Here is a 72,089-nt window from a genome sequence, read left to right as displayed (position 1 = left end):
CAGTCATGCAAGAAACAATAGCAAATCATATTCCTATAAGAATCCTCTCTACATTCATGCATACCCTTATAACTTCACCCTTCTAGAGTTCTACTGCTGCTTAGACTTATGTAATTATGTAATCACATACATAATTGCAGTCTAAACATTTTTTAAAACAGTTCTGGAATAGTGAGGGGAAAAGGACCCCCCCCCCCCCCGTGTCATTTCAGTGCTGAAGGCAACACCATAAGAGGAATAGCCCCATTATACCAGGTAGGTGTCAGGAAGCCTGTGGGATTTGCAGCTCTTGATGCCTATTGAGTCATCAAGACAGCAGATTAACAATGGGTTGTACACAGCATCAAAGCCCCTTTGCCTCCCTGCGAGATAAATTCTAACATGAGTATGGTAGCTCAATTTACTTATCTTGAGTTGTCTTATTGATCTTATAGGTTTGAATCAACCGCATAAGATAGAACTGCCACCTCCATTTAATAGAGCTTGGCGCATGATTTGGCTATTTTGATTGGGCCTCATTTGCCTTAGATCCAGCCCTAACCATGTTGTTGTTCATTCGTTCAATCGTCTCCGACTCTTCGTGACCTCATGGACCAGCCCACGCCAGAGCTCACTGTCTGCCGTCACCACCCCCAGCTCCTTCAAGGTCAGTCCAGTCACTTCAAGGATGCCATCCATCCATCTTGCCCTTGGTCGGCCCCTCTTCCTTTTACCTTCCACTTTCCCCAGCATAATTGTCTTCTCTAGGCTTTGCTGTCTCCTCATGATATGGCCAAAGTACTTCAACTTTGTCTCTAAACATATTCAGATCCAAATCCTTAGTCTTATTAAGAATTGAAAATCTGGATTTCTAGTCCTTCTTGGAAGAAACATAACACTTTAGGAGAATAGCAGCTGCTAGAAAAAGAGAGCTAATTAAGTTCTGGACTTGGAAGGGTGGGTGGGTTAGATAAAACAGGAGCATAATCTTGATAAGTTTCTTAGATGTGTTTATTACAGATTCTTTATATAACTATATGTGTGTGCTTGTGTGGAGGGTATGCGCATCCATTCAGATTTCAAACTTTGTTACATGAGACTTTGTGATGGCCCATCTTCTATCTAAAAGTCATCCTTACATGACCAAAAGTAGATATCTGAGAGCAAGAAGGTGATTCATAGAAAATGCCAGATTTTTTTTTTCATTTTATGGTAGCAAAAAGGCCAAAAGAAAAGAGTGGTGGGCACACTTACTTTTTCCTATTCTATTCATAAAACAGGACATTGCCTCTGTAGGTCAAATGAGATAGGTTACAATTACTTAAATTATGAATTGAATTGGAAATCTGCCAATAAAAATGGCAACATGATTATATTTATTTTTAAACTATACCAAGCTGAATTTTCTGCCTCAACATTTGTATAGACTAAAGGAATTAAAGTAATTACTTGTGGCATTAGTTAATTATATAAGCCACAATGTTTACGAGCTCTCCAAAACTACATTATCCCGTTATTGTTGTTGTTGTTGTTGTTTTAACCCATAGATTAATTCTCTTGGGTTTGTAAGAATTACTTTTGGATTGCTTGCATGTTTTGTTTTTTTCAGAAGTCCTTCAGCATTGGAGGATTCCATCACAAGTAGTGAGAGGACCCTAATGAAACATATTATTTCCATCCATATGGTCTTCTTTTGTTCTACACCAAATATTGCATAACGTAGGAGTGAGTGAAATAGATGGTTTTAGACTGTTACTCTTAGCATCTTTACAATTTCCTTTTCTGGCTAGCATTGACAGAAGTTGCAGTCTATACCTGGAGGAATATACTTTGCCATTCCTAGTACAACTATCATTCATCCATCCCAAGAAACTGCACTGTAAAGCTCTTAGCCTTGGAACTTTCAATGGGGTCTATGTGGGAATAAATATGTTAAATGAAGGGTAAATAGCAGAAAGGGGAAAGCAAGAGAAAGTATTTGGGTAAGATTGGTGAGCAATGGGAATTTCAAAAATTAGCCCAACTTTCTTGGGAGAATTGAAATAATAATGGAAATAATGAGATTTTTCACCTTTATTCTGGTAATGTTAAATGTGACAAAAGTGTTCCCTTTCAATATTCATTCAGTTGAATGTTATTTTCTAACATAACATTATTAATTTAATGCATTGACCTTTTCCCACTAACTTTCCCACTTCCATTCCAGTTTCAAAGGCTACAACCACATCTTCTTTCTTCGTGAATGGCAGGTGTGACAAGATGCTAACTTTCACCAAATCCACTATGCACAGGAAGGGTTTCCTTCCTAACCACAGTCTTAATGAATATTAGCATTGAGTTTCAGGCCAAAACATTCAATGGACAGCAATTCCAGCATGTGGGTGAGATAGTTTTCATTGGGATGGTAATGGAATGAGGAAAAGTTAAGCCTCTCCTTGTGGACTGTGGCTGGACTAAAAAAAACCAGCAATTCTTCTTGATCACCTACATACTTTTATTACACATGCACACACCCCCCCCCCCCCCCCCCGAGGGTGTGATTTTAACACAGTCACAGCCATGTCTTAATCCTCTCTGAATGAAGTCAGTGAGTCTTGCATTTTCCGATGAACATTTGCCATAAAAAAATCCAAAACCCTAGCCAGTCTCCCACTGTGTTGGGGGGTATTGAACTGTGTAGAGTAAACATGGCTTACTACTTTGAATGCAGGAAACACTTAGAAAAATAGCTTGTAATAACATTTGAAAGCAAGCCTCGTGCAAGGATTAATGACCCAAAACTCCCAGAATTTGTGTAATTTTAATTGGGTAGGGTGCATCATTTTCACAAGCTTGATAAGGTCATTTGAGAAACAATTAGGTGGCACCATGGGGTAAATAAAGTCAGCACAAGGTATAAATGATAGCTCGCCTAACCTTTCTTAGCTCCTGTAATTGGGTACACATTATTCAAAGTTAAGCAAAAGGACACACATAAATTGGGCCCTCCACTGTGATATAGCTGCCACCAGACAAACAGGATAATGCCCAGGCAGGCTCATGGCTCACAAAACATTATATTATAGATCTCCTTCAGACCATCAGCAGAGTTTGCAAATTGTATAACTTGCCTAATTCCTGCATTGAGAGAGTGTTCCTGCGTGCTGCATAAGGCTCATCAGTCTTTCAAAAACTGTCGCGGGTCGCTAACAATAGCTGTCATTGAGAAAATAATCCTAGGCAATTTTCTACCAGATAATTCAACCCACCGTGTTATCTTCTCCAGAGGAGTGAAAAAGCAATGCCACAGGAGCTTAAACGGTAGCTTTACCCACAGAAAGATTATTCCACTTCTGAGGCAGCTCTGCTTTAAAAGGTTAGAAACCTAGAAATATTCTACATATCGTAAACAGCGCAATATGCTGATAATGGTAAAGTTTAAACAGCCTTCCCAATTATCATCAAATAGCATGTAAAGTCTTCTCTCAAGCTACCAAAGTCGATTAGCTTAGCTTCCTCTCAAAGCCATGGTGGTGCTCTGGTTTTCTTCTACGTAGCAATAATATAGATTTGCCTCCATGCGGATCTTTAGATAGTACTTTGCTTTTATCAGCTGTTGTGAAAAAAATCATCATTCCAGAGCTTATCAAGGCCTGACAAAAAGGTAATCAACATTTTTTTCAGGTTTTGACATTATATCAATCTTTTGTTGGGGGTGGGGGGATTGTTTGCATGATATTTAATTGATGGGTTTCATAGGTAAATGTTCTCTTTGACAACTGGATACTAAAAAAAAATCAGCAAATATCCTTTGAATATTTGTCCTACATATATCTGAAGTGCCTCTACCCTCTCCTCTGTTTGCACCAAATGTTAGCTGAATAAAGGTTAGTGCCTCATACTTTGCCAGGTTATTGGTCCATGTAACCCAGTAACATCAAGTCTCTCTGCCATGGCTTTCTGACATTTCAAGGATGTAGGATAAGGATTCTTTCTTGTCCTACATGATCATTGTTGATATTCCTGGTGGTATTCCATGCAGATGCAGTAGATTCCACAGGGGATATGTTCAAAAGCACACACTCCCATATATACCTGAAACCCTGTATTTTGACTATACTTGTACTGGAAGCAAGTCATCCAGTCACACCTGAGGACTTAAAGAAGCCAAAATACTTCCAACAGGGGGGAAAAATTAGAGCATGGGTAAGTGAAACCATGAATATTAAATCCAGGACTAAGGCAATTGTACTCTGCTCAAACTCTGCTTAGTATAAATAATAGTAATAACTTTATTCTTGTATCCCACCACCATCTCCCTGAAGGGACTCGGTGTAGCTTACATACGGCACAAGGTGCCTAAAAACAGAACATAAAATAAACGCAGTATAAAATACAATAAGTAAAACATATATGCATATAAACCACCAACCAAAACTCACTAAAAATATGCTCATCCACCAATGGCGGTAAGCTACTGTAAACATGGCCAGGCTATAAGCAGTAGGACAAGGGAATGGGATAAGTGCAGAGCTGTAACTATGGAGTGAGGGCAAGGGATAAAGTGCAGGATGCATGACAATATCAGACAATATCAGAGGTAGTTATGGTGGTATTCTGCAGTCTAATGCAGAGGATAAGTCTGGGCAGTCATATTACAGATTTCAATAGATTTCAATAATTCCCATACTTTAATGGGTATCCTGACAATATTCAAATATCTTCACCAAATATGTGATATCTAATATTCATTTCAACATAGGTGTCTTTGTCTCTGATACTTACACTTCCCATAGAAGGTGCCTCAATTCCCAGGTATGTTCCACAACAACCCAAATGTGCCATTTCATGCCAATTGGCTTACACAAGATGCATGTGGCTACTGCTACTGCCCATTAAAGATGCATCCAACTCTTAATACTCTAGTATAATTAATGAAATTTATTTATCATGTGTTAGTCGAATGGACACAATACCTCCACCTTCCTTTGCTTGGAGGGCCAATATTTCATACACAATATAAAGAAATGCTAGAATTGCTCATACTCTTCCCCTGCATGAACTGAAGTAACATACAGTAACCTATACACATCTCTTTACCAGTATTCAAATACACCACCTGTTGAGAAGCTGCCACAAGTAAAGCAGAAACAGCATCTCTCACTGCTCTTTAATCTATTTGCCTTTTTTGCCACTAGAAAACAAATATGTTAATGGCCCAACATCACCGCAAATAAAAAGCTTGAAAGGAGGGAGCAGATGGTTGGCCCCTAATAGACGACTGATGACTGGTGGCTTGCATGTTAAAAATATTGAAATTCTCCACATTTTTTACTTGCATACTGTAAAGACACAGGAACCACACTGGACAATATGTCTGAGAGATACACTTTACCAGATGTTATCTAAATATGTAGGAACCCAATACTTCAAAAGTGTAATGAAAGCTGCTTTACATAACTGAATGTAGAAAGTATGACTCAGCACACAGCATAAGGTCTGTTCTTTAGTGTAAATAAATTTAGCAGCCAGTTGGAGAAGTGTATTCTCAAGAGCAACACTATTTTGTATGTTCAGCATTCCATTAATCAGCTGGCTATACCTTTACTGGCTGTAGAGAGCAAAAGAGTCACTATCGGTCACAGGAACTTCTCAAAGTAAAATTGTGCAGCAGAAGCATGCAAAACTTGTAACTCAACAAAGCCAAAACTTCAATTTCAGCCTTATATGGGTTCAGCAAGCCAATTCTTACCTGCTTAGGACTGGAAAAATGGCGATGCTTTGTCAAGTTCTTGATCAGATTACAAGAAGTGACTGGAAATGGACTATGTTCAGATATCTGGGTTCACAAGTAGTACAACTCAGGCCTCAGGAATGTTCCTTTCAATATGAAGAATTCAAAGTTTGTTATGCTTACCCAGCATGATTTTGGTTAAATATACTCAACTAGAACACAAAAATAAATGCTGATGCCTCAATTAGTGCTCTTTTTCAGCTCTAGCTTTAGTAAGTCAGGAGGAGGAAATATCTTGTTTTGACACTTGCTGACTTAATGTAATTTCCCAACCTTGGGTCAAACATTTAGATTTCTGAAGGGCAAGCGCAACTTCTTGACCAGCAAGCCAAGCTTCTTTATATCTTGAGTGGTACAGAGGAGGACAAGGTTTCTATGTGTATTAACATGTTGATTTGGGAACGTTTAATCTACACTTAACTGAACAATCTTCATCTGGGCCAATTTTACTTTGAGTTTTGAACTGAAGTTAGAGCAGAAATAGTCTTGGAAAATTATCTTTTATCTCAGACTTGATAAGGAATTCTGGTATTATTGGACCTCTAAGTCTTGCACCTTTTTATAGCTTTTCTTCAGTTGCTATTTCTGGGTTAGCCCATCATTCATTTCATTTGGCTAGATCAAAAGAACTGAATATGGTTGGTGCACTGTGCTAGTTAGTAGCTGCAAATTTCCAAAGTCACACATGAGCAGTAAAGGAAAGCAAGAATAATCCAAGCAGGATATTTCCTCAACATCTGATCCTTTCACAGATGCTGTGCCCATGGCCTTTTTCTTCTACTGCTACTCCTACTCTCACATAATTACACCACAAGTGCTCTAACAATATTACTGCCAAAGGGTGGTAGCAAACAGACTAACTCAGCTTTTTGGAAATTGGACTTTGATGCTTCTCAAAAACTATCATTACAGAATCACTGGTCCCAATAAGCCTCTGTATAGGGAATGACATTAAACTAACATTCCTATCACTCTTATTACAAATAGCAAATGGTGAGGAATGCTGACAGCCATGATCCAATAACATCTGGAAGGCCATGCTTTAAAGCTCATCCATAAACATCTTTGGAGGGATTATCCATAATTTCAGATGTTTATAATCTACTTATCAGAACAGGTGTTCTGACCTGGCCCTGCTGAAATGGGCACGAGTTCTCTTTATCTGCATCATCTATTGATTGAGTGATTGTTTATTCCTTATTTCAACCTGATATATCTCATTTCCTTCTCATCTCATCCCATACGCAACCCATTTGCTCTTCTGCCAGAAAATGTAAGACCCCTTGCTCAAACAGCTCCACTGGCTGATAATCTGTTTGTGGGCATAGTTCAAAATGTTGGGTTTCATACCAGACTAACAGGAAAACCATATAAGCATGCCAAAGGTCTAAGTTCCTCCTGCCATTTGTGCACCTTGGAAAAATATTGTTAATTGTACATATTTGAGTGAGTCTTTACTTCCAGCAGTTTGCTTTCAGACCTAATACAAAGTGTTTTAAAGTAGTGGTGACTAGTGGTTAAATGAATCTAGCTTTCAACACAAATTTAAAGAATTGTCCATTATGCTGAAATCTACACTCAAAATAGGTTCAGTGCCTTGGACAGATCTTTTAAAGTTCATACTAAACCAAAGTATATTCATCAGCCTATGGCTATTGAAGCTACCAGTTACTACTACTTTAAATCCTTCATGGTGGATTAGACTCCACCAGTCTCAGATACCACCTTTTCCTATCTCAACTACCAAACCTTAAGCAACCAAGAAATGTTCATGTTTCTGCTCTGTATGAGCTATGAACTGTTCTAATCAGAAGAAACTAAAGCTGTTACTCTGGGGCTGTGAAATGGCTCTTTGTATGAAAGGCTATAAAGCACATATTTTTTGCTCCACCTTTAGTCCTTTTGGCTTGTCCATTCCTTCTTTAGCTGGATCACAACTTTAGTGCCACTAATTGATTTTGTATTCTGGTTTAACAGCTTATCACTTTTAACAGTTGTTGTAGGCTGCTTTGAGCCTTGCAAAGTTGGCATAGATACACTTTAAAAATAAAAAGCTTCCCATTCCCTTTCAGTTTATCACAGGAATTTTGTCTGAAATAGTTTGCTCTTACAGAGTTATTCTTTTCTTGTTGAACTCTACATAGACTTAGAAGGTTAGAAGAACGAAGTTTCTATCTGCCAGTAAATTCTACTACCAAGATGGCTAGACCAATCTAGCAATCAACTCATTATTTCAACTTCATCTATGAATGCCCAGTTGCTGAACATTACTAGAATAGACCCATTGAATCAACTGCTGAAAGATCAGTCAACACCTGTAAATCCCATTGACTTGATAGCTCTCCTTTAGTTAGGACTACTAATTGTTGCAAGACAGTAGACTGAGTACATGAATACTGTCAGAGACAGCCTTCATCATTATAATATTGTCAAGGAGTTCTTTTGTTAGGTACATTACTTTGATTAGCTAAGAGTTTCACAATAACAAAGAGACTGAAGTAAAGTATGTCTTCAAGCCAACTGTCAAATTATAATGACACCATAAATGTCATGAAGTTTTCTTTGTCAAGAAATATTCAGAGGTAGTGTGGTGTTATCCTTGTCTAAAATATAGGCTATAACTCCTAATATTTCCTGGTGATCTCTCTTCTAAGTCCTAATCAGGCCTGACCCTGATTAGCTTCAGGAATCAGACAAAATCTGATATCTTTAGAGCACTGGTTCCCCATCCTTTTTTGGCCAGGGACCACTTTGACCAGGGACCATTTGACTAGGGATCACTTTGACCAGGGACCATTCTCCAACATGAGTACCAATAGGGTTACAAATCAGTTTTTGGTCAACTTTAGATTTGGTTTGGGCTGCTGATTCAGAAAATTTCATTGGACACCACATCAGCTCTAGTTTCTGATACAGAATATATGCTATGACCAGCGACAAGGAAGGAGTGGTGAATGGTTCAAAAGTAGCAGAAATAAAATAAAATAAAGAGGAAGGGGCTTGCGGACCAGATTTTGTCCTTTCAGTCCACTGGTGGTCTGCGGCCCATAGGTTAAGAAACACTGCTTTAGAGGAAGTGTCAGAAGTTAGAGCACACAAATATTCAGAAACTGCAGTCTATTTCCAGATACATCTGATAAAATGGACATGTCTATGCCAAAATGATTAAGGTACCACAATATTTTTAATTTCTTATTGCAACAGTTTAATACAACTCCCCACTGACAAAACAAAGCATTGAAAAGACTCCAGGTAAGAATGATGCAACATAGGTGCCCACAGATGAAGAATTCTAAGGGAATCTGTTCGTGAAGCTAAATATACAATATGCACCTTACTTTTATTTAAGCCCTAAAAGACCAATTCATGTTGGTACCACTTGGTATAGATATAGGAGGTTTACATTTTCCATGTACAACTGCTTTTTCTCTCTCCATCCCCCATGGAAGTTAAACAGAAAAGAAAAATATTTCTTATTACAAATAAAGCCTTTCTACACATTTGCACATGTTTTAGCTAAGAGACTGGGAATTTACTAAAGGTGTAAACGTCCTCAATCCTTACACAGAAACAAACCAAGTCTGAATTCTCACAAGCAACTTAAATGGTTTAACTGAAGCTTTCTATTTTGGACATATCATGAGATGACATGACTCATTGGAAAGAATGCTAATGCTCAGCAGAGTGGAAGGTAGTAGGAAAAAAAGAAGACAGAGTTGCAGGTGGATTGATTCAATAAAGGAAGCTACAGTTCTAGATTTGCAAGGACTGGATTATTTGGTAAGGTAAATGAACATAAATATGACAAAATACTAACAAATGTGGAACTGGATGATTTGGTAAGGCAAATCATAAATATGACAAAATATGAACCAATTATCTCCTTTCAAAGGAATCTTGTCAAACATTCACTCCAGAATCTCTCCTTGCTTCCAAAAAAAGGGGTACACAATATAGCAATATGCTAAATCAAGCTCATGTTAACTGGAATTTTCTTTAAATGAAGTTCAATGTACCAAATAACTTTTGAGAAAAAATACAGAACTGGGAAAGAGTAAAAAGAACACGAACATCTGTTTTGCAAAAGGTTGATCGATGCTTTTGGATATCTCCAAGGTGAACATGCTTGACAAAGAGCTTGCCGAGTTATGAAAATCATCACCTCGAGTTATTTTCATCCAGACCCTACAACTGCAAAAATGTCATGGATGATACTGCAAACTCTGTTTGAAATCATGCCCTTTAGCTTAGATAAATCCAGGTTGCTAGATGCTGTCTCTTTCATAATTCCCATGAGCCAGAGATTCTGAATGCGGGGAAAGATTTTCTTGTTGAGCTGTTCAGCACAGCCTGAAGCAGCTCTGCATTATTCCAGAAAACAAAGTGGCCTCTAGCTAGCCCAAGGGAACATTATCAAAACCAGTGTTCTGAACCCAGCTTTAGCACAAGGAGTGTATTTGTTTGTCTACACATGGATACATGCATGAAAACTACGTGTCAGGGAGGTGGGCAGGGCAAGGACAGCAGTCATTGTATGATGAATTCATGGAGGGGACAGAATAAGGCATAGTTGTGTTTTTTGGGATAAGACCGATTGCTTGCTGAGCTGTTTGGAAGCTCATTTGATTTTGGAGCTGTGTGCATTGCCTGAGCATATGGTCCAAAAGAGTAGGTCTGTTTTTTAGAGGAAGTGTGTCACTGACTCAGTTGTAGACAGAGCTAGCAGCCACCTATTCTAAGTGGCTGCTCTCTCAATGTCTCAAAAAGGTTAAATGCAACAGGCAGTTTGAGTGGATAATTTTGGTGGAGGAGGAGTCTGAGGGGGAGGCGTGAACTGCTGAGACACAGCCTATATAAGAAAACTGCATGTAATTGCTGAGAGTGCTACTGCAGTAACCTTCAATGTATGTATTATTTTTGTGTTAAAGATATGAGGAGCTATGTCTTCGGCATCTGCAATATGCCTTGTCTGCTGGAAGAAAATTTGCAACAGCATGAGGCCTGAATAGCTATTCCCAAATTTATCAGGTGTGGTAAATCCTGCTTGGACAAAACAGAGACTATTACCCTGGAAGAGCAACAGGGGAGAGGACAGTTTCCAAACAAAGGAGGCAGATACTTAGATGTATTAAAAATGTGATACATGGGTACAGGATAAGGAACCATAATATGAGTCTGGAAAAGTTGTTAGGCAAAGGAACAAAGTCTTATACATCAGAAAGGATAGAGGTGGCATTGCAGGACAACAACAACAACAACAACAACGCTCAGTGGAATAACACAGACATGTCTTTACTGCCTGTCTGAAACATAACACTGGCTGACACACATTTTGGTGCCTCAAACGTTAGCCCTTTTTCAGGCATATTTGACCTGCTGTTTCCAAAAATGGCACAAGTTTTCCTTTATCAACTCTAATTTTTGAGATTAGAAAACATATGCCATAACCAGTCTCCATCTGGTCACCCATAGAAAAACATGATAACCATATCTAAGACTAAAGCTGATGCAGTCTATCCAATGCAGTTTTCTGAATCAGCGCCCCCAAATAATCCCAGGAACTGGCCTAAAAACAAAGATATCAAGATTTTTTTGGTGAACTGTGTAATAAAAGGGAAAGAAAATGCACTGACCCTTATAAAATCATTTCATGATGCCACTTTTGAGGATGATAACTGATAGAGGATTTCCCTCCTCTTGCAAGATCTTCTCTAAGAGTTTTAATGAAAACCACAGTAAAAGAGTCCAGGTTCCAAGAGCATCTGTGTTATTTAACTCACAGTAGGCCATGACTGTAAAATAAAGTGCTTGGAGATCATGGAGAAAGAGATGTGAGAAAGTTTCTGAATCCAGACAGAGGTGTAATGTTAAAAATATGTGTTTAAATAGCAGCCACTCCCACTAAGGTAAGCATCCCTACCTCTAACAGAACCCAAACTAGCAAATGTTTGAAAGGGTTAAATAGCATCTCTTGGGAAGTGAGTACTCATAGTGACAAAAAATTAAAATCCTACCTCTGGCACATGTAGTGGAAACAAGATCCATCTATTTCCATCTTTGACATGTTTCTAGAGAGTGTTCATACGATGGTCTGAAAGATGAAGCATAGTAATTCAGCACACGAGTTTCATACAAAGGGATGAATGGTGGAGAATGGTAATTTTAGCAGCTCATGCAGGTAGGATTTTAATATGGCATCTCCAACATTTCTATGTAAAATCAATGAATGTATCTATATTGCAGAATCCATGCAGTTTGATACTACTGTAATTGACATGGCTTAATACTATGAAATCCTGGAAATATTATGGAATCATAGAAGCTGTAGTTTTACAAAATTTTCAGTCTTTGTCCCAGAGAGTGTTGTTGCCTCACCAAACTGTAACTCCCATGATTCCATAGCATTGAGCCATGACAGTTAAAGTGGTGTCAGGCTATGTGGATTCTACAGTGTAGGCATGCTGAATGTCTGACCCAGGACTGTGATCAGCACTCAATAGTCCCTGAACAACAAGGGCCAAAAGGGTAATTCTGGTTCAGACACTCTGATTAAGCTTTGTTCTGAGAACTGGACCATCAATTTTCCATTTTCCCCTCCCTTAAGCATTACTTACTATTGTTCTGAGCACACGTAAACTTTACATGAGATATTCAGTTTTAAAAACTTACATGTTGATTTCTAGAAAATTGAAGAAAATTACAATGTCTGTTAGGAGGAAAATAGCAATTTCCAAAGCCTTGTGATATCAATTGCTAATTTAAAAGCCAAAATATTTTTAAATTGGTCTTTGTTTAATGGATGGCAATTGCAAACTGCAATTTGCAAGCTGTAGTTGCAGATGGCAATGTTTTTCCAATCTTTTCCAACAGTACAATGTATTATTTGAAGTGGAATCAGCAGGCGTTGAACTGCCAATTAAAAAATATCTGCCTCTTAATAATTGTAACGGTTATGTTAATATGACAGTTCACCTTGAAGCCTCCTTGGTTTAATAGAGGAGGTCAACATGTTTGAAGAGCAAGACATTAGGAAAAGAATAGAAAATAGAAAGAAGTTTGCAGTAGCACCATATATGTATAAATTCACTAAATTATAAGTTAAGGGCAGGTTTGGGGCTAAAATTATGGATTTTGATAAGGTCATTCTATGAAGAGAGGAAAGTACCTGTGTCACCTCAGTGTCACCAGTTTCACCAGTGTCTGCCTCTGGCTGTTGTCACTGCTATTTTCTCACCCAAGTATTCAAAGTACCAGAAGCAGTGGTGCCAAGGAAAAAGTAGAGGGGCTGGTGCTTCTTTTAGGTCCCCCAAAAACAGATTAAGCGGTCCCCTTTCACCACTCTGTTCAGAGAAGTAAGTTATTCAATTTTTTCATATGAATTTACAGTTCAAACATTGATTCATGGAAAAGTCAACCCATTAACCATACAACTATACATTGCTGCTCCCCCTCAATGTTTGTCCCTATAGTACACTTTTCCCCGCCTGTATGAATGCCTGTTTTTATGACCCAGTTTTTATGAGCTTCTCCCTCACAAATAATCTGCTCCATTCCTATCTCACCCTGAGTTTTTAGTATTTTAGTATTTTATCTTGTACATGTGGCTCGCTCATTTTCACTGTGATTGTTTAAAAAATTCATTGTATTTTTCTATTGTTTACTGCATTCTCGTGTTTTAGGTATTTTATTCTGTTGTTTTGTGCTCTGGTTTTATTTTATTTTTTGTAATGTACTGTTGGGCTTTGTCTCATAAAAGCCTCCCTGAGTCTCCCGTTGGGGAGATGGTGGTGGGGTATGAATAAAGGTTATTATTATTATTATTATTAATTTTATTATTATTATTTTGGGTGTTGTTTTTTGACTAAAATTTCTAACGCATACATGAGCATATATGATAGTTATTAAGTACAAGATGATATGGGATTATATCCAGCAACAACAACAACAACAAGATGCCAAGGTTGAAATCTTCGCTTCTTATAGTATTAAGCAAGGGCAAATATTAATATCCTAAGCTAATAATTTATTTTATATTCTGATGGCATCTAAAGACTCATGTGAACAATTATGTGATTATTTAAAAATGGAAAGAACCATCTGTTTCACGTGTATTCTATTGCAAAACAACAGGGATTAGATGTATTCAAAGAAATTTGACTTCTTTAGTTAGCATCTTTAACTATGGTTTGATATATTTTGATACAAAAATCTTTTTTGTTAACTTTGAGCATGCCAGGAGGGCTATAAGCTGCTTGGTTGCTTATGAAAATATCACCATTTTTCAAAGTTAATGAGTCCAAGAGAATAAAGAATGGGCTAAATCAAATGTTGCACTGAGAATATGCTTTTCAGGTTGCCTTCATCCCATCTCTAAGTGTGGGAGAAGAAGAGGGTCCAGGCAGTGTTAGAGAATGGGCCTTTGTGGTGTTACAGAGTGTGTCTTCATATTGTCAATGGGGAAGGCTAGGCAAGGGATGGAAGCAGAATTCCCAGGACTTCTGTTTTGAAAAGAACATATCATATTTCGGGCCCTAAAGTTGGGTCCATATTGGAGTGATACGGGGTGTCACAAATCAAATATCAAAGAGCACACACCAATCACACTGCCACCAGACTGACCATAAGCATTTGGTGTGTACACAGTAGGCCTGGATAACAACGGAAAAATGTGTTTCTAAAATCTATTCGTTTTTTGGGGGTTTTTGCGTTTCGATATTTAAAAGAATTCCGAAATTTTTCTTTTAAAAAGTTTGATATTTACAAAATTTCATAAATGTAAAAAAAATTATGAAACATTAACGAAACAAATACGAAACAATAACGAATCGATTCGTTAATGGCGGACGCGACCTCGCAATACGCTAAAAAACCTCCAAATGGGACAGGGGGAACTTCTGAAGCTTCCCTCTCCCTCTATTGTTGACTGTTGGTGTGATATTATAATTTTTTTCACTAATTAAACAAAAAACAACTATAAAACTTGCCCCAGACATGCGGAAATAATAACGAAACGACCTCAAACCGATAATGAAACGAATACATAACGAATCCGAAGCATTTACGAAACGAATGTAAAAATTCGTTTCGTTTTTAAGTTGCTCCAGAATGGTTCGTTATCGCTTCGTTATTAAAAAGTAACGCATTTTTAACGAATTACGAATTAACGAAACGAAACTGCCCAGCCCTAGTACACAGCAACCAGGTTTTTTTTTTCCTGATCTCTAACTGAAGTATAGAGAGGGACACCTATCTGCTGCTACATTCTAAGAAGGGGCCCATTGTTTTCACCTGATTGACAAAGTGGTCCATGGGATTCTGACTAACCTGCTACCACAAGATTTGCATGGTCCTGGGGGTTCATTTGCAAGAGTCATCCTTGGATGCAAGTACATAAGTCCCATCTTGTTCTGCAGAGTATCTGGCAAGTCTATAGCACTTGCACTGCTTCAGAACCAAATGGCTATGGAGAAACAGGCAAAAGAAGAATACAAGTGAATGGACCCCAAACCCATGGAATAAAGAAGCTTAAGAGCCCCTGCTTTAACGCTACCTCACTCACACACAAAGCTTTCCCCACTCCATTACTGCTTTGCTCTGTGATTTATCTGCCTGACTAGAGACACAAAGTAGTATAGCAATTGCCTGAGACTTCAGCTAGCAACCTGAATCATGATGGCTTTGCGTGGCGGTCACAGCTGAAGTTTCTTTCTCTCTATTATGCAGCCCTCTGTGTCATTCAAAAACCAACTGAGCTTTTCAAAGCTCGTCTTAGGGTCATGTGGAGGGAGCTGCAATGGGGAGAAACCCTCTCCTATTTCTGAAGAATTCTGCTGTTTGATCAATAGAATACCACTGTTATATCCTGCCTGATCCGTGTAGATCAGTTTGGATAGAGATATATGACTTGTTGCTCTTTCCAGGCACTAAACAAGCATTATTTGAAAGAATTTAAAGCAACTTTGATGCAGAATCAAATGCCATGAGATAACTGCTCGCATGCTGTAAGAAATACCTTAACCAAAGGTTCCTATAATCTCAAAGTGTGCAGCCTGAAATTAGGTCTTTGTGTCTCTCTGGTGCTTCTACACTGCTGATTCCATGCAGTTTGACACCATTTTAATGGTTGTGGCTCAATGTTATAGAACCCTGAAAAATGTAGTTTGGTGGGGCACCAGCACTCTCTGCCAAAGAAACTACAACTCTCAAGATTCCATAACATTGAAGTTTGGCAATTTAAAGCTTCATCAAACTACATTATTTTTCCAGCATAAATGTACCCAAAGTTTCTGGCCTTACCTCCTTCCAGTTGGCCTTGGCTTCAATTATCTGCTTCTGTCTTGACTTTGTAATGATGTAGTCATTCCAGAACAATTACCCTGGGGATACCCCAGAACAGTAACCCATGCACAAACATAAGATCTGAGCTTCCCTGAAAGTGAATAGCTATTTCTTTGACAGAGCACCAAAGAAATCAAAAGGTCGACAAGAAAGAAAAACAACTCTAGTATAAATTTGGGGTGGGAGTGTACCTCATTGTTCAGAATATAGCAGAACAATTTCTAGGCTTCCACCTCATGATCTGTTTCTTCTAGTATAATTAATTATTCCAATATATTGATTATTTTATATTTATTAAGCCAGCTTGCTGAATTATTCCAGCCCTCATCCCTACCCTGCTTTTCTGTTGTTCAACAATTCACTCATGGTTGTTTTAGAAGAGTCTGGAGGGATAGGAGAGCAATTATTTAACACTGTCCAGTTAAGAGCATTATATAAAACCTTTAAATAATAAATTCCACAGTGCCATCTAGGGGATTTGGGGAAAAATGGGTAGACCTGGTCACTGGAGAGAAAGAGAACAATGAATGATAATAGAAATAGTTATGATTCCAAAGCATTCTGCCGAATTTGTGGTAATGTCTGATTTTACTGTAGGGATATTTGTGCAAGGTCATATCCAGCACTGCAGTTTGAAAACTCGGAGATGCATTGAGCCATAGTTGAGCTTAATAGACCAATACTTCACAAATGTAACCTTGAGGTAGGAAAGGTTTTTCCTGATAAAATCAGCGTATTGCAGAAACGTGGATGTACTAGAAGATTTTTTTGCTCAAGCTTTTTATTGGATACCATGAAATATATGGCCTCTCTGTATGTTACCACAGCAGTGTAGATACTGCATTTCTATTATTTTATCCTATGCTGTGTTGTGTTTGAAAAAAACAGAGCCACTTTAGGGGCCAGTTGTGTGAAGAATCCACACAATTTGTTCAAACTCTTCTGGCTCCAGCTTTTCAAATATTACTCATAATTGTGGAATTGAAAAGTGGTGTGGAACCACTGGGCTATTATTCTCATCAGCTGAGTTGATGCAGTCCAGTGTTGGATCTAGGGGTGTTCCAGGCAGGTTTACACCAGGATAACATGTATAGTGTAAATGTACCAAAGAAGCAAATTCTGTATGTGTGTGTTAATAATGGATCATAAATCATACTATATGCAGTGATTGTGCAATCCTAAATGTATCTAGATAGATAATGAAAACAACGCGAAGCTCCAGATTATATTCTTATGTATCTAGGTTTGAGGGAATCAATTTTTCTCATTCTTTTATTGACTCTGAGCCCACAAGTGCCTTAGATCTTTCATTATTGGCCTAAAGCACATTTATAAAACTCAAGGCCCATGGGTCAAATGAGGCCTGCTTTGTCATTTTATGTGGCCCTCCAGATAATGAATTGTGATACAGTAACACCTGGAAAACTGCAGTTTGTTTTGTTTAATCAGGATTGTGGGGGTTGAATTTAGGTATAAGGGTTGTGGATATCATGTCTGACTTTAAAATGTTCTTTAACTTTTCCCCAAACACAGAGCCACAAGTGCTATTGGCTAGAATTCCTATTATCCCCAGTCAACAGAGCAATTAATCAAGAGTTATCAATTGTCATTCAATAATATCTGGGGACCCATATTTATTTATTTATTTCATGTCAAAGACATTTCATAAATAAGTATAAAACTGATAAAATAGAGGGAGCACAAGCAGCTAAATATTTTTGACCAAAACCAGGCAACAGTGATTGCATTGTCTGTAGCTTTAAACAATTCTTCCTCTGTGCATGAGACGAACCTTTCCAACCCTGACGCAGTTAGGGTGGAAGAGAAGTTTGCCTCCTCACCTGAGGAGAGAACAATTAGTTCCAGTTGGAACTACTTTAAAAAGGGCGGAGCCAGGCCCGCAGCACTGGCCTGCCCCCTTCATTCTGGAGCCAAGCGTCGACCCACCACTCCCGCCCATTAAACAGTATATTAGGGTTGCCGTTGAGGGGCTGGCTACGAGTTTTTTCCCCTCTTATGCTCTAAGAGGGTTTTTTGCCTACCCTATACTGTTACAGGGCAAATTGGGACAGTGTGTCATTAAATAGGTGATCACGGTAAACAGTTAGGGAAAGCTAAAATTTGGTATATGCCTAACGCACCCCCTTCAGGGGTGAAGGCCATTGGCTAAAACACTCACCTAAGGTTCAACTGGATGAGGTGAGGGGAATTCTAATGGCCTAGGAATGGAGAGAGTTGTGTTTCATACCCTGAGAGGCAGTTTTTACGACACATTTCCCTTAGAAGTTGCCCGGATTAGGTTTCCAGGGGATCCGGGTGTTTTGCCCTAACTAACCGAGAGATAGGCCAGACAGAGAGGCTACCATGGCTTTGCCACCAAGTTCAGGATCCATAGGTTTAGATTCAGTCAAAATTTAATAGGTAACAGTTAATAAAAGTTGCCCACATTTAAAACCAAATGCTGATGTGTGGTCTCGTTATTTCGGGGGTTGGCAGGCAAAGGGCATTGTGGGCAAGCATGTAGATGTGGAGTTGTTTGTTTGCTCCACACTCACACAAAGTGGAGGATTCTTCTAGGTAGTGCCATTTTGCCAGGTTGTCTTTTGATCTGCCCACTCCATTCTGAGTCTATTCTTGGTTTGATCCTGGAGGCAGACCCTTGTGGAGGGCATCTAGTTGGGTTTATCTGCCCAGAGGGGTACTCTTGCTGTTGCTGGGGAAACATTAAGAGGAGTGGTGATACTCATGAAGTTTTTCCTTGATTTGAGTTTACTGGGAGGAGGCTGACAGCCATGCAGGGGATGGCTTTCACAATGTTCGACTTTATTCCTCTCACAGTTAGCAGCAACTTCCAACTGCACATCCCCGGGGGGGAGGGGGGAGATGCCAGCTAGCTTATAGAGTCTATCAACGGGTGTAGGTTTGAGACATCCTGTGATTATTCTACATGTTTTGTTCAGTGCTATATTCACCTGCTTCACATGGAGAGACTTGTGCCAAACAGGGCATGCATACTCAGCAGTTGAGTAAGATAAGGCTAGGGCTGATGTTCTTATTAATTTTGGGTCTGCACCCAGAGGCGACTCTAGGTAATTTTCAACGGTAAGCAAACAGTATTTTGGTTCCTCCCCCCCCCCCCCCCCAACCAATCACTGATACATATTTTCTGTTCATCGTCTGAGTTCTGTGTGCCATATTTGGTTCAATTCCATCATTGGTGGAGTTCAGAATGCTCTTTGATTTTAGGTGAACTATACACCCCAGTAACTACAACTCGCAGATGTCAAGGTCTATTTTCCCTCAAGAGCGCCCCTGGGCAAAATCAACTATACTGCAAATGCTTACTTTGCGTAATGGTTGAGCCGCCCCTGTCTGCACCCCATGCACTGCCAGTAAGTTTCTGCAGTATGTTATTGTGTGCAGCTACTTTGTGCTTGGTGCTTCCTATATGTTCCTATGCAATGTTTTTATATGTTTGTAAGGTAACACCAAGGTATTTAGATGGAAACAGTGTTCGAGCTCTTGGCCTTCCCAGGTAACTTTTAATTTCCTGTTGGCAGGATTAAGCTTCAGGTGGTTAGCTTTGTAGTAGCTGGAGAGATCTTTCAGGGCATTAGTAAGTTGGTTTTTGGCTGTTTCAAAGTCTTTTGCTTGTGCTGTTAAACCAAAGTCATCAGCATATATAAAATTCTTTGTGAGTGGTTACTCAAATTGGGTAAAAACTAAAGTGCATTGACAACCTTATAGCTGGCCCTCTCTGTCCAAGGATTCAACTGCCCTTTGAAGGCAACCATAAGTCTGATGTGTCTCTCAATGAAAATAAGTTTGACACTCCTGGCCTAAAGAGACATTATATCTCTTACTATGTGTGTATAGGTGCCTTAAAGTCACCTGTTGACTTATAGCAATCCCCAGAACATATATAGTTTTCTTAGACAAGGAATGCTCAGGGGTTGTTTTGCCAATTCCTTCCTCTGAAATATAGCCTACACCACTGAATATCCATTGCCAGTCTCCTATCCAGGTACTACCCAGGCTGCTCCTGCTTAATTCCAAGATCCATCAAGATCTAATGCCTTTAGGGTATGTACTTGTCAGCTTGATAGGGATCGCCCACCTTGTTGATCATATCTAAGCTAGTTCTTCCCCTTCCCCAGTCTTATTGTGGTTTAGTGTACTGGTAGAAAGTAAAAGTTCTATATTGCAGGTGAAAATACATTTTCCTTACAACTCCATTATGTTGCACATACATAATATTGAATGTGGCTAATGACTATATTTAGACTTGTCTCTCAACTGTTTGAATGTGTGCTCATTTGAACAGGTTATGCTGCATTCCAGTACTCACCAGCATGTTGCATATTAATTTTGTTGATTTCTCAGCCACTACATAATTGGCAGCTACCATATCAATAACACCTTAAGGACCTTTGGCTAATTTATTTGAATAGCACCATGGCTCAAAATATGTTGCAGCATTTGTCTGCTCTTGTTTTTCATTTGATTCATCTTCCACATTTTTATAAAAACTCTCAGGAGGCAGCTCACAGAACAAGCACACAAATAATCATACTTAGCTTTACCACCCATTTAAGATAGGCTTTAAGGCTGAGGCATTTTTTATAGAAGACTCTTTTATATTGTTCTCCCATAGTCACCCAATGAGCCTCATACTCCAGACATTTACAAAAAGGCCAAATATCAATCAAAGTATAAAAATAAATACCGACCCTTGAGTTAAATGTTGCTTTATTAATGTTCAAAGTTCCCGTAATGGGGTAATCGTCTTTTCCTTTCATGGATATATTGTTGCAGTGACCTATCAAGTTTCCCTTTAAAAGTGGGACAATTATATTCTTAATTAGGCTTATAATTAATTTCTTAGCAAAAGTAGCAAAGCTCACTGTTCTATAATCCCCTTGATTACCTCTAGTTAAAAAAAGAAAAGAAAAGAAAAAAGAAAAGAAAAGAAAAATGTGTGCACCATAATTGTGTTCCAGGACTATGTTTGATGGTTTTGTAACGCTGGAGAATGAGATGTTCCGGCCTTATTTAACAGATCTAACTGCATGTACTTTGACTTAGCCCATACATACAACAACTTTAGCTGCCAGATGCTGTGGTGGGATAGCAGAATGTACCACTTCAATTTGCACGTAGAGTGCCACAGTTTTAATGCTTCCCATTGATATTTTTAATATTTGGAAGTAGACAGGGATAGACCCGGAGTAGTGTAGGTGTCGGACTACAGATCTGAAAAGTAGACACTGATTTCCCTTTTACTCGGTAAAACCTACTAGGTGATTTTGGGCAAGTCACACTCTCTCAGTCTCAGAAGAAAGCAAGAACAACCCCCTGCCAGGAAAACCCCATGATGGGGTTGCTATAAATACACAATGACTAGAAGCCACAACATAATCACAGAGAAGAAACCACAAGGGTAATCCAGTTCAACCACCTATCAAGCAAAATTAAAGCACTCATAACTGAAAGCCATCCAGCCTCTTTTTCAGAAACCCCAGAGAAGGTGACTCTGAGTCTGCAAATTCCAATTGCATTAATTCTACAGTGTAGATGGGGGCTAGGACATGGGGTAATTGATTCAAACTATAAGTAAACTGATTTCTGCCTTTTTTTATTTCTTGTACATGTCTCTTTTAAATTTTAGCTCAGTTTATGGTGCCTTGGACATCCATTGTGATCCTCCTTAGGGATGTATGAACTTGAGCCTCCAATATCTCATTTTTCAGAAACATTTCCATCACAACCTCCTTTCTCTTTTAGTATTCCTGCCTATGAGATTACACTGTCAGCTTTCTTAAAGTCTAAAATGTGTGTCTAAGGACCTCTTCAAATAGTCCCAGGGGAAACGTCAGGCACATCCTCTCTCCCCCATCAAATGATGGACGGAACAAGGTGCATTGGCACCCTGTCGCCATATGGGTGAAAGGGTGGCAATGCATGTTGCCACATTGACCTTTCCCCCATCAGATGGGCAGAGCTACACCAAAACACACTTTCCTCTCTATCGTGGTGAAGGTAGTATCTTTATTGTGGATGGGGATAAAAACGTCAGTATGGAGTAACTGTCAATTGTTCCAGTGTCATGCACTGACCACCACCTATTCAGGTTTAGACTTACCATGACCTCCGACCTCCGCATGGGTGGAGGACCCACTAAGATTGTCTGCCCCAGGAGACTTATGGATCAGATGGATTCCTGATGTCTCTTGGGTAATTTCCTGTCATGATGGCAGACAATCCTGTTGAAGTCCTAGTTGACCTCTGGAACACAGAGGCAACTATGGCGGTGGTCACAACCCCCCCCCCCCAAAAAAAATCCCCTCTCACATGGCAAAATCAACTCAGCTCCTGGGTTTACCAGGGAGTTGATGATGATGAAGCAAGCAAGGTGGAGACTAGAGTGCATCTAGCAGAAATCTCAAAATGAATCCCACCAAACACGGGCTGGAGCCTCACTTAAAGCCTACTCCACAGCAATAAAGACAGCCAGGAAGGCATTCTTGCCTGCCCGAATTCCATTTGCAACAAAAATGGTTAGGCAAAGGATGGACTATGGTGGTTCCCTCCACTGGCCCACACATTTCCTTACTGTCCCACGATTTACCCGTCTGTCTGAAAGAGTCCTAAGTGAAATAGAAGTTATACTCAACATTCTACGCCCACTGAATATATACACTCCTTACAGGACTGTGTGTGTGTAACTCACAGACTGGGTTTATTATTACAGGAACTAACATACAAAATGTGTGAAACTGCCTCCTCTTCTGCCATTGATTCTGAATCATCTGGGCAGAAAATGTGTCAAAACTCTGGACAACTTTTTTCAGGACATCATAACCCTGATAAATCACTGTAGTTCTGAATACCTTCTGTTCAAGAAGATGCACATATGTATCAGGCAACACTGAGAGATTATTATTAATATCCAACTCTGTTTCCAGATTTATTTCAGATAATGAGCATGAATATAGGCTAGAAAGTACAGAGATATGAGGTCTAAAATTCCAAAGGGGGGGGGGGGGGACACAAACAAGTATCATACTAGCCTAAAGCTATCTCAATTAAGACAGGAAATATTGTCACATGAATACCTGCCATGATGGAAATAGAGTGATCTGCAAGGTAATATAGTTCTGCTATACTACAGCCTGCCTCTCAATGTCCCTCCAGGCTTACAATTTAGACATTGCAGACCCTCCCCATGATTTCTCTGTGGTTGGTAGAGAGGGTATGATTAGAGGCGTCTGGTTATGTTCCGATATGCATACATAAAATAAGTACCTCATCCACTGAGATCAGCAGATTATGCAATTATTCTTCAGCCAACCATATCTTGTAAATATTCAGAAAAAATTAAAGTGAAAAACTTGATTTTTGCTATTTTACGTAAGAGACACCATTTTTCTATGCTGTTGTATGTCATTGAACTTGAGCATCCATGGATTTTGATATCCAAAGGGGTGCTGGAATTTAGCTAGTTATATATTTGACAGATGCAGTACTGCATTGTAGTGGCAAGATAAGAAATGCATGTTTGTAAGCTATTCCCCTCATCCCTTGCATATTCATCCATCGCACTCTGCCTGATTGGGGAAATCTAACAAAGTAATGCAAATGTAACCACAATGGTAATGCTTTCTGCATCATGCTCTACATCAGGGGTCCTCAAACTTTTTAAACAGAGGGCCAGGTCACAGCCCTCAAACTGTTGGTGGGCCGGATTATAATTTGAAAAAAATCATGAATGAATTCCTATAAACATGCACATATCTTATTTGTAGTGCAAAAAAACCCCACTTAAAAACAATACAATAATTTAAATGAAGAACAATTTTAACAAGTATAAACTTATTAGTATTTCAATGGGAAGTGTGGGCCTACTTTTGACTGATGAGATATGATTGTTGTTGAGTGTTTTCAAGTCATTTCAGATTTAGATTGACCCTGAGCAAGGGCCGGGTAAATGACCTTGGAGGGCCATATCCGGCCCCCAGGCCTTAGTTTGAGGACCCCTGCTCTACATCATACTGAACCATGCATACTCCCCATGCTTGTTTTCCAGCCAATAAGTTTGACTTCCCCAATCTTATTTTCTCAAGGCTACCTTCACATATTTGTATGTATGAGGTCATTTATATGTGTCAGAAATTACTAGGATAATCTGGAGTGGAGTACTCTGGATAAGCGCCATTGAAGGTTACATGGACACCTGATAAGTCAACTTGGGAGTCTGGCAGGTAGTCTGGCAGGGATGCCACCCATGGCTACCAATGGCTGGATGGCATCCATACAGACCAGCAGCACACTGAATCACCATCCTTCCCTTCCCTCTATGCATCTGGTTTTACAGGTGGGTGACCACAAGACTGATTATGCTAGCCAGAGTAAAGAAGCAACACAAGAGAGGCAATGGGGGAAGGAGAAATCATTCCCTATTTTCCCCTTCCCTTCTCCAAATGATTCAACACTATAGCTGGAATCACTACAGGCACTGAACAATGGCCTCCACCAGTTTTGTGCCAGGTGGTCACCACTAACAACCTCTTCAAACAGGGCTAAATTTGGTGGCATGTGCCAAATTAGTCCTGGTCACCCACCGAGTCAGACAACTCCCATGGGTGTAGGAGGGTGAAGCCGGCACATACCACCACCAGGCCTACACAGGAGGGCTCCCATGTAGCCACTGGCATGAGTGGAGGGATGAGCATGCACCATGCTTCTAGCCACGACTGGAGTCGGGTGATGTGGGGCATGGGGTATCAGGTACCCCATGCCCTCTGCGAAGGTGAGCAATCCCAGAAACCATCTGATGAGGCTATAAACCCAGGTTGAAAGGGTAAAGGCAAGTATCATCACCTGTCCAAAGGCTGCCCAAGCCAAGGAAAGTGGGATGGATCTGTGAACTCTCATGGCACTTCCAAATGTGAAGTGGTCCAATTAAATGTGGGACAGGGCTGCATTAAGGTGAATGAACCTTGTATGTCATCTGGATACCACAGAGTCCACTTGCTCATGTAGTTGGACCCAAGGAAATTAACAGGACAGGAGGGGAGATGACAGTATTGCACTGAGGAATGAGGTGAACATTGCTGACCAGTGTCAATATTAATAGTGCCCAGGAGAGACTATGCCCATGTGAGTCTGGCTACATCGAAACAACTGAACATGTGCTCCTCCAATGTGTGTTCTATAGAGACATTAGAGCTAATTTCATCACTCCATGGCTTTTAAAATATCTAGGGCGCACTGAAAGATATTACACCTCCCTGTTGCTCTCGGACTCTTGCTCTGCAACAACCTACAGTGTTGCCAAGTTCTGTGCAGCAGCAATCAACATTAGACGGCTGATGACCAACTCCAGGCAACTTCCTGCTGGGAATATAGATAGAATGATTTGTAATAACTGAAATGCTGTAAATGCTCCCCTCTCATCCCTTTTATAGCTTCCCAGTCGTCCGATATTTGTTATTAGCCGCCCCCTATTTTAGATTCGTACATGCACTTTAAACTGTAAGTTTAGTCTGTTTTATCTTTTTAATTTGTCTCTTTTATAACATGTTTTTAATCTGCTTTTAATCTGCTTTTATACCTGATCTACTTGGGAACTGCGATTCCCTTCCTTGGGCACCGATGCCCTATTCTGTACTGTGCTGGTCAAAGACCGTAATAAATCATTGATTGATTGATATTAATAGTGGGAATTCATCTCTGTAGATTTGGATCACAACTGCAGGTGGGGTGGGGGTGGGAGAGAGAGGGAGAGGCTGGACTATTTTTTTGAAACTGCAAAAAGATCTATTGTTCCCTCAAGAACTTTAACTGATTTGCACTCCAAATCATCTGAGTGAAAAATATAGTTTCTATTTTCCCAATGTTCCTTTTTTTTCTTGATTATGAAGAAATTTGTGAATCTTTACAAGTTGGTGTGAAAAAATGGACCCTCTGAAATTCCCTGCTATCTCTTATTTTTCAGGCATAAATTTATGACTGAGATGCTTGTTTGGGATTGCAGGCATCACACAGTCCAGTGAATTCCGGCAGCAGAGCCCTTAATCTTCGGCTGTAAGGCAGGATGAAACAAAGACATCAGAAAGGCAGTCAGACATCAGAAGGCTTGGCCTGCAATCGCAAACACAGTTGGGTTGCTGTATTTGTTGAATCTTGACTGCTGAATTCATGCTCCACACATCTATTTGCAACTTCATTTACAAGGTTATATATAACTCTCTGGCAAGTCTCCTAACACAAGCCTACCCAGGAAAGAGAAGAGGGAAACTTCATGATGGGCAAACAAATAAAGGGTCAGTGCAGATGAATTTGCTGTGCTTGAATGCAAAATGATTCACACTGATTCAATTAGCATGTAAGGTTATATCCTTGCTTCTAGAAGGGAAGAAATAAGAAGCTTCATCCACAAGCAAAGTGCACAGATTCCAGATTTCTCTTCTAAATTTAGGCATGAGGGCTATATAAATTAAAGTGTTGATCGAGAATTCATTTGGTGGACTTGCATTTGTAACTAAGGAAATGAAATCCATCACCTCTCTCATTTTAACATTTTGCCAAAATTATTAATATTTTATTGAAACTTGAATATATTCACCAACCATGCTTCATTAGAAAGGCCTTCACTCTTGGTAGTATTGCCAAAGGACAGAATAATTGCCACTTTGTCCCTTTTCTTTTGTGGTGAGGTGTCTTCAGCAAAGTGCAGTGAAATCCCGACTGCAAAATGATCTCTTAATATGAATGCTAATGTTATTTCTTTCAGGGATGAAACATGGCTGACATAGAACCTGAATGTAAAAAAGCAGAAAAATAATGCAGTGAGTACAGCAAATCACCTGTGTTTATGCATTCGAGTTTGTTTCACCACTCAGATCTGTAATAATTTACAAAGATGGGGGATTCCATTTTGCATATAAATAATCTCTTCCACCCTTGTGCCTTCTTTTTCCAGTTGCGTTCCATCTCTCTTTTACTGCCCCCCCCCCGTCTCTCCTTCTGTAAATAGGTATTTTTTCCTCAAAATATTTATATACCTGTAACAGGATTAAATATTGCAACAGTAGAAAAGTGTTCAGAAATTACAAGAGAAATTTGAATGAGGTTTGCAACTCTGCTACAAGAATGCAAGCAGTGTGTTTCTATTGTGGGAACAATCATTTAATAGTCTGACATAAAATTGTAATTTAGGATCGAATTTGTAACTCTGATTAAATCATTATAACATTTGCTCTTCAATATCAATATATTGACTTGGCTTTAAAATGATCACCATATTATCATTTTTGTCTTTATTGGTGTTTTTATTATATATGCTATTTTAAGGCAGTTTTAGCCTTAGAAACAGCCAAAAATACTGAACAAAATAAACTATCATCGTTATGAAGTTTGGAGCACTTATCCACCACCGATTTTTCAGTAATGAGTAGATACATGATTCATTGGATATGTTTCCTGTGACTTCCTGTATAACATTCAAGAGCAGTAGGAAAAGCCAGACAGAAAGCTATTTTCTGAATAATTATTCCACTCTGATTTCCATGAGTCTTATTCTATATCATTTAATAGTTTGATCAGGCTGCAGTATTTTTCCATGTTGTTTTTCACTGCCTGGTCCAGGAAATATAATTATTCTGCAACTGCATGCATTTTGCATTTCAGTATCTCTTTTAATAATGCAGAATTAATCATATGAACAACCGAAGTTTAGAGATTAGAATGGATCCCATTAAATGAGCAATAAAATGGCAAATAAAAACAAACTTTTCAAGAAAGATGTCAAACTGACACGTTTCCAAGGCTTCTCAGGAAGTAGTTCCTCACGCGAGTGACTTGCTATGTCATCCAGGCAAAAGCAAATAAATGTTTTAATAATATGTGTGACGCATTCACTAAACCGTTTTTATAGATCCAAAGTCAAAATGCGAAAATTACATTGTGTACTTTCTGAGAGTCTTTGATCTGACAATCTGTAAATACTTCCACTAGCATCTAATTACTGAGTACTCATAACCCTTGCACAACTAATAAACAACAGGGTAGGCTGTCTTTGAGCAATGCTGTACTCTAGATATTACAGGCTAAAATGAACCCTCTCAACTTCCTCTGCCCTTGAGTTTAGTTGCTACTCATCAATACTTCTAAAACAGCAAAAGAAGCACTGGCCAAAGAGATCAGGGGAAACTTGATAAACTAGTGGAACCTCCACAGTGAGTGTATCTATTGCACAATTGTCCTGGAGTGGGGAGAGATCTCACTTGGCATTGAGTCTCTCTTTACTATTAATGTCAGTGATATCGATTCAAAAGAAATGGTAAGGAAAATTTGGGATTTTGGACTTTATCACACAAAGCTACTATTCCATACCAGTCTTGAGAGCAGTGATAGAGAATAGGCCTGTCGGTTTTGTTTCGTTAATTCGTTATTTCGTATTTAAATCGTTTTTGTTTTTTTTTTTTGCATATCCGACGCGATATCAAAACATATTTTCAAACCCGGAAGGGTTTGAAAATATCAAAACAGCAGCCCCATTTTTTTTACGAGCTTCAGCTCGTCTCGTAAATGGAATGGCGGCTGCTGTGCTGACTTCAGTGCCAATCCGGCGCTCCCAAGCACCCCAGCAGTGAGTGCACCGTGGCAGGAGCCGATTGGATGGCGCGCGCGCGCTCACCCACGCGCCATCCAATCGGCTCGGGCTCCTGCGCCCCCCTCCTCCTCCTCCTCCTCCCAGCTGTGTTGCAGGAAGTGCTAGGAGGAGGAGGAGGAGGGTGCAGGAGCCCGAGCCGGATGGCGCGCGGGGCTAACAGCAGGAGCGGAGGCCGGTTGTAAAGGTGAGCGGAGCGCGCGCGCGCCATCCGGCTCGGGCTCCTGCGCCCTCCTCCTCCTCCTCCTAGCACTTCCTGCAACACAGCTGGGAGGAGGAGGAGGAGGGCGCAGGAGCCCGAGCCGGATGGCGCGCGCGCGCGCTCCGCTCACCTTTACAACCGGCCTCCGCTCCTGCTGTTAGCCCCGTGCGCCATCCGGCTCGGGCTCCTGCGCCCTCCTCCTCCTCCTCCTCCTACCAGCTGTGTTGCAGGAAGTGCTAGGAGGAGGAGGAGGAGGAGGAGGAGGGCGCAGGAGCCTGAGCCGGATGGCGCGCGGGGCTAACAGCAGGAGCGGAGGCCGGTTGTAAAGGTGAGCGGAGCGCGCGCGCGCCATCCGGCTCGGGCTCCTGCGCCCTCCTCCTCCTCCTCCTCCTCCTCCTAGCACTTCCTGCAACACAGCTGGTAGGAGGAGGAGGAGGAGGAGGAGGGCGCAGGAGCCCGAGCCGGATGGTGCGGGAGGCCAGTTGTGTGAGTTTACTTTTCAGGGCTGTATGTATGACCAATCCAGAAGCATTCTCTCCTGACATTTTGCCCACATCTATGGCAGGCATCCTCAGAGGTCTGTTGGAAACTAGGCCTGTTTAATCAAGAAAAAATTTCGATATTTAAAATACTAGGCAAATGGAGTTTAAAAAATGTTTTGTAAATATTTACGAAATTTCGTAAATAACAAAACATTTTTTTGGAAAGTTTTGTAAATATTTTAAATATCGAAACAAAAAAACACCCCAATTACAAAACGATTTTAGAAACAAATTTTTTCTTGATCAAACAGGCCTAATAGAGAATACATACTTGCATGAACCCTCATTATCACACCTCTTTCCATTTGTACAGCATCATCATCATCATCATCATCATCATCATCATCATGTAATAACTTATTAATCGCCCTCCATCCGAGAATGCTCTAGTCGATTTACAGCTAAATTATAAAAGATAAAATACATACATACAAAAATTAACAGAGATCGAATGCTCTAGTAAAAAGCCAGGTCTTAAATTACACATCTGTTATACTTCTCATGCCTTTTTTACCCCAATTTCTGCTACTCCAAATCTATCATTATTATTATTATTATTATTATTATTATTATTATTATTATTATTATTTGAAACACAACAAGATGAGTCTACAGCAGACACTCTGCTGGCTGTTGAATTGGATCACACGTTGGACACTTCCCAAGTGTCTAGTACAGTGTGATGTATCGGCGAATAATGCGTGCAGATCCCAGTAAGGTGGCCTTCTGCAGCTGGCAGATGATAATTTTGTCAGCGTCGATTGTGTTTAAGTGCAGGCCAAGGTCTTTAGGCACTGCATCCAGTGTGCCAATCACCACTGGGACCACCTTGACTGTCTTGTGCCAGAGTCTTTGCAGTTCAATCTTTAAATCCTCATTATTATTATTTTAAAGAAACTTTGCAAGCCCAGCAGTAGTTAAAACTAGAAACTAAAAATTACAGTAAAGTAAAAATAATCTGGAATAGTGAGCAGGATGAAGAGTGGGAGGGAGAAGAATCCCATCCCTTGATGTCACTTTACTGCTGACATTCCAGCACAGAGGTGGAAAGCCCCCATCTCCAAGGTTAGTAATGGCAGCAATTGATGAGTTTTGACCATTATACAGTACTATGTAAAACTATTTTTGTTCCCAGGTTATAAATGTCATTTCCTAATTGGGTATATCACACAAACATGAAGAAAGCTTATTAAACTGCAAAAGCTTTGTTTTTGTGGGACATCCTGCAGCACCTTTTGCTATTGTTTTTCAATGAATATCTCATACCACCTTAACACTGAGAAACATTGAGAAATTTCCCAGTGATAGGACACTTCAGCCTCTATTCAAACATGGAGGGGCACTGAGATCATCAGATGTGTTAAACTAGTTCTAGCTGTCATGCATAGCCCTCTGTGGTTGAAAAGAGGCAGAAGTGTCATGAAAGGAGGGAACTTCAGCAATCGACCTCATCACATTGAGAAATTTCCCCCTGGTAGGATATTTCAGCCTCTTTTCTAGCATGGAAAATCACAGAACTCATCACATGTTCCAGGGTTGAAAAGAGGCAGAAATGTCCTGAAAAAAGGGAACTCTGCACACGAGTGAGCAATTGTGTTCAGAGCTCCTACCTCTTATCACACTTTACTCACATCTTTACAACTGAAAAACAGATGTGATGGGAACCATAAAAGTTTCCCAGCCTGTTTCATTGTCCAACTGTCAGCAGTCTCTTGAATCCTGTGAGGTTTGATGCAGATCAATAGGAACCCATGGAAAGCAATGGTTTTAATCTGGATTGCTGACTCTTGTATCCTCTGGGATTTGGGGCAGAACATTTTTCCCATGGGAAGATGATGTTTTCAACTGGTGTCAGTCTTCTTTAATGTAAGGGGCTTTGGGCAGGGCAGGGGATCTCTTGGTATTTGGATATTGTTGTTTCTTCCGATTAAAAACAAAAAAAGTAACACTGTTCATGTGGTGAATGTAAGATGAATATATTGACAGCTCTTAAGTTTCCAAGTGTGAGTGTGATGGGGAGGCAGAGCAAGAAACTGGACTGCTGACTAAAGAAGAGGGGTGATTCTCTACTCTTAAAGGAATGGTCATCCATGCTTTCCCCTCTCAATGTGATGAGGTCGTTAGAGTCTCAACCAATTCAACATAATTGGTGGCAGCCACCAAAATGAAGTTTCTGGAGTATAACAAATACTTTCAAACTATGTTCCACACAATTAAACAAATAACACTTTCAGACCAGGAACAGAAATGCTTTAACATTTCGTTACATAGTGTTATTAGCAGGGGATAAGTTAATGCTGCAGAGAAGGCAGACTAGTTACAAGATACACACAGAACTCATCATTACTCATAAAAGCACAACCCTGTTCATATATTTCAGTCGTTGGAGCTCAATTAAACCACATCTTAGAAAAAGGTTCTATAGTGAAGTGCATCTTCAATTTTGATCTCGCACAGGCCTGAATGACCTGTGACCCTCTTGGTGTTTTTCAGACTTCAGTTCCCAAAATTCCTGACCATTGGATAAGCTGGCTAGGGTATCCGGGAATTGGAGTCCCAAACAGCTGCAGAAAAATGTTTCAAAATATGAGAATAATAATAATAATTATTATTATTATTATTATTATTATTATTATTTATTTATACCCCGCCATCATCTCCCCAAGGGACTTGGAGCGGCTTCCATGAGGCCAAGCCCAACAGTACATCAATAAACAAAAGCAATAAACAAAAACAATAAATACAATACAATTAATATAAATCACATATAAACAATAAACAGTAAATAGTAACACACAAGGATGTAAAAACCTATGGCCGGGCCAAATGTAATAGTTTAAAAAAATTAAAAAATAAACGCTGGGCATAAACAAGGTAGGATATAACCAGTATAGGGTTTTCAAAGAGAGATGAGGGGACGCAATCAGTCCTAAACCAGTAGTAAAGTGAATTCTGAGGGCATACTGTTGAGAATTTTACTTATTCTGGGAAGGCACACTGGAACAACCATGTTTTAGGCTCCTCCTAAAGACTGCCAGAGTTGGGGCATGCCTGATGTCCTTGGGAAGTGAGTTCCAGAGTCGGGGAAGGCCCTCTCCCTCGTCCCCACCCATTGCGCCTGCAAAGGAGGTGGGAGCATGAGCGGGGCGTCTCCAGATGATCGAAGAGATTGTGTGGGTTAGTACACAGAAATGCGATCACACAGGTAGGCGGGTCCCAAACCATTCAGGGCTTTGTAGGTAAGAACCTGCACCTTGAATTGGGACCAGAAAATGAACGGCAGCCAATGGAGCTCCTTAAACAGGAGGGATGACCGCTCTCTGTAAGTAGCACCAGTTAGTAACCTGGCTGACGCCCGTTGTACCAATTGAAATTTCCGGGCCATTTTCAAGGGCAGCCCCATGTAGAGTGCATTACAGTAATCCAATCTGGAGGTGACTAAGGCATGGACCACTCTGGCCAGATTCAACTTCATGAAAATATGGGAAGGTGTAGGAAGATCCTTGAAATTATCTTCACAAACCCACAATACTCACAGATGTTTTCAATACTCCAACATATCTACACATCAGGACAAAAAGGGAAAGGATTTTATTCTCAAATTTCCAAGAACCCATTAAAATGATGAAATTCAAACTGGAAACAACTTTTAAAAGACTCTCCCAAAAATTCTCTAAAACTGACAGGATATGACTAAAAATTGCAAGTATTCTCCAGTAGCATGCCGTCTCCCTGATGCAGAAGTATTAGATGATATATTAATTTTTAAATTTATCCAAAATAGCATATATTTTGCTTGCAGTTTCATTCAGAAGAGGCGGGGGGAGGGGGGGCTAAAAACCGGGTAGTGAACACATTATTTCTTATATTCTCCAAGCAGAACCTACAACATGTGCCTAGGCTGGAATTTAGAGTTCAAAGATATCTGCTTGGTTTAATAATGTCTACTTTATATGTCAATGAGAAAGACTCCTGCAGGATGTGTGAAAGAGATACTCTGTAATTTGCTTTCTGGATACTGCTAGCATGGCTCTAGGTGCATATTAATGCAGCTCAGGAATGTCAATGAGGTGATTATTGGCTCCCCAGAGAACTCATTTCACAGCCAGCTCCTTGGAGCCTTAAGAGATTTTGTTCAGATGTAAGAATCTAACCACCCTCAAGTGCACTGACCAAGTGCTCATTCTGATAAAACTGAGGTTTCTCCGTCCTCTCCTACGGAGGCCATTCAAAAGAAGCAGTTAAACATCAGCATGATAGCCAATCAATTTCAAAGGTGCAAAACTACATCCACAGTAGGGATTTTCTCATCTCTCACCACAGGACTCTGCCTGAAACATTGGTCCCACTGCTCCCCCGTGGTTTCAGAGGGAGGGTAAAAGAAAGCTGAAGTTAACCTCAAAATACACTTAAAGCATGAAAGTCTCTCCAACCAATTTTTAATTTTGATTGAACAGCAAACGTTCTCTCAGTATATGCCTACTGTTTGACAGTCCCATTTGACTGCTGATTATGTGCCAGTATTTGCTATGAAGCAATCACTGACATTTAGTAGTGCCTGATTTGGCATATAATAACATTTAATATTTTACTTTATTTAATAGCATTTAGTGTAGCTGTAGCTGTTTTAAAAACCTGTTTAGTACTGTCAAATGTCAAAATTCTGTGGACTCACCACTCAGTGATGCATATGTTTGATGCACAGCTCACGAGCTGCATCCAGCCATTATTCCACAAGAGCAGAACATGGGATTTACTCTAGAGCTTCTGGAGTCATCAATGGGTCTGCAGTTGGTTCTCTTCCAGATGTTTGCTAGTGATATCACATTTCTGGTGATGCCATGTTGGCTACCCTGATGTGACCTTAATCAAATTGCTCCTGGAGCTCTTTAAGCTAGTTTTATGCTAGGTGTAGACACAGCCATAGAAGGGCTGAAGATCAATCCCGACAAGATAGAGGTCCTCCTGGTAGATTGTAAACCAGATCAGGGTATAGGGTGGCAACCTGTGTTGGATGGGGTTACACTCCCCCTGAAGTCACAGGTCCACAGTTTGGGTGTCCTCCTGGATTCATCACTGATGCTTGAACCTCAGGCAGTGGTGGCTGGGAGGGTCTTTGCACAATTAAGACTTGTGTGCCAACTGTGACCGTTCCTCATGAAAGAGGATCTGGCCAGGGTGGTCCATGCCTTAGTCACCTCCAGATTGGACAACTGTAATGCACTCTACGTGGGGCTGCCCTTGAAAATGGCCCGGAAATTTCAATTGGTCCAGCGGGCGGCAGCCAGGTTGTTAACTGGGGCTCCTTACAGGGAGTGGTCAACCCTCCTGTTTAAGGAGCTCCATTGGCTGCCATTCATTTTCCGGTCCCAATTCAAGGTGCAGCTTCTTACCTACAAAGCCCTGAACGGTTTGGGACCTGCCTACCTGCGTGACCGCATTTCTGTGCACGAACCCACACAATCTCTTCGATCATCTGGAGAGGCCCTACTCACGCTCCCACCTCCATCGCAGGCGCGATTGGTGGGGACGAGGAAGAGGGCCTTCTCGGTGGTGGCCCTCTGACTCTGGAACTCACTCCCCAAGGATATCTGGCATGCCCAAACTTTGGCAGTCTTTAGGAGGAGCTTGAAAATGTGGTTGTTCCAGGGTGCCTTCCCAGAATAAGAATCTAGAACTGTCTGTACGCCCTATTCCTTTTCCAAAATTCTATCCTAGTTATATTTCACCTGGTCTTGTCCAGCATTATTTTTAAAATTTTAACTATTACATTTGGCCCAGCCATTGGTTTTTAAATGTTAGTGTGTTATTGTCGATGTTTACTGCCTATTTTTGTTTATGAGTTTTATTTTATTGTTTTGTATTACTGCTGTTGTTGTTTTTTGCTGATGTATTGTGGGTTCGGCCTCATGTAAGCCACACCGAGTCCCTTGGGGAGATGGTAGCAGGGTATAAATAAAGATTGTTATTATTATTATTATTATTATTATTATTATTAACCTATAGTCTTATGTAGTCTTATATGTATTGTATTTCAATTTCAGACAATGCTTCTATCAGATGGAATTGTGGCTTACTGATGCAATGAACTCTTAATAAGGAAATTTTGTGCAAAAATGTTTTACATTTTGCATGCAAAAATCTCCAACACAACTCTTTATGAAATTTTCACAAAACGAATATCCCAAAATAAACACTTTTGGAGAAGCTGAGAGAGCCAGCTCATTACACTCATTGGAACATTGAATTATGATGTTGGGGAGCAGAGTCTGAGTGCCCATTTAGCCATGGAAATCAACTCGGTGGCATTGATCAACTGAGTTATCACACCAGGGCTTTAAAGCAGGCAGCCCTGCATTTCTTCCACCTGCAGAATTCTAGGAAATGTAGTTTGGGAAGGCGAGGATGTCTGTAGCTAAGAATTCAAAAGGCCCCACCCTAAACTACATTTCCCAGAATTCTGCAAGCAGCAGAAATGCAGGGCTGCCCACTTTAAAGCCCTGTAGCAAGTCATGTTTACTCAGTCCCAAAGGCAAAGTTTTACCCATTTGGATCAAATCTTGCCATGGAATCCCTGTTATAGGCTCGTCTGAGTAGTGTCCCAACAACAATCTTGACTTGCTAATATATATTCCCTGTGAAGGTGAGAAAAATTGAATATTTTTGTGTTGCTGATTTTCAATTTCATTACTAAGCATGACTTGGGCCCATTCAATTGACAGCCTTAGTACAAAGCTCTATGAGTAATTAATCAACTGGACCTTCTAGTCTTCATTTTAAGGCATATTTGGATTATTTATTTTAAAGCATCCAGTGAGCACAATTCCCTGGGCTATGTATGCATTAAAACCATAAAAACACAAAATACTATTTTAAAAAAAAATAAAGATAACAAAACAGCTCACATAAAAAGAAGACGAACCAGCAGCAATATATTATCAAACTAGCAGAAGATACAGTTTGACGTTCTCAAACTCTGAAATGTTTTGTAAAAGCAAGGAGCAGAAGGAAGAAGAAGGGTGTGTGTGGGGGGGGGGGGGAGAGGATCATGATAGCATTGGTGGTGATGACCACCACAGTCACCATAATGCAGGCAGCAGGCATTAGTGTTTGCTGGGGGAGGGCAATGCAAAATGGGGCATTGAAATAACTACTTTTAAAATGCCCATCTAGTATTTCAGGAACCTAGCAGAAGGCCTCAAATGGCAGATTATTGGGGGCTGTGTGGTGGTGGTGAGAGTGTGGAGGAATGGGTGCGTTTTTTTTTTTTTTTTGTGCTGTGTGCTGAGGAAAGCATTTAATTTTGTTGTACAATATATAATGACAATAAAGTTATTCTATTCTATTCTGGTCTGAGTAGAGACATACAGGAAAAGGGATTTCTTTAAGCCAGTGGTTCCCAACCTTTTTTTTTTTTTTTACCAGGGACCACTCTCCAACATTAGTATCAAAAGGGTTACAAATCAGTTTTTAATCAACTTTAGATTTGGTTGGGTTATTTGGGGTGCTGATTCAGAAAATTGAATTGGATAGACCACATCAGCTCAAGTTTCCAATACAGAACATATGTCATCAAGTAGTTGCCACCTGCTTGTCCACATAAAACCATATTTAATAATCTAGAGCTAATGTGGTAGTGATAATCTTTTGTGGTTAGTCAGACCTCCCCCCCCCCCCCCGATATCCCCATTGCCTCGGCACTATAAGAGGGTTTTGCAAGACCAGTCGCTCTTGTTGCCACATGATTTCAAGGCAACAGTGTAGTAATGGTGAAAGCACAGACCTTAATTTCATTCTTGCGGACCACTGGTTGGGAGCCACGGCTTTAAGACATTTAATGCTTTTTTAAAAGCCCAGCATCTTCCACTGAATCTGGACATGGACTAACAGTCACTGCAGATAGCATAGGATTGGTGCAACATTATTGCATGGATCCATTCCTATTTGCAATCTTGCAGTATGTTTCTGGCTAGCTCAACTAAAATATAGTATTTAATAAGTTTTGCCAGAGCTTGAATTTGGAATATACAAGATTACTACTGAAATTCCTAAAGTAGGAACTGTATTAAACTCCAGTGAAAATATGTTCTTAATATTGTATGCTATAAAAGCTTCCCCCTCTCTCCCGCCCAATTACACAAAAGGTAAGCTGGCCGCTGGCCTCAACTGTAATTTTCTTTTTCTTTTTATGCTGATGTTTTCTTTTTTCTAAATTACAGCTGTGGCAGTAGTTATGGAAATTAGTTCTCTTTTCTTTTCTGGAACACACTTTAAATGGTGTTATCACTGTTCTGTTGTGTATCAGTTTCTGCCAGCATTTAACTTTATTCCTATAAACAGTCCCTTGTTAATCTTCTAAAGGCAAAGAAAGAAAAAGGTAAGCATAGAGAGGGAAAGATTGTTGTGATCATAAATGTCCAAAGATAACTATTCTCATTCTGGTTAAATTATGCTTTCCCTTAGCTATCTGTACTATTTCTTTGAAATATTGTTTTTCCACATTCCAGTCTTTGATTCTCAATGTGGATTATATCCATTAAAAACACACCATGTGATAATAAAATTAAGAAAAACACTATAAAGTATAATCAGCAGCTGAGAAAGTTAGGAGTAAAGTCAATAATATGAAACGGCTTCAAAACAGATTGCACCTTGTTCCTAGAATCACTATCACTTTTGATTTTATGAACTAATAAGATATTTTCATGCAAACTTGTTTTTCATTGCTCCAGAGAGCAGGTTAAGAAGAGAACAAGATTTCTGACAATTACACCATATCCTATTGATTTTGTCCATGAAGTGTCATTCATATCTTTCACATTCAGCTGTCAAGTGGCCCCTGACTCTCCTTGTTGACACCGTACAGATGCATTAGGGGCAAAGAAGTATTTATTTCCTGCCAGCACCACCATAACAAGATTTCCAATATGCTTTTCCATGTTCCATTGGGCCTGTGACAGCTTTTTCATAATCAATGCTATCATCACAATGCTACCTATTTCATTGCTGGGGCTTCTCAATATATGAGATGGTTCACCTATTTCCAAACCATGAGGTAGGGTGATTGGGAGTGATTGCATCAACCACCTTCATCATCCCAAAATAATCACTTTCCAAGGCACTGGTATACTCCCAAGAAACAATCTAGATCTGTCATTCTCGTGGCAAGGACTATCTGTGCAGAAGGTTCCAAGTTCTAGTGACTGAAGCCATACCAGATCTGTCCATGACAATGGAACTACAGAAAGTTCCTCCACTCCCAGTTCACCATCATTGCATCCATCAGAGAAAAAAAAACTAGTTTCACTCCTTGGTCTATGATATTGGTGGCTCAAAACACTACTTTGAACAGACCCATGGTCTTTCTGGAGGATGTGCAGCCCTGACCCACTGCTCACAGAGCCTTCTTGGCATGTTGTCACACATCACAAAATACCATGAGAAGCCAACACTACGACTAAGTCCAGCTCAGCCTGCTCAGGAAAGGGCTGAGTAGGCCTAAAATCATTTGTTTTTCTTTTCTTTTCTTTTTTTGTCAGAGGCTTTGTTTAAGTGACATGCTTGCAAACGAAATCTATTGAGACAGTAATTCTAACTATGTTGAAATATTTGGTCCTTTTAATTACTCCCCCCCCCCCCCCCCCCCCCCCCCGCCATACTCTTCCACATATCCATCATTTTACCAGCTCGACCATGTGTTTTTTTGGTATACCATTTATACATTTAAATTTCATAGAAAGATTAACACCTTTTTTCATGCCAGGAGTGACTTGAGAAACTGCAAGTTGCTTCTGGTGTGAGAGAATTGGCTATCCACAAGGACGTTGCCCATGGGATGCCCAGATGTTTTGATGTTTTACCAGCTTTGTGGGAGGCTTTTCTCATGTCCCCGCATGGGGAGCCAGAACTGACAGAGGGAGCTCATCTGCACTCTCCTCGGATTCGAACCTGCAACCTGTCAGTCTTCAGTCCTGCCGGCACAAGGGTTTAACCCACTGCGCCACCAGGGGTGCCATTAATGCCTATGAAAACCTTGAATACCTCACTTCTGTACAATTCTTCACTACTGAGCACGGTAAGAATGCAAACCACCACAACCTTGTAATCATTTTGGAGAAGTCTGTGAAAACAGTTCTACTGTTAAAACAGAGATTGTCTTAGGACCCTTCCACACAGCCCTATATCACAGAATATCAAGGCAGAAAATCCCACAATATCTGCTTTGAACTGAGTTATCTGAGTTCCACATTCAGATAATGTGGGATTGTCTGCCTTGATATTCTGGGATATAGGGCTGTGTGGAAGGGCCCTTAAAGGGTGATATAGTGCCCCCACTGGGGAAGAAAAATCCCACAATGGTTACACTTGGAGGGAGAAATGCACCATTCAACTATTATTTATTAAAAGCACTAAGAATACACTGTGTTTAATTCTTTGGGGAACATTCTGTATTATATGAAGTCACTTTTTCTTCCTCTCCTAGTTAGCTGTCTTAGTGACACAGACCAGGCTGTCACAACTCATCTCTTGTGTGATTAATTAGGCTTTACTGATTCTTTTCTGACAGGTACATCATGAATACCCACAAGTAAACTTAAGGGGAGTTTTGTAGTGTCATTAGGCATCTCGGTTGAAGTAAATGACTGGACTTTGAGCAGAGGTCTTTGACAGCGCCTTCATTCTGTAATTTACAGTTTCTATTCACAAACATGTACAAATGACTACTGACTTTGAATCAGACTGTCACCTTCATGGGTGAAAACCTGCCATTTTCATTCTTCAGGCACTCAAAATGGCTAATTGATGTTATTCCCCTACCTCCACTTTTCTACGTACAGCTGCTCCAAGTACATATAGCATAGCCAGCATGTCAAAAAGGGAACACTGTGCTCTCTATGGCACCACACAGAAAGTACCCATCCTAAATAAACCAAATCCAAAGGATAAACTGGTAGCTTGGGTGGCTTTCCAAGACAGAGCAGCTTCATACTCAGCGTGTGCTCATGATATATGAGTGTTTCACACTGCTAGAGCAGGTGTTCCTGCATGTGTTTAAAAACAAACACTAATGGGAAGATACAAGTGATTACAAGAGATCACTGTGTGAATTACAGAAAGATCAGTAGGAGCTAGGAGTTTTCATACAGGACAAGGGCAATGCCCTTCACTAGAAAGTTGGAAATGAGACTTGTGCTGGAGCCAAATTGTGACAATTATGCTATATCACAATCTGTTCTGCTCTCATGCTTTCATAAGTATAATATTTGTCTCCTGTTCACAACAGGCTCAAAACTTGCTCCGAGTGCAGACTAAAATTAGGCAGAATGTTTAATCATACTAATTGAAAATGGAAGAGGCAAAATATATGCTTATAATTTGCTTATTGTACAGGGTTAAGATGCCCTTGATTTGTGCAAAATTGTGCCCTTTCTTTTTAAAAAGTTTTAGATTTATGGAGGGGGCATTGTGATTTGGCATTTAATTTAAGCAAGGATTCTTTAAAGTGGTTGGAAATGACATGTTTTGATTTATTGACAGTGGTTGAGATCCTATATTGCCCAGGATAACTATCCAATCCATCAGCACAGTTATATTACACAGTCTCTGAACCCAATGTGGTGAATACCAATATGGTGGTTCGATGGTCAATGAGCATGGCTTCCAACCCACTATGCAATTGCAATGTGCAATGCGCAATGTGCAATGCGCAAAAGAAGTGTACCAAAATGGTATAGTCAGCACTCTACAGTTGCTAGAGTTAAGAGTGCAGGATCCACCTGAAAGTGAGAAAACTGTAATTAAAAAACATTATTGCTTTAACCTAAGATACTAGCTATATAAGAATTAGACTTGTGCACAGATCTGTTTTAGGCGTTTTACTTCAGCCAAACCAGCTTATTCAACTCTACTGGATGGCCATAACAGCAAGGACCCAGCCATCACATTTTCCCGTCCATAACAGGACCACGTGGCAGCCAATCATGGCTCCTCCTCCTCTATTAGATATCACAATTGTGTGCTGGCTTCAGTGTATTTTTTTGGCTTGGCTTCTGACTTGACCTCTCTCTTGAATGTTTTTGATTTTCCTTTGCTTTGATAATGTTTTATATTTAGTGGGACTGACTGGGAGTTGGAAATGTGTAGGATGGGTGGATGGGATGTGCACGCACATTTGGGGGCTTGGAAAGTCACCCTTTTAGCTTTTTCTTCTCCTCCCCTCCTCTCCTTCAGAAAATACTTCTTAAAGATAATAATAGTAATCCCAGCAAACAAAAACAAATTCCTCATTCTCAGAAAACTACTACCACGTTGTTACCTCTCCTGTAGAGTAGAAAGTAGAAACAGCTTTAAGGAAGCATTAAATCCAAAGCAGAAAATCATGAAAGGGAAAAAGGCAGGCATCACTCCAAGCAAGGCATGCAGTGCAATCAAGAGAAAAGAGGGGACTTTTTAAAGGAAGTCCAGGGTAGGATAGCTCCAGGTCATCACCCTTCCCAATGGGAAGTGGGAAGCCTCCTTAAAATGTCTTGGGAAACTGTATGCAGGGAGAGAGCATGCACGCCTGCAGCACCTACAGCACCTGACTCCTATAGAGTAGTAACAGCTTTAAGGAAGCATTAAATTGAGGTCTTTTCTACAGAGCAAAGGGAAAGGATCGCAGAAAGAGTGGTATCGTAACTCTGATGTTTTTAATCCAGGTCTTAATGAAGGATATAAGGACAAATAATACAATTGCCTAAAATAACAGGAAGGGGAGTCCAGGAGCCTCCCCCATTGCCATCAATTTGCTGGATCTAACCGTAATTTTTGGCTGTGGTCTGAAAATAACATCTGGCTGAACACTTTAACTCAATTGGTGTAAATTATGCTGAATCACTGACTGGCTCATCATTGGAAATAGTAACTAAAACTATAACTGCTGCATGTAGCTTTTCACTTGGTTTGCTAGAAGAGAACAATAGTTGTGATCTTAGAAGTGTCAGACTTAACTATCTTGGTTTCTTTTTTGTTCCTGCAGGAGACTATGCTTTCTTTCACTGTGGTCACTTGGAGGAAGGCACTTGAAGAGTGGAGGTACCAGCAGCTACTGCAAAAATCTTCTTGGTACCTCAGCGACTGAGATGAAAAGAGGGGGTGGTTGTAATTATGGTATCAAACATACAAATTTGAATGTGTTGTTTAAAGGTTCATGTGGAGAGGGTTTTTTCCTTACAGATTAGCCTTCTGAATACTTGGGTTCCATTGGCAGAGCTTCTGCTCAATCGCTGACTGCCAGATCATCAGAGCTTGTAACCATGACATCTATACTACTGCTCAATGTGGCTTTTGACTAGAGTTTGATAGGAACGAAGGTAAGGCTAGATCTTAGAAAGGTTGGTCCTCACTTCTTTACTTCTGCTTTTTTATAGGTTCCTGATGGAGATATTTCTTTCTTTTTTACAAAGCGGTCTCCCTGATCAGTTGGACTGAGTCAGCCTTCTTCTGTAGAGGCACTGACTTACTGAAGAGTGAATGTAGTAGTGACTCAATTGTTACAACTCCTTGTTCCAACCTTTTGACCTCATTCAGTAAATGAAAAGTACAAGGTCAATGGGGTTTATGGGATCAAATATTGCATTACAATGTATTGTTTAAAAGACTTGCTAGGGGCTTTTCTTTCATTCTTGATAGAATATGTGTATATTGTTCATTTGTGATAGTATCTGACAATTAATTACATTTTAATTTATGTTTTTGAAATAGGTTTGGGGACTTTTTCAGCCAAGCAATGTGGTATATACAAAATCTGGCCTGATTGGAAGGCTTACTTTGTCCTCGCTTTCTAAATGATTTGATTTGATTCCACCACTACTCTCTGTTCTACATGGGATATAAATGCTTTACTATTTCATCCTCATATGCAATGGTGAATCATTGAAGTTTTCTCTCTGCTGTGGAAGAAACTTCTAGAGGAATTATTACATTAAAAAAACTATGGTCTCTTGTGTAAAGAAAGGAGGGTGCACAAGGACGGGTGCACAGAAAATAGGTCTGCTGCACAAGAAACTGTGTTATTGTCCACCAAATTATTCCTGAGCAATACTTCAGAACATCCTATACCAGGGGGAAAAATCCTGAAAATTCCTGTTATCCTGAAAATTCCTGTTATTGAGGTTCTCAACTACTCAGTACCCCATGTTTTCAACGTAGCAATGAACTATACAGACTGTTCCTTCCATCCTTAAATCAGCTTCACCTGGGGATCAATGGGGTGACAGATGTAGCAGCCAGATCACTCTCAGTGTCACCAAAGATGGCACAAAGTGAAACATCCTGATAACGTCGCTCTTATTAAGATCTTTAAAAAAAAAGCTTCACCTGGGACTATTACTAGCCTCATAGTAGAAATGTGATGACTTAATGCATTAAATTAACTTCACATTTTCAAGATGGAATATGTCCATGCATTTACACCAAAATATGATTACTTGTACAAAATGAAAGGATGTAATGTGCATTTGTTTCTAAATTTGTATTTAAAATAGTGTTGACTTTCAAGTTTGTTTTAATGGCTGCTTGTTATTCCCAACTAGTCCATATTTATGTGTAGATATTCAACCATCCTTCCATCTCTCTCCCCTCATTAACCATGACATTTTCTGACTTTAGCATTATCAGGCTTCCTGTTGTTCTAAGTTTTCATTGTTATTATTTCACTTCAGCATGTCTTGTCATCTTGTTCTACCACCTGCTAATAGTTGCACCCATGTTGCATAAGCTAAGGGTAAAAATAATCATAATAAGCAAGCTTTCCTGTTGCCCATTCTCTTTTCAGCAGCAGAGTACCAACATTTTGAGGTCCTCAATAATCACTCAAGGAGACTACTGCTCTCAATGCAGGACTTAAGCCGAGCCAAGGAGCCTCAATTACCTCTTCCGAACATGCCAATCCAATAACAAGGACAGACTGCATTACAGGCACATTTAATTGTGAATCTGGGGGAAGAAAAACATTTGGATTTGTACTCTCTCATTAGATACAAACAACATGATGGTCATTTAGAGAAGTGCAACCACAGACTTGTGTGTATGTGTGTGTGTGTGTATCAAAACTTCTTGAGCAGCTTAAAGTTTTACCTGTATATATCAACAGTGTCTGTGAACTGGGGCCTAAGTCACAGAAGGCTATTTCAAATGTATTCCAACAGTAAGCTGATAAATTGACAAATTGCATCTACTCTACATACATCATACTTATATGAACCCACTCCATATAATTTGGATTGCAGGCCAGAATTTTAAGCTAAATTCTTAAACACCCCCAAACAACTCCACTTCTCCTTCTGCCTTTCACTCCATTTCCTCCTTTTCTGCATGTTAAGTATGAAAGAAGAGAAACAGTGGAGCATGTGGGAGAGACAAACCATCTGTAAGACTCTCTTTCAGTTTAAAGCATCAGAGGATCCTCTCATTATGCAAAACTGCTATGTTTGTGTGCATGAAGAAAAGAGGAAAATGAAGTGAAGGGACAAACTTGGTGGTACAACTCAGTTCAAACTGCCAGAAAACTCTCTGGTTGCATATGTGGAAGGAGGCGGTCTTATCCAGCACAACAGTAATGACGTCATCCCACTGAACACATCAAGTGTTTGGAAAAACAGGCATACTCTGTTTTGAAATAAATGGATGATTTTCCTACCTCTATCACACACTAGCAAACTATCCATTTTATTCAGGAGTTCTCTGTTAATTTGCCATGACATTGTAGATAGTTGTTCCCACCCACTGTCCCTCCCCATTTTCTTTGTGAAAAGAAACATACATTTTGCTCTAGTTTCTCAATGACTGAATATCTTGTAGAGTCTCCACCAATTTAATATATTTTGTGGGCACAAAAATGAGGTTTCATGAGCACAACTCCAGAATTAAACAGAAAATAACACTTGCAAACTAGGGACATATTATTATTATTATTATTATTATTATTATTATTATTATTATTCAGAGGCAGAATGGTTATCCATTGGAAGTGCTTTGATTGTGCTTTTGTTACATGGCAGAAAGAAGGGGATTGGACTAATGGCCCCTGGGGTCAACCGGAGGAGGAGGGAAGGAGGCCTCTGGGTGCTCTCTTTTTGCTGCCATTCCCGCAATCCTCTTAGAATCATAGAATCATAGAATCAAAGAGTTGGAAGAGACCTCATGGGCCATCCAGTCCAACCCCCTGCCAAGAAGCAGGAATATTGCATTCAAATCACCCCTGACAGATGGCCATCCAGCCTCTGCTTAAAAGCTTCCAAAGAAGGAGCCTCCACCACACTCCGGGGCAGAGAGTTCCACTGCTGAACGGCTCTCACAGTCAGGAAGTTCTTCCTAATGTTCAGATGGAATCTCCTCTCTTGTAGTTTGAAGCCATTGTTCCGCGTCCTAGTCTCCAAGGAAGCAGAAAACAAGCTTGCTCCCTCCTCCCTGTGGCTTCCTCTCACATATTTATACATGGCTATCATATCTCCTCTCAGCCTTCTCTTCTTCAGGCTAAACATGCCCAGTTCCCCAAGCCGCTCCTCATAGGGCTTGTTCGCCCTCCTCTGGACACATTCCAGCTTGTCAATATCTCTCTTGAATTGTGGTGCCCAGAATTGGACACAATATTCCAGATGTGGTCTAACTAAAGCAGAATAGAGGGGTAGCATTACTTCCTTAGATCTAGACACTATGCTCCTATTGATGCAGGCCAAAATCCCATTGGCTTTTTTTGCCGCCACATCACATTGTTGGCTCATGTTTAACTTGTTGTCCACGAGGACTCCAAGATCTTTTTCACACGTACTGCTCTCGAGCCAGGCGTCCCCCATTCTGTATCTTTGCATTTCATTTTTTCTGCCAAAGTGGAGTATCTTGCATTTGTCACTGTTGAACTTCATTTTGTTAGTTTTGGCCCATCTCTCTATTCTGTCAAGATCGTTTTGAATTCTGCTCCTGTCCTCTGGACTATTGGCTATCCCTCCCAATTTGGTGTCGTCTGCAAATTTGATGATCATGCCTTCTAGCCCTTCATCTAAGTCATTAATAAAGATGTTGAAGAGGACGGAACCCTGCGGCACTCCACTTGTCACTTCTTTCCAAGATGAGGAGGAAGCATTAGTGAGCACTCTTCTCTCTCTCATTCCTTCCTCATGTTGGAAGAAGGAAGGAAGGAGAGAAAGAAAGAGAATCGTAGAACGAAACACATGGCAGACATAACACAAGGAAGGAAGGAAGGAAGGAAGGAAGGAAGGAAGGAAGGAAGGAAGGAAGGAAGGAAGGAAGGAAGGAAGGCAGGAAGGCAGGCAGGCAGGCAGGCAGGCAGGCAGGCAGGCAGGCAGGCAGGCAGGCAGGCAAACCTCCAGAAAGTGCATGAGACAGAAAGGAGCACAACATACTGCCAATCTTCCCTCCTCTGTGAGCAAAAGGTAATGTTGGAGCTTTTTCTCAAAGGGGCATTTTGGCTCCTCCCACAAATTGTGTAACCATATCATTTTAAAGCTGAGAACAACGAATACCATTGCATGACAGAATTAGCCAACGTCACTTGCCAACCAGCTTAGAAAGCATCTGAAAAGATAATGGTTTGTAACCCTTTTTACATGTCAAGATATTTCTACCCTACACTTGAAGCCCATGACATGTGATGAACATAGTAGGTTGCCATTTCTTTTTCAAAAAAAGTGTTTATTTTCTTGATTACAATATCTTAAAAAGAAATAAAAGGGTAGGATAGAGTAGAAATTGGGAATAGTGTTGGAGTCTAACACAAAAGGGTCAGAACAATAAAAAACACCCCAAAAACACCTGAATTGCTAGGGATCAGGAAAGTGAAGGTCAAATTTTTGTACAGCACTAAAACCAACGAATAGCAACCAACCAATGTGTTCATATTCATATTTATTTATTTGTGCATTTATATCCCACCCTTCTCACCCCAAAGGGGACTCAGGGCAGCTCACAAAAGAAAACAGAATTCAATGCCACATATACATACATAAGTAAAACCTACATATAAATTAAAACCAATAATTAAAACATATCACTCATAAGGCAAGTTAGTTAAAACTGCACAATCCAAAGGCATAATCCATTTATAAATTGCACTATTCCATAATTACTTAATTGCACTGAGTATTACAGTTTGCAGGCTTGGTCCCACATCAATGTCTTCATTTTCTTTCTTAAGGGAGGAGCTGACCTTGTTCCATAGCCGAGGGGCCACCACTGAGCAGGCCCTGTCTCTCATCCCCACCAATTGCTCCTGCAAAGGAGGTGGGATCAAGACAAGGGCCTCTCTGAATGAACTGGATTCAGTTTCAATTTGTTTGCCCTCATCCAGGTCATCATAATCACCAAGCACCGGTTCAGGACCTAAACTGTCTCTTTAGCAGCAGATGGAAAGGAGTGATAGAGTTGGACGTCATCTGCATACAGGTGGCATGAAACACCAAAACTCCGGATGATATCTCCCAGCTATTTCGTGTAGATATTAAACAACCTTGGGGACAATACTGAATCCTGTGGGACCCCACAGGGCAAAGGCTGTGGAGCCGAGTGGGTGGCTCCCAACAACTTCTTCTGAGACCGGCCCTCCAGGAAGGACCTGAGCTACTGTAAAACAGTGCCTCCAAGTCCCATTCCCATGAGGCATCTCAGAAGGATACCATGATCTACGATACTGAAAGCCACTAAGAGGTCCAAGAGAACCAACAGGGACACACTCCCCCTGTCGGGTTCCCTGCATAGATCCAATCTTACAAGGTGATGCTTATTTTTTTTTCTTAAGAAGCTGCCGTTAGTAGAAAATCATAGAAAGTGTTAACTTTGCAACAAGTGTTCAGAATAAATATGACAAGAAAACTGATAAGACTTAAATGAAGATGGCATATTTTAGAAGATTGTCAAATATACTCCATTGTAATTGGTTTAACATAGAATGTCAAACCCATAAAAGAAACCCACAAATTCCACTCCATATTCAAAACTTTTCAATAAAAGTATCTTAAATTCCATTGATCTTTTGTTCTGTGTCAATCTAGAGACTTTCAGATGAATAATACTGATTCTTCTGACAAACACTTAATGATGCAATTTCAGTACTAATTTGAATTTGTCTCTTAAAAGCAAATTGATTAGACCTTTGTGGCTTTCAAAGCTGACAATTACAGTGCTGACCAGCTGCGTAATCAAACAGTTGATATTTTCATTTGATATTTCAAGTTAGATTTCACTGGGAGGTGGAGGGTGGGGGATAAGAGTGTTAGCTCGCCTCAACACATCACAATTCCCAGTTTTGATGGCAGACAAACATGAACATTTCATTTAATTATTGGGGAGGCAGGATTTGGAAAACTGTCCCTTTTTCTGTACATTTGGCCATAAATATAGTTCTTTAAACAGCACAGATATGACATGAATCCTGTATGAAAACATTGACACCTTGTGAACATTAATTTGACATGATTACAGTGAAGATAATACAAGGAGACAAGCAAGGATAGTAAAGACATGATTCTGACCATTTTCTTGTAATAGGCTTGTCAAGCTTCACTTCAAATTAAATTAGCAATTATAAAAATGAAATCCAAGAAGTTGGAAATCTGGTGAAGGTATTATGCCAATGGCCTAGAGAGCTTGCCTTCATTATTCAACGTGAAGTTGAAACTGATGGATGAGTTCCCATATTTCTGTTCATTGCTCATCATACCTGTGTCTCACTTGTCCAGTGTCAACTTCTTCATCTTCCCTATGTCAGCCAAATTTTCGCAAGTTTCTTTCCCCTTTCTAACTAGTTTCTGAAGAAATGCCTTTTCAGTCACTGTAAAAAGTGCTCACAATCAGCATAAGCAACTTGAAACTTCTCCTTCTCCCAATACAGATGACATCTGCAATTGTTAACTCTAATCAGAAGAAGATTACAATCAGATAGAAACTCAAGAAGCTATGGAAGGTGATCATACTTGTTGTTCATATAAACCTACTATCACACGCCTCAATTTTCCAACAAAAAACTTTAGGTTTTTTTCCAACTCTCCTATCATTCTGCTTTATATAAGGACATATAACTTTTCCCTAACTTGTGAAGCTTTCTTTTGTGAATTTGCCTACAATAAAGGAGTTGATCGCATTTATACAGGTTAAGCATTCCTTATCTGGAATTCCAAAATCCAAAATATTCAAAAATTGTCCACATGGATGGCTGAGATAGTGATACATTTGCTTCCTGATGATTCCATTTATGCAAACTTTGTTTCATACGCAATATTATTATAATTATTGTATTAAATTAACTATGTTTATAAAGTGTATATATACTTTATAAACATAGTTAATTTTATACAATAAAATGATTATAAAATTATAATAAAATTATAGGAGCCCCCGCTGAGCTGCTAAACATGTTGACCGAAAGGTTGCAAGTTCAAATCTGGGGAGCAGCATGAGCTTCCACTGTCAGCCTCAGCTTCTGTCAACCTAGCAGTTTGAAAACATGCAAATGTGTGTAGATCAATAGGTACCGCTCCAGCGGGAAGGTAACGACACTCCTTACAGTCATGCCGGCCACATGACCTTGGACAATGCTGGCTCTTCAAGTGTGTATGAAACATAAATGAACATCAACAGTCCATCAAATAGAGGTCACCAGGAAAAAGAGAACTGAACTACATCCCTCAGAGAGAGCACTGTCCTTCAAACAGAGGACATGCATCATCAAAAGATAAGAATATTCGTTTAAATAAAATACACTAATTTATATACATGTGAATGCAAAATTAGGAATTACGTTTAGGAGTTAAACAGAACTGCAATATATCTGAATCAAGTGGAGACAACTTGTGTGCCTACTGAGCCAGCTCTCCAGTTACAACATATGAATGGACAATCTCATGCTCCTGATCTTAAGGTTTTTTAATGTTAAATGAGATAGCCCTTTAAATTGAGGATCATCCTCTGGCAGTATTTAGCTAAACGATAAAAGAGAGCACAGAGACATTCCACCTACAGTGCTGGTGGACGATCCCAAAGCTTTCTTATACAGGCTGCTCCAACCTCATCCCAGTTCAGTCAAAGAGTTCAGTCTTCTTGAAAAGAAGAATAGCATTCAGTCAGCAATATGTTTCTCTGCTCTTGACCAGATGCTGATGTCATTCTTTATTCAGATCATATCCAAAGGGAAAGCAGGAAGGGGGGAGGACATGTGCTATTGAAGGAAAGCTCTATAACCAAAGCAAAATTAGGCACCTTGTCACTTTTGTAATGAAATATTCAAACACATCACCCAGTGATATCAAGCAAAAATCATGAGTGTTTAAAATGAATCACAGAGTGGGGGGAAGAAATGTCTTTTAATATTCAATGTTATTATTGATTAAAAATTAAAAGTGAAATCTCCATTTAATTAAAAACTACCCTACATTTCAATCAATGCAGAATGGACTGCACATTTACTGTAACCAAATCCATTGGCTTCATTAAGAAATCAAATATAGTAATACTCCGCTTGACTAATGTGCCAAAAACACGTTTGCTCCCATGCCTGACAGCAGAGATAGGATACCTGTGGCCCTCCAGGCAATGCTGAGTTTCAACTTCTATCATCCGTCACCATTGGATATCTTGGCTAGGACTGCTGGGACCAGTAATCTATCAAAGTTGAGGTGGTTGTATAATTCCCAAGGCTGCTTTAAAAGGGCAGGGGACTCGGAAGTCATTCACTGGGAGGCTATGCTGGGTAGCTTTGGGAAATGAATTGGAAATGTGGGAAGAAGTTAAAATGTTAAACCACGAGCAGCTGGAAACAGAGAACAGGGTCAGAATTGAAAAAGGCAGACAAACAACACAATTGTCTCATATTCCGAAATGGTGCTGCTTTGCAGGTAAATGAATAATTTAGGATTGATCCTAAAACCAATAGCTTACTTAGCAACAGTGCTTGTGGGTGCCAATGAGACTGGAATTGCTGTAAGCAAGCTTAGGGGCTCAGCTTTCTATCTGCCACTAGTACATGGGATAATCATCACCTCTGACTTCTTGGCAATATGATATATTCCCACCACCTCCCAAAAGCCCCAGCTTACTCTGAGAGCACATGGAAACTGCACTGTGCTAAGATGTATTTGACAAGGCCAGTTCCCTCATTGCAGGACAGGTAGAAAAATTAATGAAAGCTGACCGCTTTTAGTCCACCTAGAATTTTTATTGTCCTTCCCATGAAATTTTAATAAATCGACGTGCAAATAAACCCAGTGTGCTGGAGTCATAACCCCAGAAATCTCTTCTTGCAAGTTCTATGCTGTAATTGTTATTAATGATTTCTATTTAACTCACTCATGTGGAAAGCAGCTAATTTACAAGTAACAAACATACAGGAAAGAATGAGGCGAATGTTAATTGTATACTAAGCCCTGTCCTCAGAATGGCTAATCTTCAAAATCCCATTTTGAAAATTGAGTGAAAAGAGGGTCATTCTGTAGAACAGGGGTTCTCAAACTTTTTCAGTGACAGAGCCCTTTTAGTAAAGGTAAACGTTTTTTCCCTGACATTAAGTCCAGTCGTGTCCAACTCTGGGGGTGGGGGGGGGGGGTTGGTGCTCATCTCCATTTCTAAGCCAAAGAGCCAGTGTTGTACGTAGACACCTCCAAGGTCATATGGTTAGAAGGAAATTCTCGTTGAGCCTCAAGAAATGTAATATAATATAATATAATATAATATAATATAATGTAATGTAATGTAATGTAATGTAATGTAACGTAACATAATGTAACGTAACGTAACATAACATAACAACATAATATAATATAATATACACATACTGTATGGCATGGGCAAACTTTTGGACACAAGGGCCACATTGCATTTTAAAATTTGACAGAGGGGCTGGGCCAATGGCAGATGGATGAATGGAGAATGTTTGTGTGAACTAATTTAAAAATAAACAAATTCCTGTGCACACTGTACGTATTTCATTTGTAGTGCAAGAAAGAAAGAAAGAACAATACAATATTTAGGATGAAGAATGTTTTTAAAAAATATTTGTATTTATTTTATCATAATTCAATACATTTGTCATTTATTTTACAGCAGACACATAATATTCAATGCAATCTACGATACATTAACTTTTGGCATGATATTGTCATGATATTGTCAACAATATCATACGAAAGCTGACTGCCACAACCTGGGGATCACAACCAGACACAGTGAAGACATCTGGCCTTGCGCTATGCTACTCTGCTGCTGAGTATGTATGCCCAGTGTGGAACACATCTCACCACGCTAAAACAGTGGATGTGGCTCTTAATGAGACATGCCGCATTATCACAGAGTGTCTGCACCCTACACCACTGGAGAAACTACACTGTTTAGCCGATATTGCACCACCTGACATCCGCTGGGAAGTAGCAACCAATAGTGAAAGGACCAAGGCAGTGACATCTCCAGCCCATCCTTTGTTTGGGTATCAGCCAGCACATTAACGACTTAAATCAAGAAATTGTTTTCTAGGATCTATAGAGACACTCGCTGGAACACCCCAGCAAGCGAGAGTCCAAAAGTGGCAGGCTCAAACCCAGAACCTCAACCAATGGCTGATACTAAATGAGAGACTCCCCCCTGGGCACACAGAAAACCGGGCGACTTGGAAGGCACTGAACAGACTGTGCTCTGAGACCACGAGATACAAAGCCAATCTTAAGAAATGGGGCTACAAAGTGGAATCCACGACATGCGAGTGTGGAGAAGAGCAAACCACTGACCACCTGCTGCAATGCAACCTGAGCCCTGCCACGTGCACAATGGAGGACCTTCTTGCGGCAACACCAGAGGCACTCCAAGTGGCCAGCTATTGGTCAAAGGACATTTAATCAACTACCAAGCTTGCAAACTTTGTGTTTTGTCTGTTTGTTTTTTTGCTTTGTTAAAAATGTAATACAAATGTCTGGTTGCTCCTGACACGATAAATAAATAAATAAATAACTTTTGGCATCTACTATTATTTTTACACTTATACATATTTTCTGTCCCTCACCACCATATTTCCCTCCCACTGAGCCACTGCTTTTATATATCATCTGCCCAAAATTTCATTTCCTCTTGTGGAGGTAACTTAATGAAGAACAATTTCAACCAACATAAAGTTAATAGTATTTCAATTGAAGACCCCCGAGGCCATTCAGGCCTATCCCCTTCTGCCATGCAGGAAAGGGGTTCTGGAAGCAAGGAAGATGTGTGAGAAAGGGTCTGCATGATGAAGAAGGGAAGGAAGGGAAGGGGAGAAACCCTTTTCGGCTTTTCTAGTCCTGGATGGCAGTGGTGCCAGGGTCCAAGAGCTGCTTCTCCATCGAGTCCTCAGTGGGCAAGAACCCACTATTTCAAACGCCTATCTATAATTATACATAACTGCAAGTTAAAATTCACACTTCACCACACTGGGGTGCATGAAGTAACTGGCATCCCACATCCCCAGGATGCCTGAGCTCGAGAAATATGGAATGGCAGTGGGGCGCGATCTTGGTGCGATCTTGGATCCTGCATGAGGATCTGAAATGGCAGTTCCCATTGTACCAAAACCAGGAAAGGTCTGGCTGTCTTTGGATCAGGGTCAGACTGGATTAATTGGCTTTCCCAGGGTTCAATTGCATTAGCCTGCTTGTGTTGTGTACATGCACCAGGCTAATACAATCGCTACTCTGCATTAAGTGGCAGTGTAGATGGGGACAAAGTTTCTTATCAAAAGGAAGAAAAAAAGGAGAGAGAGAGAGAGAAATGAAAAGTAGACAGCATCTACTTTTTTCATAAGGATAGATGATATAGAAGTCTGACATCACCTATTCCTGTACTACAATAAAATACAAGCAAGTTTCCAAAGAAGCCATGTGGTTTAGTGTTTTAAGCAGTAGGCTACAATTGGAGACCATGGTTTTTAGCCCCCTCTCAGTCATAGAAACCTATTGCGCCACCTTGGGGAAACTACTCTGTATCAGCCTTTTTATTCTGAAAGCTATTTAAAAAAGAACAGATTTCCTGAAAGAAGAACCAGGAAAAAAAGATTCTGACTATAAATAGAAGGTCAGCTGCTGTCCTCACCTTTTTGCCTTGTTTTTTACTCGTGTTCTATTTTGAAATGGTCATATGACTGGTCAAATAAATAAATATTATTATTATATTACTCTGTATCCGCCTTAGAAAGGGACAAAATCAAGTCCCTTCTGTACAAATCTTGCCAAGAAAACTCCATTATAGCTTCACCCTAAGAGCATCATAAATCAAAACAAAGCAGCAAAGTTGCATAACATTAGAATTAGGTAATAACATACTGTAAAGTAGTGCTTATGCAGTCTGCTGTGGGGACTAGCAGCCTTCCCCACAATATGCCAGGGACCAGGAGACAAAAATGGTGGGACAAGAGAGAGTCCAGAGACACCACTTTGGTTAGCAGTGTTGTGGAACAAGTTTATCAACAACAAAAAGTGCAAAATTGAGATTGAAAAAAGCCTGGCACTTCCTGGAGCCTTTCACATCTGTGTTCTCAAACAATCATTTCCTGGCTTTACCTTTGGTTTTTCTTTCCAAAATTCCCACACACTGCAATGTTTTACTCAAAAAGGGATGACAAACAGCACACTGGTGTTCAACTCTAAGTTTTCTTCCTGAAAACTCATTGCAAGATTGGAAGTCTTCCACTGAAAGGAAGTTAGACTGAAGGGGAGGAATAGAAAACCCCTTTTTTCATTCTCTAATTGGCACCCTTTATTGTCTGCTTAGCTAAAAAGCATGAACAGAGAGTCCAAGTATACAGAAAGTGGTGGGATTGAGAGGCTGAATTTCAATATCTGTGAACAACAGCTATAATAAAAAGAGTTTTTTATAAATAAAAAAGAAAGAAAGAAAGAAAGAAAGAAAGAAAGAAAGAAAGAAAGAAAGAAAGGGGAAAGCACAGCCTCCACCATTCTTTCCTATAGGGGAAATAAAATAGAAACATGTCATAAGCTATAACTCCACTGTGACTGCTACCCCCATATCAGTCAGAGTAAGATGGATAACAAGTTTTTGTTGTTGTATTGTTTTGTGTTGTCAAGGCAGCTTTGACTTATGGCAACCCTGTGAATAGGAGACTTCCAAGAGGCCCTGTTATTAATAGCCTTGCTCAGGTTTTGCAAACTCAGGGGCCACAGCTGATTTGGTCAACCATCCTACAAGGCAGTTTCCCTCGTTCTCTATTGTCTTCAGTTTTCCCAGAATTCTTACATTTCCCAATGAGTCATATATCTATCTGCATTATTCAACAAAGACATCTCTTTCTATAACTGTGTTAAAAACTGAACTGGAAACTTCTTGGGACACTTCCCTGCCTTTTGCGTAAATCAGTAGTTATGGTGGAAATCCAGTATATACAGCCACAATATATTAACGTTTTCTTTCTTTAGTTGTAGATAAGAAGTAAATGTTTTAAAATGCTTCTAATTATTTGAGATTTCTATGGGATTGTTTTTCTATAGGACATTTCATTTTTTATTTGAGACAGCATCGACCTGTTAATAATTTAAAAGACAGTTGTGTTATTCTGGAATATTAGTATGCAAAGCAATCTTGTCACTTTGAGACTAACAAAGAAAAAAATTGGTAGTATACACTTTGATAGAATAAGTCTGAGGAAGTAGACTGCTAACTGGGTTTGGTTACAGGGAGTGTACAATTCCTCTGTTGCAACAGCTCCACAGGTTGCCAACCTGTTTTGGGCACAATTCAAAGTACTGGTTTTAACATACAAAGCCACACACAGCTTCAGTTCTGGTTATCTGAAGGACCGTATATGTTTCTAATAACCTGTCAGACATCTACAATCAACAGGGAAGGGTCTTCTCTGTGTCCTACCATCTGCTCAAGTATTTTCCGTAGCTTATCGAAAACTCCCAGGAAGGCCCCATCCCTGCTGACCTTCCACAATCAGGTCAATACCTTTCTGACATGATTGATAGGGGCAGCTACATACTGTTTTTTTCTTTCTTGTCAGCCAAATTATTAGTAATAATAATAACCAGACCAATTTTCCAAGCAAGCAATCTCTTTGTGGGGGAATGGGACTGAGTGTAGCCATCACATGCTCTTTCTCAGACAATCACAGGGGTGGTTTTCCTTTTTCCTGAAAGCTCTCTCCTCCTATCAGTAGGAAAAAGCAAAAACTTTAAACATTTCTAAAAATCAGCAGATGAGCCAAACATTCTGATATTTGGCAGGCCTAGAGTCATAAATGTGTTCGACAAGTATGGCTAGTTTCATCCTGATAGCCATAAAAATATCAGAAAGATTAGCCCTGCAAGTTTCCCCATTGGTGTTAATGGACCAAATGTTCCTGAAACAATTTGAAATTATGAATTGAAATGTGTCCATCCGTCCCGTCCCCCCCCCCCCAAATCTCCCTGAATCTTCCCAAAATGAAATGGGGAAGGGGGACTCTGAATTTCAAAACAAAACTGGAAAGGGTTTCTGCCGTTTCACACACCTCTACAAAGGACATGGAACACATTACCAGCAGTCCCCGGGTTATGAATCTGTAGGTTTGTTCTTAAATTGAATTTGGTATGTAAATTGGAATGGGTACATTTTAAAAGTTAACTCCAGCTAAATGCGTACATTTTTAGTTTTGAATATTACAGGGAAGGGTTAACACCCTTATGGTGTTTGTTTTGCTGTCTGGGCCCTGTTCAGAAGATTTCACCTCACTTTCTGTCCCTGTGATATTGAAAAATCCCTGTGGAATTTTTAAAAAATGACTTGTGGAAAAAAAGGATTAGTGATAAAGTTGCAGTTGAGACACCTTTTCCCCTGATAATTCTTTCAGGAGTGAATTTCCCTTCCGAGGGGTAAATTTCTCTCACTTCCTGTTTTCTCACCCCTGTTCTTAACTACCAAGACATTTGTAAATCGGATGTTTGTAACTCAGGAAATGCCTGTATTTGCCCCTATAATTTTTTAGAAGAGGAAAGGAATCTTCTATTCACCTTGCTACCAAAACAGATGATCAGCATGTGTTCAGCCTTGGGTTTTTTTCCCCTAATGGTGGAGCTACAACAATCTATATAAATAAAAATGTAATGTTCGTTTGTGGGATTAACATAACTCAAAAACCACTGGGCGAATTACCTCCAAATTTGGTCACAAGACACCTACTAACCCAAGGAGTGACCATCACTCAAAAAAATTGAGTTTGTCATTTGGGAGTTGTAGTTACTGGGATTTATAGTTAACCTACAATCAAAGAGCATTCTGAACTCCACCAATTATGGTATTGAACCAAACGTGGCACATAGAATTCCCATGACCAACAGAAAATACTAGAAGGGTTTGGTAGGCATTAACGTTGAGTTTGGGAGTTGTAGTACACCTACACCCAGAGAGCACTATGGACTCAAACAATGATGGTTCTGGACCAAACTTGGCACAAATACTCCATATGCCCAACTAGGAACACAGATGGAACTTGGAGGAAATAGACCTTGACATTTGGGAGTTGTAGTTACTAGTTCACCTACAATCAAAGAGCATTCTGAACCCCACAAACGATAGAATTGGAGCAAACTTCCCATACAGAACCCCTATGACCAATAGAAAATACTTAAGGCCATCCAGTCCAACTCCCTTCACCAGAGCAAGAAAATGTAATCAAATATAGTTTACCCACAAACACAAAGAAATTACACATATTAGAAACCAATACTTTCTCATTACTTCATTTTCCAGATCATCAGACTGGACCACAGCAATGCGTGGCAGGGGATGGCTAGTCATAGAAAAATCTCCTTTAAAAAACTTATCCTCACTTGGTCAGTATATTTTCTAAAATGAACACAAATTCTGTCCAAGTGAGTTCAATCTTCTTTTAGATGTGCACATGTACAAAGTGATCATTAAATATCTATTGCAGTTTCTGACAAATTGGTGAGCAAGTGAAGTCAGAGAACAACATGTTAAAGAAATAAAGCCCCCCTGCAGAGTATTGACCTGAAGGAAGAAAAATCGGAAAATCCCTGAGACTTTCTGAAGTTGACTAGTTTGCGGCAATGCAAAATATCCTTGGAAACATGGCAAAAGTCACGAACATCCACAACCAGAATTAAAGACCAAATGTAACCAACCAGTCTTTGGGTAAGTGACATCTGTATCCTAAACTGGTTGAGTTTAATTTAGCACAATAATATTTAAGAAAATTGTGTGGTTTCCAGGTTCTATGGCTGTGCTCTGCTGCAAGAACACGGTTATACAGCCCAGAAACCACACAACATCTCAGTGATTCTGGCAGTGAAAGACTTCAACAATACATTTAAGAAAGTTATGATTATTGTTTTAAAGATCTATTAAAGAAGTAATAACGCTGTTTGCCCACTATTAATATGTATACAAAATTGGCACTGAAAGGGGATATTGCTTTTCTACACAGTGGCAAAAGACATACAGAGCATACATTCAAAATTTTATAAAAATTATATTGAAATGACATAGGAACAAAACAAAAAGAAAAATGTGGAGAATGTGCAGAGAGCCCAGAATGTTTTGTTTTTCAAGATGGATAATAAAACTACAATTGCTGAAGACTTCTCCATTCAGAATTGTATGCACTATTCTCATGAAGGAAACCTAAAAGGCCATTCACTCTGTCTAAACAAGCTTCCAGAGAAAATGGCATCAATGAAAGAGAAAAATAAGAGAACAAATTGATCTGAATAATCTGCATCAATTTCAGCGTAACTTAAGTGTCCAACTTCATTGCATATATTTGGTGAGAATATGAGAGAATATCCTGTCACCTGATGTTAATTTTCTTGTGACTTATAATCTTTTTAAAACATACAAACATAGTAACTTGCCTATGAAAGTAATAATTGTGCTTTGATTTTTTTTTTCAAATTTCTTGCTACATTCATGTGCAGAACAAAAAGACATTATATATATATATATATATATATATATATATATATATATATATATATATATTGCATAGCTTGTAATGCTAAAAGAACACTGAGAGGAGTAGAGGTGTTTAGAATGAAAGTGATCTCACTTTTCTGTTCTCATTTACTCTCTAGTGAATTTTAAGCTCTCACCACTCCTCTTTATGAGCAGGCCTCCCTCCTCTTCGTTGTCACCAGCTGACTGCCAGGTACATTTTAATTTTAATTTTTAAAATGTGTATGTCCCAATTTATATACTATATATGAGGCCCCTAGAACCATAAGAAAGGTTAAAAAAATTGTAATAACTCATTTTTGAATTGCCTCTCCCTCTTAAAAATTAAATTGGCTCCCTGTGGGGTGTGTGTCAAATGTTGGGAACCTGGAGTTTAGGGTCTAACCAGTTCAGAATACCCATCAGACAAGGATGTGCAAAGAGGGAACACCAGGATATTCCGGGGGGTGGGGCAAAGTAGACCATCTGAACTTCTCCAAATGAAAAGAAAAGCAATGAAACTCAAACATGGCATTGCTTTCAGCACTGTGTTTTCCCACCACTGTCGCTTAAATGCTTCTGATTTTCACTGAGACCTTGGCCAAGAAATAGGTGTAAGCCTCCCTGTAAGGAGAATCCTCACAGGAAGACTGCTTGTACTTTAGGAGGCTGTCATTCCCAATGAAACCTCTTTGAAGCTAACCACTTTTGCTGTGTTCTCCAGTCAAACAACAGCTTTCACCTGATGTCTGTTCTAAGGACTGGGAGGCAGTTCATTCTCCCATCTAGTGACAAATTTCCTCCATTCTGAATAGTCAGCTCTTTGACATGTGCAGTGGGCTTGAATTCCTCTTAATGGTGGCACGATGAAAAGAGATACCCAAGATTGCTCTCATGCTTGTTCCCAGTTAATCTGAGAAGGTAAGGGGAGAATATAACTGAGAGCATGTCCATGTTTTACCACTGCAGATAGAAAATAAAACCTGAAGTTTTAAACAGCCTTAACTGTCCACTAAGTTGCATTTCTAACAAGTATTGCATGCTCAAACTGTAGAGCTTTGCACAAAGCATTAGATTGTATACACAAAAAAGACAGCTGACAAGAAGGGCAGCTTCAGGAAATTTCAGGAGGCCCATATCATGGCCTATAATCCTTCTGTCCTAAAATTAAATGCCATTGGAAGAAAACTGAGTGTTAAAAACCACTGCAATGTCTACCAAGGCTTTAAATTCCTCAATTTGGAAAATGTGTTGTTATGGGAAATTGTCTCTATACTGAAGAGCGCTGGTTTTCAGGCAATCCATTGCATAAAACCTGTTTTTGTCATGCAAACAACCTTCTGCTTACTGATCTCCAAGACAGTTGGCTGACTTAGATCTAGGGTTGTGATATGTTGTTTTCATGTGTCACAGGTTATATGGGTCTGCTTTAAATGGCAAAGAATAGTTAATTAAAAGGTATCTCTTTTTACCCCAAAGACTAGATGATATTGCTACATTTAAAAACAAGTACTTCCCTTTCGATATATTCTGCTAACAACATTCATAAAACCCAAGACTTCATTATTTTTGCCCCTCTCATGTTGGTCATTACTAGGCCCTAAGGGTGTACAACCAAGGCAAATCAGAGTTCTGCAACCATATAATACAAAGCTGTTCAGGTCTGTGGGTAATTGGCCTCACTTAGTCAAGAACAACCTCTCTGTACAAATGTTGCTTATATTGGTTTTTCATCCAGATTCTTTTTCATACGAAGTAAAAAAAAACCAATGCACATCAGTTGGCAAAGCCTGCACCTACAGATCAGTAATGATTTGAAACACATCTAAAACATTTTGTTGCAAAAGTTTGAACAAAGGAACTTATTAAATGTCAAAGCCAAACAGACTGTACAGGGATGATGTTTACTAGTTCCTTTCTTAGGTAGATGCAGGCAGGTTAATTTTCATGTTGAGATTAAAACAAGCCCTCAGCAGCAGCCTTACAGTTGAACAGTACTCAGCTTCCCAATTAGAAAATCCAGTCAATGAATAGGTCAGTCCACAGGGATGTGAATGGTCTAAGAAAAAGTAGTTACTCAAGTTTGTAGTGATTTCTTCTAACCTTCCCCTCATCAGAGGTGACCCTTCCATCAAAATAAGACCAAAAAACTCTCTGGATTTTTTTAGAAGAAGGAGGGATACAGCATTACCTCTACTGTTGATATTGTTGCAAGGCAAAGCAAATAGCTCAGGAAAATCATTATTTTTCTTTTCTTTTTTAAAAAAACATTCTGTAACAAAATAGACCAGTAGAAGTTCTTGACTTAATAGGCAAACAGTTCTCATGCCTCAAATAAATGGATATAATATTTGTAGTTTTAGTTTTTCAAAATGAGTCAGCATTGACTTTGGTACCTCCCATGTCAATAAACAGGATGGATAATTGGGCATTTGCTTCTCTATTACTTACAGTTACATGACATTTAACTCTTTGCTCCAGAAAACATTCACCTAACTATGGACCCAGGTTTGAGCCAGAAAGTTATTAGGACATCCGCAGAAATCTTAATGCCAGGGCAACAGTTCAGTTAAGTACAGTGAAATTTTTCAGGGAAAGAATTCTGCATATTTTGAAATGAAACTCTCCAATGCTTCTTTAAAGAATCAGACTGCCAAGGAGCCTGAGATGAAAGTTTACCCTCTGCATATAACTGTTGCTGAAACTGAAGCAGTCACTGGCTGTGTTCAGAGGTCACAATAAACTAGAAAAGCCCAGGTTCACTGAGAACAAATTATTAATCCTGCACCACACAAGTTTTTCCTAAAAACACACTGGTTGCATTCTGAACTGGGTCCCTGCATGCTTTTTTTTTTTGGGGGGGGGGGTTATAAAAGCTATGGTATGTCACTAACATATAAAAGAAAGTAAAACTGACACAAAATAATTTTCATAAGGAAAAATGTACTTTATTTTTGGGAATGCCTTTAGTAAAATGTAGACTGGAAGGCACAATATGGTGATCATATATTGAACATATGAACATGGCTTCCTTTTCACAGTGAGCTCTCTTATCCAAGCAATTACATTTGCAAGTCATTCAATGACTTGCCTCAAATACAAAACTGTACTTTTTTTTTAAGGTGAAGACCTGATCAGTGTTCAAACCCAAACTTGAGGACTGGTTTGACAGCTCTGAAACACGGCAGTCAGAGCAGACAAACCTGTCCGTGTGACCATAAAGAAATCTGAAATAGGGCATTCTTCAGTCCTATGTTTTTACAGCTTTTCAATGAAGCGCAAGATGAAAACTAGGGAAGTGCATAGGCAGCAGAACATAGACATGGACATCCTGACTTGGCTTATTTTCTAGGGCTGTCCAAACACGGAAAAATTTGTTTCTAAACTCGATTCATTTTTAGGGGGTTTTTGCGTTTCGTTATTTAAAAGAATTCCGAAATTTTCCTTAAAAAAAGTTCGATATTTACGAAATTTTGGAAATCATAAAACAATTATGAAACAATTACGAATCGATTATGAATCGATTCATTAATGGCGGCCGCGATCGCGCAATACGCTAAAAAAACTTCTGAAGCTTCCCTCTCCCTCTGTTGTTGACTGTTGGTGTGATAATTATATATTTTTTCACTGAGAAAACAAACAGGAACCCTAAAACTTGCACCAGACATGCGGAAATAATAACGAAACATTTACGAATCAATAACGAAACAATTACGAAACAATTACGAAACAATTACGAAACGAATTGGAAAAACTCGTTTCGTTTTTTAGTTGCTCCTGAATGGTTCAATATCGCTTCGTTATCAAAAAAAATAATAAATGTTTAACGAATTACGAAATTACGAAACGAATCCACCCGGCCCTATTATTTTCATGTGGTCGATGGGACAGATATAAAAACATTTCTTGTTTCCACTGGATACTAAGATATTTTATTTTGGTTATTGGATGAGTATCAGAATGATTTCGTGCAATTTTGTAAATTATGTAAAATGTAACAAGTGTTGCCTAGTTGCACAAACTAAAGAAAATTATAGACTTATTTTTGCAATAAATGAGTCTCCCTCTCTCTCTCTCTCCCTCTAGCTTACAAGTGTATGTGGTAGCTTCACAAAGAAAGAAAGCTCTTCAAAGCAAAAGGCAGAAAATATGAAAAAATAAGTCTTAAATTCATACCTTTCAACTGACCCACTTTAGCAGGAACAGCCAAAAAATTTTCAACCATCTTGCTGTGTTGGCTGCTTTTAAAATATCTCAGTTTCTCTCTCCTCCTTCCTCTTTGTCTTCAACTTACTTTAATTGCTGCAAACCAAGTTCAAAATACAAAGTTCAATTGTACTCATGAACTCAGCAGTTAGGAGAAAAGAGAAAGCAGTGGAATCTTTTTCTTCCATGTAGATTCAGCACACCCAAACTGCTGCAGTCTTTCCTGACTTCTTCTTCATTAATAAGTTTTGTCATCTCGACAACACTGTGATATTGCTTGGCCACATAGATCCCAGTTTTCATCTGTTGAAATGTCTGTAAGAGTGTACAAAAGCCCTTCTACACTGGCCAAAAACTTAGAAGGAACTAGGTTGTTTTAACCCAGATACTCCCGGGTTGCTGTCCTCACCCCCAACCCAAACCCTGGGCTTTCCCTTGGGAGGTGGCAAGTTACTCTCCTGACCAAGCAAAGGTTGACCCAGGAGGGCATCCAGACACCCTTCATTCCCGCCCCCCATATTTTCCCCTCAAAAACTTACCCAAACAGCCTGATAGCTGCACAGGCCCCTCCAGAGAGTACTCTTGACATGAAAATGATGCATCAAGAGGTGGGGTGGGAGGAGGGGGAGATGGTGGGCAGCATCCCACTCCTTTGGGTTCCAGGAGCCTGAAAAACTGGGATGGCTGTGGAGGTTGACTCCTGGGACTATGGAAGCAGTCCCGGGAGTCAATCCCCACAGGCCCAATACCTGCAAAGATCTGGACGTTAGTTTAAGGTCCAGATCTTTTCAGGTGTCAAATTAATCCAGAGCAAACTGGGATATGTTTGGATGCCTCATATAAACCTGTGGTTCATCAAGGGTTTTAGGATAACATAGAAAGACCATAAGATAAGTAGTATTAGATCTTTTTGCAGGGATTGAATAATTCTTAGCTGGTTATCTCTCTGTGCTGAAATTCCTTGTTTCAACCAAAAGCTTGGCAACTGTGGGGTACCTGTCACATTCCTTGTAGAAACAGATATTGTTCTGTTGGCTAGGCCAGGTTAGGTTCCCAGTGTTTATATCTACCCTGGTTAATCCAAAGGCATCCTACTACCTAGCTACTAGCTAGCTATTAAAGGAGCTGATATGACACACCATTGCACATAACTGTTCCCAATCTGTTTCTGAAGAGAGCTCTCTTGAGATCCTTAACTGACCACTGACAATCAATTGTCTTGTGCCAGTCTCAACACCATCTGAACCTTTTTGCTTTTATTTTAATAAATGCTCATTTGCATTTGCACATAACACATTGCCACCACCATAGGGAAAGCATATTTAAAATAAAAATGTCAAGACATAATTAACTGAAAGGTCAGATTTAATTACAGACAAGTTGTTGCAAATGAAAAACCCTAATAACTACCCCCCGCACTCTCTGTCAAAACCAAAATTTTCAGAACTGTTTGAAATGTTTTCATTGCCACCTTTACCTTTTGATATACTTGATATCTTTTGTTCTGTGACAGTGTCACTTTGACAAGTGTTTTCTTAGACAGAAAAAAAATCAAAACAGAAAAATCCAGAGTCACCATATTAAGGGCAAGAAATCCTTGTCTATGTCTTAATTATATTCTTGTAAGCAGAATATGGAAAATGGTGAGGAATTTTAGATTATTAGGAATGGAGTCCATATTGGATCTGAAATGAATGACTCAAAGAAGAGTAAAGAGGTTTTTAGACTATGCACCTAAGCCAAACAATGAAGAGAAGTTACTATGACTATGCAAAACATAATTCCATTGTTCCAGATATTGGGAAGATTATTTTTATGGGACTTCTACTCTCAAAATTTCTCTGATACTTGCTAGGAGTTATAGTCTAAAAAGTAACTTTTCAAATGTCTTCACCGCTTTGATACCTGTAAAGTTTTCATGGCTAGGCTTTTTTTCTCTGGTCTCCAGAAAAAAGGACACCTATTCTTACAATTTGTGGAATATTTTCACCTTTATTTCTCTTTGCCTTTCTCCCTTCCCACCCTAAACCTCTCATAAACCATATGTGACATAAATATACAGAGTGTGGGAAAACTATCCCAGCAGACACACAATTACAAACTTGTAGAATTAATGACCAAGTAGGAAAGTGGTATATAAATAATTCAATAGATCGAATATAATGGAAAAGTTATATTAGTTCTACAGTCAGCAACTAGGAATGCAGAAGGCCTGTGTATTACATGAGAAATCCATTCCAGGACCATTTCAGTAATACAATTTTTGGATAATTTGTTTTTACCTGAAACTAACAACAAAGGCATAACGGCTTCTGAAAAATCACCAAACGCCATTGGTATTAACCCTCTGATACAAAAGAAGAAATTTAGTCAGAAGGAGGCTTGTAAGAAGGCACTACTCAATTGTAGCACCAGGACAATGCCAGTGGTTCCATAATAATGACAAACGCATATGTTGTCAAAAGTAGGATATTGTGAGAAGCAGACAATCTGGATTGTTCAATGTATTGTCGAAGGCTTTCATGGCTGGAATCACTCAGTTCTTGTGGGTTTTTTCGGGCTATATGGCCATGTTCTAGAGGCATTTCTCCTGACGTCAGGAGAAATGCCTCTAGAACATGGCCATATAGCCCAAAAAAAACCAGAAGAACTGAATCTGGATTGTTAGCTGTCAATGTCAGGAGCAGATGTGGATGGTTAGATCTTTATGTCAGGAGCAGATAATGCGGGTGGTTGAGCATTCTCAGCTGCCAAAACCTTTTGGAAGAACACTGAAATGAGAAGCTATTTTCATTTCCGTTTTTAATCATCAAGGTGCTGGTGCAGGGATTGCAATTCTAAAGTGATCATATGAGTTACTTTAATGCTGTATTCCATCCAAGGATCATATTACATCCTTTGGGTGGGATTGGTTTTTAATGCATATGTGTTGTTTTGTAGGCCTGGGTAACAACGCAAAAATTTGTTTCTAAAATCGATTTGTATTTGGGGGTTTTTTTTGTTTCGATATTTAAAATAATTACAAAATTTTCCTTTTAAAAAGTTCGATATTTACGAAATTTCGTAAATGGTAAAAAAAAATAACGAATCGATTTCCGAAACAATAACGAATCGATTCGTTAATGGCGGACGCGACCGCGAAATACGCTAAAAAACCTCCAAAAACTTCTGAAGCTTCCCTCTCCCTCTGTTCTTGACTGTTGGTGTGATATTATAATTTTTTTTCACTAATTAAACCATAAAACTGGCCCAGACATGCGGAAATAATAACGAAACGACCTCTGAACAATAACGAAACGAATACAATAACAAAATATGAAGCATTTACAAAACGTGTTTAAAAATTCGGTTTTTTAAATAATTGCTCCAGAATGGTTCGTTATCGTTTTGTAATTGGAAAAATTAACGAATTATTAACGAATTATGAATTAACGAAACGAAACCGCCCAGGCCTATTGTTTTGGTAATTCCATGCTTATGTTTTGTTTACTCTGTATGTTTTGGTGTTTTGTTACATAGAAACCACCCTTAGTCCCCTAGGGGAGATAGAGCAGTATATAAAAAAGTTATTATTATTATTATTATTATTATTATTATCATTATTATTATTTGGTCTTTTAATATCTGTGCCATTTGCAACCCTTTGGCAAATTTTTCTACCATCCACAAAGTTGGTTCTGCTACTATTTCTTCTTCCTCTTCATCTGAAGAGGTATGAACAAGTTCTCCCAACTGCACATTAGTTAACATTTCTTCATGGCTGTTAATATGTTTTTCTCTAGCATGTCAGTAAACCCTTCTCCATTAAATTGTCTTGCTATGTCCATGATTCCCCTAATTTATCTTTCCGTGGTGTGGCAGGCATGCAATTTCTTCATGAAATCACTCCATAAGTTCTTCCAGCAGGCAGTAAATGTTTCTGTTTTTAATTCATCCATTGTAGTTTTGATTACTATTCTTGCATCAGCAATTATGAATTATGCCCACATTAGAATCTGAATTGTATTTGAGGGTGAGAACAGCAGCTTTTTCATTTTTATACCAATCATATTCAAGATTTTTCTAGTATTAACAGGATTTTAAATAATAAATCTTCCTGTCACAAATGTGTGCTTTTTTATTTCTGGGATGAAGCATTCAGTAAACAAGATGGCTATCACTCATATATTGGCATTATGTTTTTGAATATAGGTTCTAGTGGGCATTTCCATGTCCCCCTCCCCCAAAAAAACCCAGTTTAAGCACAATTGAACACTTGTTTTGAATGCTATCCTCTCTGCTCAATCAATTTCTTAATCTCTTCTGGAAATGTGGTAGGAGCTTTTTGATTGGCAGACACAGCCTTTTCAGACAGTTTTATATTTTTATGTTCATAATGATCCCTAAATCTGTGCAGTCATCCTTTCCTTGCAGTAAATGACTTGACGACACATTTTTCAAGATATGTCCTCCTGCAGTCTTCATGCAGGCTCAATGGTTTCTGGAGTAGCATCCTGCCGTCTGTTTCCTGTTCATGACTTCAACCCATAAATTTAAGACTTTTTCCATTTTTACTCTGAACTTAACACATGCACTTGGTGTAACTCTTGCAGTCTGAGGTGCCATGACATTTATTTGTGCATCTTCACAATTTCACCGATAGAAGATTCATTCTTTCCCTAGATCTTAGCAACCTCAGAACATAATTTTTCCCTTTTCTTATCAAGTCCAGAATTTTCTCCTTCTCACTTAAAGTGCTTTACAGATTTTCTTTGACTAATCTGTATTTCCAGCATCACAATCTATGTGTTTCAGGGCCAACATGAAACAACACAGCCTCTTCACTATGACTTTTCTCCACCAGAACTTCTTTACCACATTTCAGAGGCATGGTACATAATATCTGAGCTGAGACAGAAATGGCCAAAAACACTAATGACAGCCATTACCACTTGACACGTGATCAACCTGTAGCCAGCATATCATCTTGTTAATGTAGAAATGTGAAGTGTGGAGTAACTATCACGTGAGGAAGGCAAACCATGACTGAGGCTTTGGTGATGATCCCTTTCACATATGCACCCCACTACCAGTTTGCCTAACCTCTCCCCACCCCAATGATTCTCCTATTCATTGCTATTGATGGGGAAAAAACAATCAATAACTCCCAATACCACAACATTCCCATCACTTACCTTGTCACAATTGGTCTCTTCTGCTTCTATACCAGCAAGCCAGCAGTAAAGTGACATTAGGGGGCAGGCTTCTCCTCTCTTCTCTCCCTCTGGATGTTCCAAAACTAGTTGTTCTCTTTTTATTTTTGTATTTTATAGTTACATTTATGCTTTTTTATTTCTAGCTGCTGGAAGTGCATAATTTTACTCAAGTTGAGAAGAAGAAGAAGAAGAAGAAGAAGAAGAAGAAGAAGAAGAAGAAGAAGAAGAAGAAGAGGAAGAGGAAGAAGAAGAAGAGGAGTAGGAGGAGGAGGAGGAAAAAGAGGAAGAAGAGGAAGAAGCTTCAGTAGTAGTACAGGAAGGTGAGGTCACAAGGACATGCAGAAGTATATTGATGAGGTCATGGAATGGTGAATTGGTGCAGTTGCACTAATGAAGAGAGATGTGATAGTGAAAGTTCTCAAAGTGGCATTTATCCACTATTAATGATGGCATGACTGTAGTGGAATAGCAGGCTGGTGGGATAAAGACCATAGTCATAGTCACCTACCTGCCATTCTGTTCTCCCACAATGAGATGAATTCATCAGTGTTATGAGGACCCATGAACATTTCAAATGGCTGGCAAATGCATTTCTGAGCTCCCATCCAGAGTTTGGAAAAGTTATATTTTTGGAAGAAATTCCCAGATTTCCCCTGCCAAGATGTGTGGGGCGGTTTTTAGAATCGTAGTCCAGAGAAGTGGCTTTCCCCACTTTAATACATTACAAATCTGCTAATTTGAACTTCACACAACATTGTTTACTCCAAGATCCCTTGAACCTCAAATCTTTTTGCAGTCATCAAGGACAGTTTGTTATATTTCAGTAACATTATAGTTATTTGCTTCACAGTCAGCCTGTCCATGCTAAAAAACATTTACAGGTTTAAAATGTCTTCCTATAAATTGTCAAATATATTTGTCATTCTTTCAGTTACCATATAAATGGGGGGAGTAGTTACAAGAGGTTAATACATCTAGCTTTCTGAAAACTGGAAAGACGATAGTACAAAGAGATTATCAGGTTTGAAACAGATTTAAATTTGTCATGTAGACATATGACGGGGTGATATGGGCCACTGTGTGTTGACATAAAGAAGTGTGTGCATAAAATGAATGAACAAACAAACAAACAAATAAATAAATATGAACAATCTAGAGGGGGAAAAGAAAACATGAGTAATTTTCAGGCAAACAAATCAAAGAGAGTTTGTATTGGTCAGGAGTGCAATAATGGGGGAAATTAGTTGATCTTCAATTATGAGCTTCTTGCCTTTGAGATACTGATGATAGTGGAATGAACACAGAAAGCATTTAATCAACATAGTTCATGCAAACAGTCACTTATTTAAGATTTATGGCTAACCACAAGAGAAAGGAAAGACTTGATGAAAGGTTTCCATCTGGCAACATTCATCACTGGCATTCAAAACAAGAACAGCCAAGATTTAAAATTTAATAATCCAAGTAAGGTTGCACATCATTCTGTCTTCTCAAATATGTCTAATAGCCACAACTGACTTTTTAATGATGAGTTCCCCATAAAAATGTCACATATATATATATGTATGTATATGAGAGACATCAAACGTTAATTTCAATGTCTTCACCTAGTTGATGTTCGCATAAAAACAATAGCAAACTGACTGAGAAACCACACAGTGCACACATTATGTTCATTATAAAGTCTTGGAAGATTGAAGCTGAAACTATGCCAGCAAAGTTGAGAAAAACAGAATTGTATATTACATGATCAAGTATTACTTTCCTTGCCATGTTCTTTTAGTATGATTGCTTATTAGTTAAAATATAATTCTTCAAATGTTCTCATTTCACCAGCTATGAAAGGTTGGAAGATCAAATGTCATGCTCCTAGATATTGTGCTGACCTCCTCTCCAAGATTTTGTTTAGCTTCAGTTTCTAATACAGAAACAAGCACATGGTCCTTTCCTATTTTTTATCACGTGAAAAAGTTACTATAGCATGATATAACTTCAAGGAATTTTTCCAAGCTGTCTGTGAGAAGAAGGGAGTCTTAGCATAAGAGTAAAGGATGCCCAGGAGAGGCCAAGGCAATTTCCTTCTCTCCATTCCCCCACCACAGCATCACATCTTCAAGTCTGACCCTGATCAAACACCTTAGAACTAAAATCAAACAAAGAGGAAAAATAAGACTGTAATTATGAATTTCTAGATGAAAGGAAGAAATGGTTAGACCTTACAGACTCACTATTATCAATTTTCTTAAACTTGTTGAGAGAAGGAAACCACCTTACTGCAAGAATTTGTGTTTTTGAGGCTCATGGGCCTTTCATAGAAATAAGATGGGTCCTGCTGCAGGAGATACCCTGAGGCCTGAGTATTTGCCATCTAGCTTTGCTGCCTGCTCAGCCCTGGGCTTAGCCATGAGGAAAACAGCTGCCACACCCTCATTCCAGCCAGCTGACCCAGCAGCTTCCAAAGAGAGAACATAAAAGGACCGACCTGGAGGTCTGGCAGAGCTTCGTTGGGCCCTGCTGCAGTAGAGACCCAGAGTATTTGCCATCTAGCTTTGCTGCCTGCTCAGCCCTGGGCTTAACCACAAGGAGACATGCAGCCACACCCTCATTCCAGCCATAATGGCCATGCCGCCCATCGTCCAGATATTGGAATACCTGTCTGGGTGCTCCCCTACCTCGCCTGTTGCCTGCTGTTTCTGTCTGCTTATTCCACCAGCCCACTTTGGATGAGATTAAATGTTTACTTATATGATGTTTTATTGTATTTTATTGAATTGTTTAATTGATTGTTTAATTGATATGTCATCAGCCCACCTCAGTTGGGATTGAATGTTTAATTTATGCTTTTTATTGCATTTATATTTGATTTTTTCAGTTGATATGTCATGTTTATTACTGTTTGTTTAAACTGATATGCTGTTTCAATTGATATATCATGTTTATTATTATTATTATATGTGTAGTGCATCATTGTATGCCATGGTCTGCAAGCTGCCCTGAGTCCCTCATTGGTGTGAGAAAGACGGGGCATAAATGTAGAATAATAATAATAATAATAATAATAATAATAATAATAATTTAAAGTATGAAAAGCGAAAATGTATCAAACTGGGGAAATTTCTTGCTGTATGTCTTCAAGTCTAAACACAAAATTCAGTTATGCTTCATAATAATAATAATAATAATAATAAATCTTCAACTTGTGATTATGTGATACGAAATCCAGCATATA

This window comes from Anolis sagrei, chromosome 5 (genome assembly GCF_037176765.1).
Source record: "Anolis sagrei isolate rAnoSag1 chromosome 5, rAnoSag1.mat, whole genome shotgun sequence".
NCBI lineage: Eukaryota > Metazoa > Chordata > Lepidosauria > Squamata > Dactyloidae > Anolis > Anolis sagrei.
The sequence above is the reverse complement of the archived record's forward strand: the minus strand, read 5'-3'. Positions refer to the sequence as shown.